We start from the raw sequence: 72089 nt of genomic DNA, 5'->3' as shown, positions 1-72089 counted from the left end.
TATTTATATAGCAGTTGTATGTACTTACTGTATATATTCTCTGTGGAAATGTTTTCCTGTTGTCACTTATCCCTCAAGAGACAATTCTTGTCAGGAACCATTTAGTATAGAGGAATGGATCTAAATGTGTAGCCTGAAACTTAAACAATTTGGAGATCCTTCCTTAAAGAAAATGATGCAAAATTATGAACAGAAAATAAGTACAAACTTGAATATTTGATTAGGGCATGGAAAGAGATTATAATAAATTATGCATTTTATTTTATTTTATTTTATTTTTAGTCAATATTTATTTATCCATTGTATAGAGAAAGAGAGAGAGAAAGTACATGAGTTGGGGGAGCACAAACGGAGAGGGAAAGAGAATCCCAAGCAGAGCCCAGGCGGGGCTCAATCCTATGACCATTAGATCTCAACCTAAGTAGCCAAGAGTTAGGAGCTTAACAGAGTGTGCCACCCAATGCTCCTAAATTATACATTTTAAAATACAAATGCCAGAAAAACAGAAAATTATGATAATATTTTAAATAACTAATATTCTGGCATACCACTATAACATTTTTCTTACACTTTTGCTTGCTTTCTGTTATCCTTGCATATTACAACAATTTTTAAAACAGCTTTTCTATAGAGGAACACATAGAAAGAAATTCAGTCTTTTTTCTGGGCTGATCAAAAATGTGTATCATTCTACATAGGTTTTGATAATAATTGTGGCTTCATTTACCAAGCCACACTCCAAATAGCAAGTATACAAAAATGTTTTTAGTAATAAACAAGTACACAAGTCATATATTTATCTCCTTACCATCTAGTAAAAAAATCAAATGTTTATGTGATACATGGTATGTAGTCTAGCATCTTTCCCGATTTCCTTCTCTCTCTATAATTTTAGGCCAGTACTGGTCGGCCAAACCTAGAGAATATTTGAGACCATATACAGATGCACCATGGGAACATATTTAACATAATGTAAATGTGAATATATTTATAAACCAAATTATTATTACTTTTAATAAATTACTTTTATAAACCAAATAAACCAAATTATAAATTTTTATAAACCAAATTAAATAATTACTTTTATAAACCAAATTATTATTACTTTTGTTTTCCCATATTCCATATTTTTATTCTACTGATACTAGAATAAATAATTAAGAAATACAGATATCTCTTTTTTTCTTGGACATAGAAACACGATTTCTGAATATACTTTGAAATGTTTGTCAATTAATTTTTTAAGTGAAAATTTTTATACACTGTGTCAGCTAGATTTATTTTTTTCATGATCCATCATCACTCAAATTTTTTGAGTAAATATTTCAGAGGTGCTTATGTTATTTAAAAAGAGTATTGATATTTTTATATTTTTTTTGTTTCTACTATGCTTTCTTCTAACCACTGCTAAACTGCGCCATACTTATCTAAATAGTTTATTTTTGCAACATATAATTATACAGTCTCTACTATAAGCCATGCACTCTGTTAAATACAAAGAATAGAATCATGTAAATGAATTGCTCATGCTTTTGATACTGTTATATTAAGAATTATAGTTATATTAAGACAATTTGTCCTTGAGATTTTTTTTGCTATGATTCTTTATATTTGATCCCTTCTTTTCTTTTCTTTCTTTCTTTCTTTCAGAAGTGGTCCACAGAGCTTATGGAATTAGGATTGTTCTAATGTAAATATAAAATTTAGAAGGTGAATATTTAGATTACTTGCATTATTTTTGACTTCCAAGATAGACTTTTGCAATCTAGTCAGAAGTTACAATTTGGATAGCAGTAGTCTTTAAACAAAAGCACAAGCGGGGAAGAACTTGGAGCATGAAATTACTATCTTTTTCTCTGGTGGACCAGACAGAGTGAAAGATTGGGATGGATATTTACTGTAAAGGAAGTTTTAAGCCTTTGAAAAAAAGTCAGGCAAGGAAAGGCAGTTGGGAATAGTATCATTAGTTATAGGGAAACTTCTATGAGCTGAACCATTTACCTACAGTAATTGCCATCCAAGAGAGGTGCAAATGTAAGCAATAAGGAGGGACTATATTAATATATTAACTTTTTTCCTCTGGTAACACCCTGGTGTAAGCCTTAAGATGAGAATAGCATCATGCCAACAGTAATCACAGAGGAAATTTGACACCCATCCACATATGTAGGCTTTGCTGAGCTCTATGAAAAATGTCCAATTGGGACATTACTCTTTATGATGGCTCAGGACACTTCCAGGCTCCTAAACAGAGACTGGAATCCTTGAGAAAAGAAGAAAGAAGTGAAATACAAAGCCCCAGTGCCTATTCTTGGAAGTGATTTACAAATGGTGAAGCTCATGCCAGTACATGATCTAGCATAGAAATGCATACATGGTTATAATTGAATCATGTCATTCAGTTATATTTGAGCTCAGGACCAGGAGCACAACAAATTACATTCATTATATGTCCTACTATATTATTGCTATGTGATTATAAACTATTCAATCAACAAAAATTATTGAACACCTTTGGACATGAAGTAGGGTGATAAAACATATGCATGTACAATTACAATTCTGCTTAATACAAAGTCCAGATTTTGATCATCTTAATTATTAAAATTTCACCAAGAAGCACAAAAATGGGCAAGATTTATCTGAGCCACTTAAATGTAAAGACAGATTCTTACATTCTCAAATTTAACAAGTGTATTAGATATCATGCTGAAAAACAGATACCAAACTTTTTTAAAGTTTTTATTTTAATTCCAGTTAGTTTCATTTTAAAGTCAACTCAAGCAATTGGTCTTTCTTTCTTTCTTTCTTTCTTTCTTCCTTTCTTTCCATTAGTTTCCTCTAGGGAAGCTTACTCAATTATTGATGAGCTTTAATTATCAAAATTTTCTTTTTCAATGAATGAGATATACTTACTTGTAACTTTAATATACCAATACTTATTTTGTTCTCTAAAACTTCTCACCAGAAGTTGAATTTGTCTTCCAGGTTCATGGACCTTTCTTTGCTTGCTTTTGCTGAGATATTCTTGACAGATGAAGCCCATATATGCATCAGCCTTATAAGTCTACATAGATTTTTAAATGTGCTGTGGCATAAATAATACAGGCCACAAAATTCCTAGCATCCTTTTCTTTTCCAGCGTGTCTTTATTTTCTACTGCTGTGGGGAGGTACAACTCTGTGTGAAAGATAATCTTTCAAAAATGTAAAGATGGTTTGTTTGTTTGGTTTTTTTACCAGAATAATCTTTTTATTTTTTATTTTTTAAATTTAATTTCTTTTCAGTGTAACAGAATTCATTGTTTATGCACCACACCCAGTGCGCCATGCAATACATGCCCTCCATAATACCCACAACCAGGCTCCCCCAACTTCCTACCCCCTGCCCCTTCAAAACTCTCAGATTGTTTTTCAGAGTCCATAGTAAAGATGGATTTTATATTACCAGCCCTTTGGTCTTTTTTTCTTGAAATAAAATAATAAGGTAAGGCATATAATTAAGTCCTGAGCTGAAAACTGACTGAATGATCTTTCCAGACTAGATCATGTACTGGCAGGAGCTTCACCATTTACAAGTCACCATCTGAGATCATTCTCTTTTCCAGATGGTACAACTCAGATTCCTTCATTGTCCTCTCCTATGTCCAGCTGCTGACTCTCATCATCCTGGTGATTATTCTTCTTATTATGGCAAAGGACAATTACTGAGATCCTTTCTATAGCAAGCACTGTTAAAGATCAAAGATGAGCAAGTCTCACTCCCTGGCCCACAGGAATTTGAAGTTGAGTGAGGTGGGGCACTGAGATGCAGGATGCAGCATTCTCCATGATTACATCATATTCTAGAAGAGAACTGCTGGAAATGAGGGAGGGAGCTTGCTATGTGTACCTTTTGAAGGAAAAACATGTGGGTAGTAGAACACAGGTGTGAATGTTCTAAAGCAGGAATCCTAAAGCAAGGAAATTTATGGGTCTGGAATAGAGTAACCAAGTTTGATGGGGAGACGGAAGGGGATAGGTTAGACCTGTTAAAGGAGAGACCCTAAAGTGACTTACGTCCTGCTACTGCATCTTTTAGCTATGATTTTCCAACTGTTCCTCATGGGATCTCACTGTGTCTGTAACAGTGACTGAGGAACTGAAGCAGTAGGGGAAGGATTCCAAATCATAGGCTAGAGATGGGGTATCTTCTTAGAGTGTTATTTGATTTGAAGTTTAGTAATTAGAACATAACATTTATTTTAAAAGCAAATATAATTATGGTGTTTATCAGTACTTTTCAGATTTGATGAGCATACAAATTACCTGAAGATCTTATTAAAATACAGATTAGGATTCAATACTCTTGAGATTTGTATTTCTAACAAGCTCCCAGATGATGCTGCAGATCCAAAATCATACTTTGAGTAGCAAAGGTTTATAATGCAATATTTGTATTATTTTTAGTATATAAGTTAAAATACATGTGGTGGAATGCTTTAGAATAAACTAAAAAACCCAAGCCATGTGTATATTTATATTCTTCTGGTTGTACAGGATACATAATATTGAAAAAAGACGTCCAAACGGGTTTTATTTTTTTTTCCCCTGGGCAGATCCTACACCCATGATTTGGACTGCACCCACTATATGGTAATAGTGCATTCAGTTATGGCACACAGATAACCAATCCAACTCCATAATGCATGAGAAATGGAGAAACATTAGCAAGTTAACTTGTCTTTTATGAGCTATTTTTAATAAACAAAACTTGCAATCTAAATTTAAAAATACTAAGAGTTCCAAAATCAGTTCTTTACAAAATATATTTCAGAAGTTATAGAAATATCTATAATTAAATGAAAAAAAAAGCTATTGATAAGTCTTCTATATAAGCACTTACCTACTCTACTAAAAGTTAAATATTAAAAGTTAACTCCATGAAAAGTTAAATTAAGGGGAGCCTGGGTGGCTCAGTGGGTTAAAGCCTCTGCCTTTGGCTTAGGTCATGATCCCGGGGTCCTGGGATTGAGCCCCGCATCGGGCTCTTTGCTCAGCGGGGAGACTGCTTCCTCCTCTCTCTCTGCCTACTGGTGATCTCTGTTTGTCAAATAAATACATAAATAAATCTTTAAAAAAAAAGTTAAATTAAAAGGTTGGTAGAGAAACTTTCGCTATTGTCAAAATGTGAAACTGGCTCTATATCTTCTTATGGCATGAGTCTCTGCTTAAAACAGCCCATCTATCCCATATACCTAAAACAGGGTCAATCATCTTTAATTAATTTATATGCCTCATCAGTGAGAAGCATCCATTTGATTTATTAATAGGTCTCTAGAGAGCAAATTAGCTTCCTTGGCAGTTCCTGACATGCTTTGAATCACAGTACAAACAGAAATTCCCCTTGCTAGCTCTCTAGCTGGCTTTGATACGCAAAATCCATGAAAGCCAAAAAAAGATTAACACAATAGCATGGGTATGGTGACAACTGAAGAGCTGTAGAGCTTTTGGTTAAAATCTAACTCAACATCAACATGTATTTCTATTCAGGAAATGGAAGCCCAAAGAATTTAAGTGACCTATGCAAGTTCCCATAGCTGGCTCATGGATGGGAAAACTAATCACACCACCTCAGATTTCTGGACTGACTACTCTATAGGAGCCATATCCAACCCTCTCACCACAATTCCAGATTCTCTTAACAAAGTCGATGTGTGACAGGTTCCCTAATATATCATAACTAATGGTTTCAAGGTATAAAAAATGTTTGCCTTGTCAATTTTATGAATCTATGGAATATAGATAGCTATTATTATTATGATAATAATGACATATTTTCACACATGTTCTCATTTATCCAAAGAATGGTCATGATCTCTCTCACTCAGTGTATTTCAAGAACTACACACGCCATCAGCATTTATACAGTTTCTTCCTCTTTACATTAACAGTCTAAGAAGAGATGGTGATAATTTAATGTAATATTTTTCTAGCTATATGAGGACCACATGAAGTGCCGCATCAGGGGAATAGTTCCATCTTGACTTCTGAGCCTCTAGGACAAAGTTAATCAGGAGTCTATGGCAAAGAAGCAGTCAAAGGTAAGACATTCAAAAAGATATTCTGGGTGGTGAACAAAAGGAAGAAACTGGGTGAGGTTTCCAAGGTAAACCCAACCTTTGAAAGAACACTGGACTGCCATTCAGCCCACATTAGGTAGGACTGAAGAGGCAGTTCTCCATCGCATAGGGATACTCATTTGTATCTGACAGTGTCTTTCCCTCTAACCTCATGCAAACTCACTAGTGAATTTCCTCATGCCTAGTGTGCTTATTCACCACTGGATTTAGCCACGCAACAATGAAGTTTAATGTTCTTCCCGCAAGTTACAAAGTTATTTTCAGGAATTTTAAATTTTATTTTCAAAATAATGAATGAGGCACAGAGATTCCTAGTTTATTGCCCAAAGTCATACCATAAATTAGTGGTTGTATATTTCCTAGATTTAGCTCTCATGCACAGCTTATGTAACTGGAATATATCCGAAAATGCACAAGTAGGCTTTAGAGTTTTCTGACTTTGACTTACTAGATCAGTCTGCTCACTAGCACACATAGGATTTCAGATCTTCTTGTTTTTATTTTTAATTAAAAAAAAATCCAATCCCAATTACATAACCCATCACAGCTGTACTTAGAATAAAATGTGCTTTGTACTGCCAATCACTTAATATTTATTTTAAGTACTTATTCTCTCAATATTCTCAGACTATACATATTATGAAGAAACATGTCTGTTTTGTTTACTTTATAACTGGCATCTAGTCCTAATATGAGTTGGTACATATTAGAAACTCAACAAATATTTAATAAATTCAAAATTGGTATTGCCTCACACCTGTTAGAATGGTTATTAGGAAAAAGACAAAGGATATCATGTGATGATAAGGATGTGATGAAAAGGGAGCCCTGTATTCTACTAGTGGGAATGGAAATCGTTACAGCCATTGTGAAAAAGACTATAAGAATCACTCAAAGAGTTAAAAATAGAACTACCATCCTATTATCTTACTTCTGGATATACATCCAAAAAAAAAAAAAAAAAAGAAAGAAATATCTCAAAGAATTATTTGCACCCCCATGTTCATTGCAGCATTATTCATAATAACCAATATATAATCAACCTAAGTGCTCATCAGTGGATGAAAGATATATTCCATAAAGAAGATATGGAATATTATATAATCATGAGAAAGAAGAACATCCTACCATTTGCAACATGGACTTAGCCTTGAAGGCATTATGCTAAGTGAGATAAGTCAGAGGAAGAAAAACACTGCATAATATCATTTATATGTGGAATCTAAAAAAAGCCAAACTGGTAAAAACAGAGAGTAAAATGGTGTTTACCACGGGATAAGAGTGGGTGGATAGTATAGATGTTGTTAAGAGTACACATTTGCAACTAGTATTAAATAAGTCCTAAAGATTTAATGTGCAGTAGTGAATACAAACAATATTGTAATATAATCATCAAACATGCAAAGAGACTAGACTTTAATTATTCCAGCCACTAAAAAGAGCCAACAATCATGTGATAGGATACAGGCACTAATTATTGCTAGAGGTGATCAATTATAGTATATTAATGTATCAAAACAACATGTTGTACACCTTAAATTTACATAATGCCATACGTTAAAATATTTTAATAAAATGCCCCTCCCTGGGTAGGGTGTGAACATGGGGGAAGAAGTACATCTGGATGGCATTGGGGATTTTTCAGTAAAGCTTCAGATCTTTACTTCAGTAGAAATGAAAACTATTTTTAAAATCCAAATCCAAATGCTGATGACATGTCTTCCATATTTTAGTTTTCTTGGCTGCTAAATTGGTTCATAACCCAGATGACTCATTCAATAAAGCCTTATTTATGTCTACCTGTAAAACCTTATTTATGTAGTTTTTACATAAATTCCCTGAGATAATTTTTCACTGATTGCTAGTTGGTTGAAATACCTTGTTTCTTTACTAGTATTGGTGAAAATACTAGAAATAAAATCAATTATCTTTGCACACAGTGTTTAAGAGATTTGATTTTAAAACATTGTATCACATATTGATTATCCTGTGAAGATTTAATGTGAATATTAGGAACTACTTAATTATCTTAGTCCATAAATCCATCATCTTTGCCTGTAAGTGTAAAACATTGTTCATTCCTCAAGCTGGCAGTTGAGTCTTCTAAAGACTATAGTTTCTCTCCAGTCTCCACAGCCTCTCAGTTACCTAGTTACCCAGTTACCAGACTGGTGCCTGGGCTGACTATATTGTCCTTTAATAATAATAAATATTTACCATCTAGTGCTTCCCCCAACATACAATCTGCATGGGTTTTAGAGTCAGAAGGAGATCCTTGTCTATTCAATGCAGCTGAACTACCATTTCTAACATCTGACTTAAATTCTCCAGATTGCTCGATCTGTATAATACTTTGTTTCTTGTCTTCTGAGAAAATAAGGTCAAAACATACTTGCTGTTTGCTCATCCTTAATGATGCAAAATTCTTACTTAAAAAAAAAATATGTTTCTTTCCTTTTTTTTAAAGTTTCAAGTTTTTATTTAAATTCCAGTTAGTTAACATATAGTGTAATATTAGTTTCAGGGGCAGTATTTAGTGACTCATCACTTACATGTAGCACCCAGTACTCATCACAAGTGCCCCCTTTAATCCCCATCACCCATTTAACCCATCTCCCCACCCACCACCTCTCCAGCAACCCTAAATTTGCTCTCTATAGTTAAGTTTGTTTTATGGTTTGCCTCTTTTTTTTCCCTCCACTATGTTTACCTGTTTCATTTCTAAATTTCACATATAAGTGAAATCATATGGTGTTTGTCTTTCTCTGACTTACCTATTTTGCTTAGCATAATATACTCTAACTCCATCTGCATTGTTGCAAATAGCAAGATTTTACTCTTTTCAATGGCTGAGTAATAGTTCATCATACAGATGTACATACAGATAGATAGATATAGATACAGATATAGATATAGACATAGATATACACACCACAACTTTTTTATCCATTCATCACTCGATGGGTACTTGGGCTCTTTCTATAATTTGGCTATTTTTGATAAGGCTGCCATAAACATCAGGGTGCATGTATCCTTTACAATCAGTATTTTTGTATTCTTTGGGTAAATACCTAGTAGTGTAATTGCTGGATCATAAGGTAGTTCTGTTTTTAACTTTTTGAGGAACCTAACAGAAAAGCAGAGCTGGAAGCATCACAATTCTGGGCTTCAAGTTATATGACAAAGCTATAGTGATTAAGACAGGATGGTACTGGTACAGTACTATATGGTACAGACACCTAGATCAAGGGAAAAGAACAGAAAACCCAGGAATGGATCCACAACAAAATGGTAACTAATCTTCGACAAAGCAGGAAAGAATATCCAATGGAAAAAAAGGCAGTCTTTTCAACAAATGGTGTTGGGAAAATTGGACAGCAACATAAAGAAGAATGCAATTGAACCACTTTCTTATATTATACACAAAAATAAATTCAAAATGGATGAAAGAGCTAAGTGGGAGACATAAAACATCAAAATCCTAGAGGAGAACATAGGCAGCAACCTCTGTGATACTGGCCCCAGAAACTTCTTGCTAGATATATCTCCTAAGGCAAAGACTTCATCAAGATTAAAAAAAAAAAAAGGAAGGAAAAAAATCAACAAAACAAAACAAACAAAAAAAAACAAACTTTGGAGTGGGAGAAAATATTTGCAAATGACATATCTGATAAAGGGTTAGTATCCGAAAGACCTTATCGAACCCAATACCCAAACAATAAAGAACCCAGTTAAGAAATGGGAAAAATTCTTACTTTTTAAAAATTTTTTTTCTTTTTTTTCTAATCATAAAGGGATTTTGATTCTCTTATTTTATAGGTGATTTTTATTTTTTTATTTTTCTTCTGTGGTTTTCCTTTCTCCACTAGAGAATTACTACCTGTTTCCTATTACCTTCCTTTCTCTCCAGTTGACTTTCCAATGTCATACAATTCCCATTTTCTTCCTCCAGATATGACTCTAAACTTACTTCTACTAATTAATCATTACCCATGGTTAGACTATTATTGGAAGTGCTACCTTAAGCTGTTATAAGAAATTCTGACTTTACAAAATGTGAACTCATGTGCATACTTAAAAAATAAGAGAAAGTAATGTAGAGAACATTTCCAAGAAAAAATAGTTTTATATTTCTGAAATTATTTCTGTCAGACTATAGGTACAGTTTGTACTGTAAACACTTTCCTATAATACAATATACACTGAATTGCCACTTTTATTGCTCACTAATGGAAAGAAAGAAATAATAGTTGAGGGAATGAAAATTACTGGCCGATTGTGTTGATTATATACATTTGCTATAGGGTATTCTACATAGTGCCTGATGTGGAATCCACCCAACCATTTCATTTTATGAACAGAAAATAAATTATAAAACCACCTTTTCCAGGATCCTCTAAACTTTTAAAATAGAAATAAATAGATTTTGTAAATGTTTTTCTTAACCCTGCTAAACTAAAATGTTCATAGCAGGGTGTCTGGTAACTATCTTCTGAAATTGCAACAGGACATTCTACATGCCTACTGGCCATTTAATTTAATGGGATTTTTATTAGTGTACACACACTGGTTATTTAAACCACAGGGGTCTTTGCAGGTATAGGCACGAAGAGAAGAGAAAAGAAAAACCAAAAGCTGCAATTTCGTCTTTTTTTAAATTAAATACTTACATTTTGTATTCATTTATTTAAATTACATTCCTACTAACTTGTTTTTCCAAAGCATTAGGCAGAATATCACTTTTAAACAGGTGTAAACCAATATAAAGTATAAGGGATTTGTTTTTATTTTTTTATTTTTATTTTTATTTTTTTTAGGGATTTGTTTTTAAATCATTCATTTCTTTCAACTCCCAAAAAATGGTACTGTTGTGAACAATTTGCAACCGCATTTTCAAGACTGCTAACAACAACTCCAGGTAAACAGAAATAAAACTTCTCTTACTAAAACAAATTTGTCTTTATATCTGTTACCTTACTTTTATTTGCTTATGATTCATAAAATTCCAAATAAGTGCATTACAGCTTAATATCATAGAAGTAATTATATATTTAATATTCAGAAGTTTCTCCGATAGGAATTCTGGAATTTCTAATCTATGCAATCAAAATTCTATTTAACGTCATTGGAAATACATGTGTTCAATAAGATAATCTAAAGAGCCTATATTACCATTAAGGCAGCATGTTAGTGATCAATACTACCTTTGTTTTTGTTTTCTTTTTCAAACACTTTCTTTCTTAGAGTTCTGCATAAATCTTTTACTTGGGCTAAGCGTTAAAATAATTCAAAAGACTAAATCAGAATATCATTGAGAGACAATTTGTGGTATTATAAATTTTAATTTAAAAAGGGTAAGTATTAAGAATCATGCATTTATCCTCCTTAGTACCAGAATATATTCAAACATTTTTAAAATCAATTTTAAAAATATAAAAAAGGAAGGGAAGATCATTTCCCAAAAAGTTAGGATGGTGATGAGGAAAATGAAGAGAAGGATATTAGATTTTGGGAAAGACAAGATCCTTTTGGCTCCAAAACTAGGTTTTTTGTGCTTTTCTGTGTCCCCTCCAAGTTTTTATAGTTGCTGAAATGTTGGATTTCCTGATTTGTTCTAATCTTCATTGTTTTTGCATTACTTTTGATTCAGTATTTGGGGAAGCCAGGCTGACATAATATATTATTCAATTAGAGACACTTTTGACAGTTGAAAGCAGTGTAATTTACATTGGGACAACAGATATTAACTAAGATTATCATTGGAACACCAACAGGTAAGATCAGCCTCAGCTTCAAACATCAAACCTGTGATTCAGCTCTACCAACACAGTATGACATACCAATATTTAAAATCATGACTAACACCAAGGAAATTGAAACCATCATCAGAAATTATTATCAACAGTTATAATAAGTTAAGCAACCTAGACGAAATGTATGCATTTCTGGAAACATTTAAAATTCCAAAACTGAATCAGGAAGAAACTGACAACCTGAATTGACCAATATCTAGTAATGAGATTGAAGCAGTGATAAAAATCCCAAAAAACAAGAGCCCAGAACCTGACGGATTCGCTGGAGAATTCTACCAAACATTCACAGAAGAGATAATACCTATTCTCCTGAAGCTGTTTCAAAAAATAGAAACAGAAGGAAAACTTCCAGACTCTTTTTATGAAGCCAGGATTACCCTGATCCCCAAACCATGTAAAGACCCTACCAAAAAGGAGAATTTCAGATGAATATCCCTGATGAATATGGATGCTAAAATTCTAAACAAGATCCTAGCTAATAGGATCCAACAGTACATTAAAAAGATTATCCACCATGACCAGGTGAAATTTATCCATGGATGGAAGGGTGGTTCAACATTTGTAAATCAATCAATGTGATAGAACAAATCAATAAGAGAAGAGAGAAGAACCACATGGTCCTCTCAATTGATGCAAAAAAAGCATTTGACAAGATACAGCATCCGTTCATCATTAAAACGCTTCAAAGTGTAAGGATAGAGGGAACATCCCTCAACTTCATAAAATCCATCTATGAAAAACCCACAGCGAATATCATCCTCAATGGGGAAAAGCTGACAGCCTTCATTTTGAGATCAGGAACAACAACAAGGATGCCCCCTCTCACCACTCTTGTCCAACATGTACTAGAAGTCATAGCAACAGCAATCGGACAACAAAAATAAAGAAAAAGTATTCAAATTGACAATGAAGAAGTCAAACTCTCTCTCTTCACAGATGACATGATACTTTATATGGAAAACCTAAAAGACTCCACCCCCAAACTACCAGAACTCATAATAGCAATTCAGTAATAAGACAGAATACAAAATCAATGTACAGAAATCAGTTGCTTTCTTATACACTAACAATGAAAATATAGAAAGGGAAATTAAAGAATTGATTCCATTTACTATAGCATCAAAAACCATAAGATACCTGGGAATAAACTTAACCAAAGAGGTAAATGATCTGTATTTGAGGACCTACAGAACACTCATGGAAGAAATTGAATAAGTCACAAAAAGACGGAAGAGCGTTCCATGCTCATGGATCAGAAGAATAAACATTGTTAAAATGTCCATACTGCTTGGAGCAATCTATACTTTCAATGCCATCTCAATCAAAATTCCACCTGCATTTTTCAAAGAGCTGGAACAAACAATCCTAAAATTTGTATGGAAACAGAAGATACACTGAATTGCTACGGAAATGTTGAAAAAGAAAAACAAAACTGGGGACATCATGTTGCCTGATTTCAAGCTTTACTACAAATCTGTGATCACCAAGACAGCATGGTACTGGCATGAAAACAGACACAACGACCAGTGGAACACAATATAGAGCCCAGATAAAGACCCCTAACTCTATGGTCAAATAATCTTCAACAAAGCAGGAAAAAATACCCAATGGAAAAAAGACAGTCTCTTTAATAAATGGTGTTGGGAAAACAGGATAGCTACAAGTAGAAGAATGAAACTCGACCATTCTCTTACACTGTACACAAAGATAAACTTGAAATGGATAAAAGACCACAGTGAGAGCCAGGAATCTCTCAAAATTCTAGAGGAGAACATAGGCAGTAACCTCTTTGACATTGGCCACTGCAACTTCTTTCAAGACATGTCTCCAGGGGCACCTGGGTGGCTGAGTGGGTTAAAGCCTCTGCCTTTGGCTCAGGTCATGATCCCAGGATCCTGGAATGGAGCCCTACATCGGGCTCTCTGCTCAGCAGGGAGCCTGCTTCCTTTCCTCTCTCTCTGCCTGCCTCTCTGCCTACCTGTGATTTCTGTCTGTCAAAATAAATAAAATGTTAAAAAAGAAAAGACATGTCTCCAAAGGCAAAGGAAACAAAAGCGAAAATGAACTTTTGGGACTTCATCAATATCAAAATCTTCTGCACAACAAAGGAAACAGTCAACAAAACAAAGCAGCAACCCACGGAATGGGAGAAGATATTCACAAATGATACTTACAGACAAAGGGCTGATATCCAAGATCTATAAAGAACTCCTCAAACTCAACACACACAAAACAGATAAACATGTCAAAAGATGGACAGAAGACATGAACAGATGCTTCTGCAAAGAAGACATGCAAATGGCTAACAGACATATGAAAAAATGTTCATCATCATTAGCCATCAGGGATATCCAAATCAAAACCACATTGAGATACAACTTTACACCAGTCAGAATGGCCAAAATTAACAAGACAGTAAACAACATATGTTGGAGAGGATGTAGAGGAAGGGGAAACCTCTTACACTGTTGGTGGGAATGCAAGTTAGTGCAGCCACCTAGGAAAAGAGTGTGGAGATTCCTTAAGAAATTAAAAATAAAGCTACCTTATGACCCTGTAATTGCACTACTGGGTATTTACCTCAAAGATACAGATGTAGTGAAAAGAAGGGCCATCTGTACCCCAATGTTCATAGCAGCAATGGCCAGTTGCCAAACTGTGGAAAGAACCAAGATGTCCTTCAATGGACAAGTGGATAAAGAAGATATGGTCCATATATACAAGGAGTATTATGCCTCCATCAGAAAGGATGAATACCCGACTTTTGTATCATCATGGATGGGACTGGAGAAGATTATGCTGAGTAAAATAAGTCAAGTGGAGAGAGGCCGGTTTCACTTACTTGTGGAGCATAAGGAATAACATGGAGGACATTGGGAGAAGGAGAGAAGTGAGCTGTGGGAAATTGGAAGGGGAGACAAATCATGAGAGACCATGGACTCAGAGAGACAAACTGAGGGTTTTGGAGGGGAGGAGGTGGGGGTTGGGTGAGCCTGCTGACAGGTATTAAGGAAGGCACATACTGCACAGAGCCCTGAGTGTGGTGCATAAACAATAAATTCTGGAACACTGAAAAGAAATAAAATAAAATAAAATGGAAAAAGAGGTCAGATTAGGTAAAACAGAAATTTACCCAACAATTTTATGTGACAGTATGCTGTTAACAAGATTTAAAAAATCTGTAAGAGATGTGATATGAAGTAGCTTAGAATGATAAACCTTACAGAGGTTTTATGTAAAAGGAAAGAAAATGTAAAAAGAAATGAGAAAATGTAAAAGAAATGAGACTGATTTGAGGATAGGAAAACCTGTCACTTATTTTTTAAGTTAAAAAGACTTCTGACCTGTGTTCTTTAAAAATTTTTTTAAATTAATTAACTTATTTATTTGTTTGTTTGTTATTTATTTATTTGACAGACGGAGACCACAAGTAGGCAGAGAGGCAGGCAGAGAGAGGAAGGGAAGCAGGCTCCCTACCGAGTAGAGAGCGGGATGCGGGACTTGATCCCAGGACCCATGGGATCATGCCTGAGCCGAAGGCAGAGGCTCTAACCCACTGAGCCACCCAGGTGCCCCTGTCTTTTTTTTTTTTTCTTTTTTCTTTTTTTTTTTTTAAATAAAATTGATCTTTTCCCTTTTAGAGCTATCACAATAACTTTAAGACTGTCATTATATGGGCCTGTGCTTTAATACCCTTTACATTCATTATGCGAAAGAAAGAAAAACAGCAGCTCTAGATGAAGTTTGTCTAAGATGCAGGAATGAGGTGGTAAGCAACTATCTAAGAAGAACTTTTCTTCTGCATTAGTGAGCAAGATTGTTTGAGATCTGTGAGGTGTTTCAATTTGGAGGCCATTCTCCTTGGTAAGAGTTAACGGAGGTAGAGTACAACCAAGGTTTTAACTCCAACAACTGTTTCAGAGCCCTGTTTGGCAGGAAGATTAAACAGTTTAGCTTGTTTTCCTTGTGGTCTAGCAAACTTATACAAAGTGAAGAAGGAAACTTCTAACAAAATACTCTAATCACCCAATTAGATCTTTCAGTGATTATTAAGATAATAGAGAATATACCTATGACTTAATTCCAAAAAGGCCTGATAGGGAGAATTTTACAGAAAACAAAATCTGGTTATGTTCTACTTAAGGATAAAATGAATACCAAAAAAAAACCAAACAAACCCAAAAAATACTCTTTTTTCTCTTTGTTTATAGTAAACTGTGTATTGTATTTAGCATAACATATTTATCTTAATGTAGAATGTCCTGAGTACAGGGATTAATCAGAGTGGATTATTTTTATTTGGTTGTTTTTGTTTCTTTTTAATTGAGTAGAATAAATTAGATAGTAAAGATGCAGGATTTTCATCGAAATTAAGATTTTACCAGTGACTTGGACATATGCATTTTCTTTTCTTTTTATTTTTTTACATTCATTCATTCATTCCTTTTTTAAATTTACATTCAATTATTTAACATATAGTATATTATTAGTTGTAGAGGTAGCATTCAGTGATTCATCAATCTTAATTAGTACTCCATGCTCATTACATCATGTGCTCTCCTCAATGTCCATCACCCAGTTACCCCATCCTCTCACCCTTTTCCCCTCCAGCAACCCTCAATTTGTTTCATATGATTAATTGTTTCTCATGGTTTGTCTCCCTTTCTGATTTTGTCTTGTTCTATTTTTCCCTACCTTCCCCTATGATCCTCTGTTTTGTTTTTTAAATTCCACATATGAGTGAGATCATATGATAAGTGTCTTTCTCTGATGGACTTATTTCACTTAGCATAATACCCTCCAGTTCCATCCATGCTGTTGCAAATGACAAGATTTCTTTTTTTTTTTAATTTTTATTTATTTATTTTTATTTTTTTGATGGCGGAGTAGTATTGCATTGTGTATATATACCCCTTCTTCTTTATCCATTCATCTGTTGATGGACATCTGGGCTTTCCATAGTTTGGTTATTGTGGACATTGCTGCTATAAACATTGGAATGCAGATGACCTCTTGGATCACTACATTGTATCTTTGGAGTAAATACCTAGTAGTGCAATTTCTGGGTCATAGGGTAGCTCTATTTTCAACTTTTTGAGAACCTCCATACTACTCTCCCGAGTGGCTTCACCAGCTTGCATTCCCACCAACAGTGTAAGAGGGCTCTTCTTTCTCTGCATCCTGGCCAGCATCTGTCATTTCCTAACTTGTTAATTCTAGCCATTCTGACTGGTGTGAAGTGGTATCTTATTGTGGTTTTGATTTATATTTCTCTGATGCTGAGTGATGTGGAGTGGTTTTTCATGTGTCTGTTGGCCATTTGGATGTTCTTTGCAGAAATGTCTGTTCATGTCTTATGCCCATTTCTTGATTGGACTATTTGTTTTTTTGGGTGTTGAGTTAAATAAGTTCTTTATAGATTTTGGATACTAGCTCTTTATCTGTTAAGATATTTGCAAATATTTTCTCCTATTCTGTCAGTTGTCTTTTGGTTTTGTTGACTGTCTCCTTTGTTGTGCAAGAACTTTTTATCTTGATGAAATCCCAATGGTTCATTTTTGCCTTTGTTACCCTTGCCTTTGGAGACATGTCTAGCAAGAAGTTTCTGTGGCAGAGGTCACAGAGGTTACTGCCTGTGTTCTCCTCTTGGAGTTCAGTGAATTCCTATCTCCCATTTAGGTCCTTCATCTCGGACATATGCATTTTAGCTAAGTGTTTTGAAACAGCATTTGAAAAGTGCATGAAACTGTTACCTAATATTGTGATTAACTAACTAATGGCTATTAAAACCCTTATAAAGGATTACCTTTTCTGTCTAAAATGGAGTAACAGAAGACTAGATTTACCTTTTCATGTGAAACAAAATCAAATAATAAAAAAATAAACAAGGAAAAAATGGACAATATGAGAGAGTGGTTTTCAAGATACAAGATACTAGACAATGAAGATAATGATTACTGACAGAGGGGGAGGGAATGATGTGAACCCTGCATGTGGCCCAGCTTAAACAAAGAGTAGAGTATATAGGGGAAAATGTGGAGAAAGGGAACATACACAAAACCTTGTGGAATCCCTGAGTTGAAAAGATAGAATTGAAAGTCCAGAGAGACCGAGATTGCCAGGGTTTACAATACAGAACATTGGAGGAAATTAGCTTCATTGCAAACTGCTGAGATGAGAAGATCACCCCTTTTGAGTATTTAGGTGAATACTGATCATTCATTTACCTGAAGAAATTACCTAATGTGGGCTAAAGAACCATGCAAATGGGTTACAGGCAGCAATGCTAAGATCTCAAAAAGACCTATGGTTAGTGTATACCCCCACCAGTCTTACCAGAAAACCTCATAAGTAACAGACATTGGATATTCAGAGAGTATTCATAAGAGTATTGGTATTCAGAAGAATATTTCAAGTATTAAAGTATTGCCCGAGTAACAGGGGAAAAAAGAACCATATATTAAGCACTGCTATGTTCCTACTTTAAGAAAAAGACAATAACATAGCTATAACAAAATAAAGCTTGAGAATATTTGTAAGAATTTATATCTAGTAAACATAAGATTAAATACACAATGTCTAGCACCCATCTTTGTATATATTTTTTGTATATGTTTAAAGAGCAAAGTAGAGATATGGAGATATTTTTAAAAAATCATACTTTTAGAGATGGAATGTAAAATAATTGAAATAATTGAGATTAACAGAAGATTAGACAAAAAGAAGAAAGATTAGTTAACATGAAAGTATAGCTACAAAAAATATCCAAAATAAAACAGAAAGTCAATATGAAAATAGCATCAGGGGACAGTGGATCAATGCAAACTGCTTAATATGCATGCAATTTTAGAGAATACAAAAGAGAAGAAAAAATATTTCAAGAAATAATGACTGAACTTTCTACCAAATTTGATGAAAACTGTAAAATTCTAAATCCATAGGTCCAAGAAACTCAGCAAGTACAGGAATGTGAAGAAAGCCATATAAAAATAACTCACAATAACATAACTCAAATCAAGAGCTAAAGATAAAATCTATAAAGTATCCAGGGAAAGAAGATGTGTTATGTATAACAAACACAAAAATAATAGTGCATTCCCCATCATAAACAATGAAAATTGGAAATAAAAAGACAATGACAAAATAATTTGTAAAGTACTGGAACTAAAAGTGGGGGGAACCTGGAAATCTGGGCTTCTACACTCAGCAAAAATATTTTTAAAATACAAGGATTAGATTAGCATGCTTTTTTCAGGTACATAAAACCTGGAGTACTTAATTGGAAGTGGGTATGCACCACTCTAAAAAATGTTAAGAAAGCCCTTCTGATAAGAGGAAAATCATACGGAATGTAAATATAGACCAGCACAAATAAGTATGAACACTGGAAATAGTAAATATAGAGGTAAATATTTAATATATTTCTATTATTTAAATCAGGTTAAAAATATTTGGTTATTTAAACAAAAGGTAATAATAATGCAATATGGATTATAATATGTGAATGAAATATTAACAACAGAACAATATATGAGAGACTAGAAATTTAAGTATACTATTTAAGGTTCCCATACTAAATGTGATTTATTATGACTTGAGAAAGAGTGCGATTAATATATATATAGAATCCTAAAGTAGCCCCTAAAATAACAAAGAATTTTAACTCAGTTAACAAATACTCATAAATAAAATCATAAAAATAATGAACAAAAAAGAAGATAGAAAAAGAGGAAAAGAGGAACAAAGAAAAGATAAAATGAATAAGAAACAAATAACAAGATGACAGACTTAAACCAAACGCTGGCAGTATTCCCATTAAATGTAAATGTATTAAACAAACACAACAATTAAAAGTCAAAAGATTGACAGATTGGATAAAAAAAGACCCAAATACGTACTACGTCTAATAAATATACTTTAAATTTAAAAAAAAGATAAAGAGTAAGAAAAATGGAAAAAGATATATTATGTTAACACAATGAAGAGAATATTGTAAATGATTATATTAATATCAGAAAAAGATATGTTAACACAAATCAAGAGAAAGTTGGAATGGTTGTATTAGTATCAGACAAACTAAGTTTGAGAACAAAGAATATCAGTAGTCATAAAGAAGGTTATTGCTAATGTTAAGAATGTTAATTCATCAAGATGACATAATGATCTTTACCATTAATGTATGTAATATCAGTTTCAAAATAAATGTATCAAAAATTGAGAGAATGGAAAGGACAAATAGACAAATTCAGGACTCAAAAAATTGTAATCTCCTCTCAAATGCTGATTGTGCAATCAAAAAAAAAAAAGCAAGTAAGATTTAAGACTTCAATGAAACTATCTACCAACTTGACCCATCCCTTAATAAACAAACTACACCTTCTCTGCAAGTGCAATGGAACATTTAACACATGACATTCTATAGAACTAAATGTAAAAAAATTAAAGGAATTTAAATCTATGAAAGTCCACTTTATAGTCTGTTTTATAGTTATAAAGTCTGTTTTCTGATTGCAAATGAGTTAAATTAGAAATAAGTAACTGAATATTACTTGGAAAATCACCATATTTTGAAAATTAAATAACATATTTTCAAAAAACTGTAAGTCAGCAAAGAAACCAAAATTGAAATTAGAAAGTTTTGAATGACACAAAAATGAAATACATCATATTTGATGCTAACTACATAACACACATGAGCAACTTTATGTTATTGTATTCTGTTAGAAACGAAGAAAGTTCTCAAAGTAATAATCTCAGTTTCCATCTTCAGAAATGAAAATTAAAAAGTAAATTGCACAAAGTTGTATAAGAAAGAAAAAAATCACATTGGTAATCAAGGAAATACAAATCAGAAAAACAACAGAGAAATTAGAAAAGAAGATTATAAAATAAGTAAAATATATATATATTACAAATATATTTATGAAATATAACATGTCTCTATAGAAAAATCTATGGGGATGTATTTTTTAAAGTCACTTAAATGAATAGATAAGTTTAGCAGGTTGTCAGCACCATACAAAAATTAATTGGAATTCTATGTACTAGCAAAAAATAATCATAAATTAAAATATAAATAACAATCTCTTACAGTATCACATAAAATGTTTGAAATACTTAGGGATAAAACTAACAAAAGATGTTCAAAACCCATATGAAAATACAACAAATACTGCTTAAACTTTTAAGAACCTATATAATTGGGGAGCTAGATCAAGTACCTGGGTAGGGAGACTCAACACTTGTAATTCCAATTCTCACAATTTGATCTGTAGTTTCACAGCAACACAAATCAATATCCCTACTGTGCTTTTGTTCAAATTACAAAACTGTCTTTAAATTTCATATGGAAAATCAAAGGTCTTAGAAAAGCCAAAATAACTTCAAAGAAAAGTAAAATTGAAGGAATAATACTACTTACCTTCAAGACTTTTTATTTATTATTTATTTATTTATTAAAGAGAGAGTGAGGGTATGTGTGCACATGCAGGAGCGGGAGTCAGGGTTGGGAGTAGAAGGAGTACAGGGAGAGGGAGAGAGAAAATCTCAAGCAGGTTCCATGCCCAGCTCAAAGCCTGATGTGGGGCTCAAACTTAGAACCCTGACACATGACATGAGCCAAAACCAAGAGTCAGATACTTAACTAACTGAGCTCCCCAGATGCCCCAAGACTCGTTTTTAAAGCCATAGTTTACAGAGAGTGTGAGATTAATGTCAAGATGGATAAATAGACCAAAAGAACACAAAAATGAGTCTAGAAGTAGATCTTGGAATGTGTGTTCAAATGATTTAATTTTGCAAACTTCTGCAAATGTTTAGAATTTGGTAGAAAAAAGAAGGTTTTCTCAACAAATGGTGCTAGAATAACTGGGTACTCATAAGTTAAAAAAAAAAAAAAGTTATTTGACCCGTATCTTGAACCACATGCATAAATGATCCTAAATGGATCACAGACATAAACAGATTTATAAAACTGTAAAGCTACTTTTAACATTTCTAGTTACTATTCTGGGTTAAATGGGGAATTCTTACAGAGAGCACTAAAGAATGATCCATAACTGAAACAAAAATGATAAACTGATCTTCAAACTGCAAAACTATTTTTCTAAAGACCTTAGTGGTTAAGAAAATGAACAAATAAATAGCAAACTGGAAACAACATTTGCAAAGCACAGATCTGACAAGGACTTGTCTTCAGAATATATGAAAAAGCCTTCAAAACTTAAAAAAAAATATAAAGCAACAATCCAATAATAACATATTGGCAAAGTATGTGCAGAAATATTTCAGCAGGGGTGCCTGGGTGGCTCAGTGGGTTAAAGCCTCTGCCTTCAGCTCAGGTCATGATCCCAGAGTCCTGGGATCGAGCCCCACATCCGGCTCTCTGCTCGGCAGGGAGCCTGCTTCCTCCTCTCTCTCTGCCTGCCTCTCTGCCTACCTGTGATCTCTGTCTGTCAAATAAATAAATAAACAAAATCTTTAAAAAAAAAAAAGAAATATTTCAGCAAATAAGATAGATGACAAGTGTATGAAATATGCTCAACATTATTAGTTGCAAGGGAAATAGAATTAAAAGAAAAATGAGATGACACAAGAAGCCTACTGAAATGTTAAACAAACAAACGTGGCCATATCAAGTTGGCAAGGATGCCGGGAAAGTGGCAGCCTTATATGCTGTTGATGGGAGTGAAAAATGATGCAACCACTTTGCACCAGTTTGACAGCTTCTTAAAAAGTTAAACATACATCTAATCAAAGGATCCAGCCTATTCTCTCCTAGCATTTTAACCCAAAAGAAATAAAAGCAAATGCCCATATGAAATCTTAACAAACACAAATGAGTCTTAGCAGCTTTAGTTACACTAGCCAAACCCTACAAATAACCTAACTGTATGTTAACAGATGAATGAACGAAGATATTGTGGTGTATCCTTACAACAGAACGCTGGTTGGCAATAAAATGTGCAAATCTGTCAATACCTGCATCAACATGGTTGTGTCTCATAATTTTCTGAGGGAAAGAAACTAGACAAGAGTACATACTTTTAAATTTCATTTATATAAAATTCTCAAAAATTCAAAGTCATTCGTAGTGACAGAAAGAAGATCAGTGATTATCTGGGGATGGGTGGGGGAGCAGGGAGGTGTGGAATTGAAGGACTACAAAAAAGAGGACAAGAAAACCTCTGGAGGGATGTTTATGATTACTATCTTGATGGTGACAGTGGTTTCATCTGTGTATACACACGTTCAGACTTACAAATTATCAAACTGTATATTTTAAATAAGTACAGCTTATTATACATTACTTCTATATATAATATATTAATTATATATCACATATAATTTCTATATATTATTTATATATTATTTCTAAATTAAGCTGTTTTAAAAACAAAACACACACATATAAAACATTTGTTTATGTTAGCGACCTATACTTTTTTTATATATGTATGTGTATATTATGTGTATTATAGAATATAAAACATATAAAACAACATATTAAAAAACTCTCCAGTCCTATCTGGAGAGTCTCACACTTAATGGGCTCTGCTGGCAGAAAACGGAATACACATATTTAAACTTGGTAGTATCTGTAACATTTTATCTTTTAACCAACCTCCTTCTAACACACCTCTTTCAATTGTGCTGACATTTGTCATTAAATAACCTCTATAAATGTTATTGTTTTTCATTTCAGATCCTGTAAATGGACAGATGATTTGATAAAAGTTGTGATTATGTCAGCCTTAGTAATTTTTAAGTTTTGTTATGAAAATATTTTTCAATCTCTATCATTCTCTTAGGAAGAAAACAGTCTTTCTAGGCCCTACTATGTCTGGAGAAAATTAGACCCCTTTTAGGTTTAAATACAGTCCTGTATTTACCTACTATAAAAACAATGACTGAATAAGTCTAAATCTAAATCTCTATATATATATCAATTCCACTAAAAGACAAGGATTTTGAAACTTAAAAAACTGATTACAAAACAAAGAGAAGATACATGGAGAAATAATCAAGGGATGTAGAGCAAGGAGAAAGAGAGTAAGGTTTTGAGTTTCTTTCTGAAAATTGGAAGTAGAAATAACTTAAGATTTATTTTGTGACTTCATGCTTAGTTATTATTTTCTTCACAAAGTGGGTATTATAAGAATGGCCAAGTTCAGCTGACTTGATTAGTTTTGTTGGAAGAAAGAGAAAGGTCATTTTTATAAAGAACAATTATAGTAAATATCCTTATTTCAAGGGAAAATTTCATCATAATGCTAAGTTGAAAGGATAGTATTACCTCCTGCTATATAGGTTAACTGCTGTTGAGTTTTTATTTTAAAAGTCATTATGTTCTGAAAGGTATATTTTTTACCATATGAATACAGATAATGAAGTATTATCTTGTAATGATGGTCTTCAACTTGTGGAATACTGACATTATACTAGAACTTTAAACCACGTGTTTATTGAAAAATAATAACAACCTCCCTATAGCATGTAGTCTTTTGAAATAGTTTCTTAGCTTTTCTCTCTTCTTGGATTTTCTTTCATTTTAAGATAGCTTTTTTATTTCTGTCAACATAATCCTATTGAAAACAAAATTTGCTCATGTTTACGTCCTTAAAAATATTCGGTCTGACAGGATAAAATCCACTTTCCTTAGCACAGGCAAAAAGCCCTTTGAAGTATAAGCCTTTTATACCTTTAAACCTCATTGTTTACTCTAAAAACGTTTAAGAAAATTAATATAAGTATGACAGATATGAATCAGAATAACTCAAGGAGAATGGGAAGCTCAAGGAGAATGGGAAGTGGCTTAAGAGCCTTTTTCAGTAGTCTAGGTGGGAAAAGGTGACCTAAGCTATGACAATGAGAATAGGAATTACAAGTTTACATGTAATTTAGAAATTATAATTGCCCAGAGTTGGGAGAGTGGGAGATAAGTAGGAGAGTTTACTATGACCACAAAAGTTTATCTGGGGGTGGGGGGGGGAGTTTACCTAAGGACCGGAAATGCACAAATGGAGGAGAAACTTTGAGATGGGAGAAGACAATTTCAGTCTCAAACATGTTAATTTTGTTGAGCTGGGTGAGGCTTGCCAGTGTCAAAATGCCTTACATTGCTCTTTCAAATGTTTGATGATAAACAAGGAAAAACAGTGGTTGAAAGTGAGGAAAAATAAGTAAGTTAGATTCACACTGGTTAAATTGGGGTTGGAGGGATTTTTAAAAAAATGCTCCAAGACGGTTGTTATTGAAAATATTATTATAGTCACTACATTACTCATATTCATTAATACTCTGTGATGACAAGGGACGCCTGGGTGGCTCAGTTGGTTAAGCAGCTGCCTTCGGCTCAGGTCATGATCCCAGCGTCCTGGGATCGAGTCCCACATCGGGCTCCTTGCTCAGCAGGGAGCCTGCTTCTTCCTCTGCCTCTGCCTGCCATTCTGTCTGCCTGTGCTTTCTCTCTCCCCCTCTCTCTCTCTGATAAATAAATAAAATTTTAAAAAAAATACTCTGTGATGACAAGATGGAATGTGTACTCCTGAATTTTCATATGGAAAAGTAACAGGTATTTCATTAACAAAAGGAAGTAATAACCAATTATTTTGATATGGATATAGAATTATGGCAGTTGGGAGTTATTATTGTTGATTTAATTTTAGTTTAAAATCTCATGAATCACTATTTAATAAAAATTAGTTTTTCTAAAGAACTGTACTTTTAACAATCACCAGAATTTAGGAAGGCAGAATGTAATTAATTAAGTTGGCATTTTCCCAAAATACTTTACTTAAACACTTGTATTTATATGAAAACAGCTTTGGAATTTTTATATTACTGTGAAGGATAAGTCCTCAGTTTTACATTCTGTTTTTTTTTTTAATTTTATTTATTTATTTGACAGAGAGAAATCACAAGTAGGCAGAGAGGCAGGCAGAGAGAGAGGAAGGGAAGCAGGCCCCCTGCTGAGCAGAGAACCCGATGTGGGACTCGATCCCAGGACCCTGGGATCATGACCTGAGCCGAAGGCAGCGGCTTAACCCACTGAGGCACCGAGGCGTCCCTTACATTCTGTTTTGATCAAGAAATATGAGGAGAACACAGGCAACAACCTCTTCGACCTCTGCCGCAGCAACATCTTCCTAGGAACAACGCAAAAGGCAAGGGAAGCAAGGGGAAAAAATGAACTATTGGGATTTCATCAAGATCAAAAGCTTTTGCACAGCAAAGGAAACAGTTAACAAAATCAAAAGACAACTGACAGAATGGGAGAAGATATTTGCAAACGACATATCAGATAAAGGACTAGTGTCCAGAATCTATAAAGAACTTAGCAAACTCATCACCCAAAGAACAAATAATCCAATCAAGAAATGGGCAGAGGACATGAACAGACATTTCTGCAAAGACGACATCCAGATGGCCAACAGACACATGAAAAAGTGCTCCATATCACTCGGCATCAGGGAAATACAAATAAAAACCACAATGAGATATCACCTCACACCAGTCAGAATGGCTAAAATCAACAAGTCAGGAAATGACAGATGCTGGCGAGGATGCGGAGAAAGGGGAGCCCTCCTCCACTGTTGGTGGGAATGCAAGCTGGTGCAGCCACTCTGGAAAACAGCATGGAGGTTCCTCAAAATGTTGAAAATAGAACTGCCCTATGACCCAGCAATTGCACTATTGGGTATTTACCCTAAAGATACAAACGTAGTGATCCAAAGGGGCACGTGCACCCGAATGTTTATAGCAGCAATGTCCACAATAGCCAAACTATGGAAAGAACCTAGATGTCCATCAACAGATGAATGGATCAAGAAGATGTGGTATATATACACAATGGAATACTATGCAGCCATCAAAGAAATGAAATCTTGCCATTTGCGACAACATGGATGGAACTAGAGCGTATCATGCTTAGCGAAATAAGTCAAGCAGAGAAAGACAACTATCATATGATCTCCCTGATATGAAGTGGTGATGCAACATGTGGGCTTAAGTGGGTAGTAGAAGAATAAATGAAACAAGATGGGATTGGGAGGGAGACAAACCATAAGTGACTCTTAATCTCACAAAACAAACTGAGGGTTGCTGGGGGGAGGGGGTTTGGGAGAAGGGGGTGGGATTATGGACATTGGGGAGGGTATGTGCTTTGGTGAGTGCTGTGAAGTGTGTAAACCTGGTGATTCACAGACCTGTACCCCTGGGGATAAAAATATATGTTTATAAAAAATAAAAAATTAATTTAAAAAAAGTAAAATAAATAAAATAAATAAAATTAAAAAAAAAGAAATATGAGAATCCTAAATTTGACATTATGTCCATTAGGCTAATATTTTATCTCGTAAAACTTTTCCAAGTAAGAAATTTGCTGTTTAGAACTTTCTTTCTTTTCTTTTTTTATTTCTTTTCAGTGTAACAGAATTCACTGTTTATGCACCACAACCAGTGCTCCATGCAATACGTGCCCTCCATAATACCCACCACCTGGCTCCCCCAACCTCCCACCCCCTGCCCCTTCAAACATTAGAATCTGTTGAGTATCCATTTCTTTTATTAAAAACTACCTAAGTTTACTGAGTAAACTATAATGCACTTATTTTCACCTTGTTAGAAGAAACAATCTACCAGAAGTTAATTTGGAGGGAAGAAAGTTCTATAATAGTTAGAATTTCACACAGGGGTTCTAATTGCATTTAGCTGGAGCAAGACTAATGCACTCCTTTAGCAGAGACAAGTAAGTTTCCTGACTCTAAGGAACATTCTTTCACTATTCTGCTCTTGCCTTGGGTTATAAAAGGATGAGAATGAACATATATTATAAAACTAGCTTCTGCCTTTCTCCTGGTATTATCAGTTTCCAATAGGGTGGAGGGATAATTACTGAAACAGTAATAGAAGGGACTGTCTATGTCCTGTGAGCTCATGATCCTGCAAACAAGTAACAAATACTGTCTTTACAGTTAATTCTCCCCTGTTAAAAGAAACTTTCTAACAAAAAAGAACTCTTGGACTGCTTGAGCTCTACTAGCATAAATAACATCACTGATGCCAACCCTTTTTAGCCAAACTAGGACAGGTACCATTAATAATCCATGTTTTGTATTTGCACACTGGGTCATTCTATTACATCTGAGTGATAGTGCCCTAGACATATACATCTCACATGCATTTATTCATTTGTTCATGCATTAGCCTAGAATCTATTGCCTACCAAACTGTGTTAGGAACAGTGCTAGAAAAGCAAAATATAGTAAGACAGAGTTCCAACCCTCATTTATTCACAGTAAAATTGATAGAGACAGATGTATGAAAAAAGATGTGTTCAATAAAATGTAATAGACATGATGATAATACTCTATACATGGAACACAAAAGAGAAAAGCATCAACTCAATCTTGAAAGTCAATAAATACTTTACAGAAGTGTTTATGAATAAAATTTTAAAAGCTATGCTTTGGGGCAGGCCATAGCACAGGATGAAGGTAAAGAAAAGGTTAACATGCCAAATTAGATTTGACTGGAGGGGAGATGCAAATAGAAGCAAGTTGAGAGGTGAAATTAAAGAGGTAGAGAAGAGCCAGGACTGGGAGCCTGGTCACATATGTAGAAGAAATGTATGTTACTTTGTAATCATTTGAGATTTAATGACTCTGCACAAATGCATCAAATACAAGATTCAAATAATATAATGTATTGTTGTCTCTGCCAGTTTATTGAAAAATTTCTTTCTGTATTTAAAGCATTACCCATAAAACAACAGAGGCATTGTAGCATGGTGGCAAAGAATATGGACTCTAGATCCAGATTGCATGGGTTTAGATCCAACTATGGCACCAACCAGCCATAGTATCTATGTCTCTATTCTCTCATTAGTGAAATGGAGATTAAAATTAACAGCTAACTCAAAGGGTCATTGCAAAGATTATATGTTTTAGTAGAGTTAAAGAACTTGGAGGTGTAAATAGAACTGAGTCAAATACTGTGTGTGTGCTAACTTATTTAGCTAATGAAAAGGCGTTGGATGGTATTTATGTAAGGTTGATCCTCTATGAAAGAAGGTTGTACAAATTACAAAAGTGCTGACTCAGTTCCTAAAATATATTCACTTATTACATGATAAAGTGCATGTTCCTCAACATAGGGAAAAAGCTCTTCAAAATCTAAACCACTTGTATTCATACAACCTCTTCTCTTGCTCTGATGCAACTAGTGAAAAAATAATGCATGTATGAAATATACATCTCAGTTAAAGCTGGATATTTTCCATCCAGAGATTAGTATCATAAATTCTCTAGAGTTCAACTCACCAACTTTTAGAGTTGATCATTAAAAATAGGCACAGATAATGCATTCCTTCCTAGGATTGCAGATGAGGACAACTGGATTGGGAGCTATACCAAAGCATACAGAAAAACAACCAGTCAATATGTATAGCCCAGGTGAGGTGAGAAAGGGAAGCTTACACTGTGCAGTGAATTAGTATATCATGACGCCAAAATAAACAGATGTTCAAAGGAATGTATGCCTTAAAGCTATATTATAGAACTGTCATATTGATGAATATATTGTATAAAATGTATAATATATAATTGTGGTAAGTCATTAGTATCCCACCAAGAGATCCCAAAATGAACTTGTCTCTTGGATAATTGACAATATAACTGATTTTCTGTATGGTGTTCCAAATCCATTCCATTCATTTAAAGTTATAACCATAAATTATTCTGTATCGTAGTTTACATTATACTTTGGTTAAAACAAGTAAATACCACTTTAGAGTATAGGCTGAATAGGTGCTATTAGAAAATTATACTGAAGAAGCTATACTGAGATGTGTTTTTTAATCTACTATACAATATTTTTCAAATTATATTATGCAAAGATATTTCATTCAATAGATATTTATTGAGTTTCTCATTCTTACTAGACATTGTCCTAGATTTTATATACTCAGTGATGAACAAGATTAATGTGGTTGTTGGCAGGGAGAGCTGTAGGTTCAGAGACCTGAAGAGTTGAAAAAGCCTGGCACATTTGAGGGACTGAAGGCAGCAATGTGAGAGTGTGGTGTAAGAGTAAATGAGATGAGTCACGTGATGAAGAACTTGTAAGCCCTACTTATGATTTGAGTCTTATCTTAAAAGCAATGAGGGATATTGGGCTCACATATTTATTCTACTCTCCCAAAATCCCACTGAAATGATTAAAGAAATGTGAAAAAAAAAAAAAAGACCAAAAGTCATGTATAGTCCTGAAAGCCTGGAAATAGCAAAGTGCCCCCATGTTGAAGGAGCTTCTGTGCTTGTAGAGTAGAAGAAATTGTAGTATCGGAAGGAGAAAGATCAACTAGCCCAGGTTTCACCTCTGAGCTACATGAATGACAGAACCTTATGAGATTCAAGTGTAGGAATTTTCCAGAGGAACTCCAAGCTCGAAAAATAAGATGTAAACATGTGCAAGCCATGGAATATTTGGTGATATGTGATTGGGGGCAAACTCATGCCTTAGAACTGAACCAGGGTGCTTTACACAAAGCAGGTACCACCTCCAGATACCACTCTTCCATATATCAACAGTGATTCCTGGTGAAACTGAGTAATCAGTAAAATGGAGGAGGGTGGAGAAAGGAGAGGGGAACCAGAGCAAAGTAAATAATGCATTGTTGAAATAGGTCCCTAATGATTAATACTGCCAGATAGAGAACTGTGAAGTGTGTGAATTGACTTTGTGTCCATTACTATACTTTGTGTCATATGCTATGATAATAGCAAATACGGAAAGAAAAACAGGAGAGGAAGGCTCAGGAAAGGAAACAATTCCTAGTTTTTTTCTTTGTTCTCCACAGTTACAAATATGCCTTCTTGAAATTACAGCTCAGAACTGAAATCCATCAAATTTCCAAGCACTTGCCCCACAAAGAAAAGAATTCCTGAAAATCTTCCTGCAATCCTGGTGCACCTATATAAAGTGCTCTCTTATCTTTCCACCATGTGTCTCACCGTAATGATGATTTGCCTTGGCTACTACTGGCTATTAAACCACAACACTTTGACCAATGAGTGTATTTCTGACCTTGAAGGATCCTTCATGTCACCATCCATACTTAGGAATCAGATTAAAGAAATCTTTACTCACTTCTGACACAGTATCCATTAATATCTTTTCTCTTTTAATTTAATACCTAAAAGCCCTAAGTATTACAATTTATCAACTCCTTAATGAATGATAAGTTGGCAAAATGTGTCCCCATTTCAGTAATTATGACTTCTTTTCCTAGAGGACCCAGAAACACCGAAGTTAAGTCAGGAAAGCCTGAAAGTTCAAACAATTACCCCCTAGGTATTCCTGTTTTCACCAGCATGGGAATCATTTTACACTTAATGAATGATTAATAGAAATACAGATGTGTTCTGCTTTGAGAAACTCAGAATATATGAAATTCAAATGTTCAGAATAGATGGTGAGTTTCATTATATTTATAGCATGCTTCCTTTAGTGAGCACCTTTAATGCATTTAAATTATAATTCAATTTACCAGCAAAATGAGTTTTTCCTAACTTTGAGAATACTTCTATTGTGAAAAAAGAAGTAGAGGATATACAGTTTGCCTTTGTCTTTCAAATAGAATATGTTAAGAATGAAAATAAGAAGCAAATACCACAGAACTCTGTTCTTTATTTCTGTTCTCTCCCCCCACCCATATCTATTGGGACATGATTGACATATATCACCATATAAGTTTAAGTTGTACAAAGTATAGATTTGGTACACATATAATTGCCATATGATTACTACCATAGCATTAGCTAAGACCTCGATCAAATCACATAATTCCATTCCTTTTTTCTGGTGAAAACATTTGAAATCTACTCTCTTAGCAACTTTCAACAGTATATAGAACATTATTACATATTCCCAATGTTGTATGTGCCCAGAACTTATTCATCTTCTAACTGGAAATGTGTACCCATTGACCAACGTCTCCCCACTTGCCCTACCTCCTAACCCCTGGTAACCACCATTCTACTCTCTGTTTCTACAAGGTCAGGTTTTTTAAATTCCATATAAAAGTGACATCATACGCTATTTGTCTTTGTCTGACTTATGAAAATATGACATCAATATTGTCAGAAATGGCAAGAATTTCTTCTTTCTCATGGTTTAATACTATAATAATAAACTAATAATATGACACACAGCCACATACATCTTTATTCACTCCTATGTTGACAGACACTTCGGTTGTTTTCCTATTTTGGCTATTGTGAATAATATAATAAATACAGAAGCACAGATATCTTTTGAGATCTTACTGTCATTTCAATTGGTTAAATGCAAGAAGTGAAATTTCTGGGTAATATGGTAGTTTAATTTTTAATTGTTTGATGAATCTGCATGCTGCATTTCATAGTGGCTATACCAATTTAAATTCCCACTAACAGTGCACAAGGGTTCCCTTTTTTCCACATCTTTGTCAATAATTCTATGTTGGCTTTTTGTTGATAATAGTCATTCTTTTTTCTTTTTTTAAATTTAAATTCAGTTTAGTTAACATATGGTGTATTATTAGCTTCAGGGGTAGAATTTAGTGTAGTGATTCAACAGTTGCATATAATACCCAGCGCTCATTATATCACTTCCCCTCATTAATGCCCATTACCGAATTACTCCCTTCCCCCACCCACTTCCCCTCCAGCAACCCTCAGTTTGTTTCCTATAGTTAAGAGTTTCTTCTGTTTAGTCTCCCTCTCTGGTTTTATCTTATTATAAATATATATATATATATGTATACATGTATATATATAGAGAGACAGACAGAGAGACAGAGAGGGTCTGATTTTTATTATTTTATTATTTATATATTATTATATATATTATTTATTTATATATAAATATATATTTATATATTATATATACTATATATTATATATGTATATAATACGTGTGTGTGTATGTGTATGTATGTATGTATATATACACATATATATTCTGATTGATATGCCCAAAACTTCCAGTATTATGTTGAATACAACCAAAATTTCCAGTATTATGTTGAATAGAAGTAGTAAGGTTGGATACTCTTGTCTTGTTCCTGATCTTAGAGGACAAGTTTTCAACCTTTCACTACTGAGTATGTTAGCTGTGGACTTATATATGGACTTTATTATGTTGACATATGTTCCTTCTTTATCCAGTTTGTTGAGGCTTTTTATCATGAATCAATGTTACACTTTGCCAAAAGCTTATTCTGCATCTGTTAACTTCTTATGATTTTTATCTTTCATTCTATTAATGTGATATACCACATTGGTTTATTTGCATATATCGAACTATCCTTGTATCCCAGTAACAAATCTGGTTTGATGATGTCTCTGGTCCTTTTAATAAGTTGTTGAATTCAGTTTGTTTTTTTTTTTTTTTTTTTTTTTTTTTAAAGATTTTATTTATTTATTTGACAGACAGAGATCACAAGTAGGCAGAGAGGGAGGCAGAGAGTGAGAGAGAGGAGGAAGCAGGCTCCCCGCGGAGCAGAGAGCCCGACGCGGGGCTCGATCCCAGGACCCCGGGATCATGACCTGAGCCGAAGGCAGAGGCCTTAACCCACTGAGCCACCCAGGCGCCCCTGAATTCAGTTTGTTAATATTTTGTTGAGAATATTTGCATTTATATTCATCAAGGATTTTGAGTTATTTTTCCTTTCTTAATTTCGTACCACTGTGGTTGGAAAATATACCTGGTATAATTACAATCTTCTTAAATTTACTAATACTTGCTTTGTGGCCCATGATATGATCTCTTCTAGAGGATATTCCACACATGTTTGAGAAAATGTATATTCTACTGCTGTTGGATGAAATATTCTATACATCTATTAGGTCTATTTGGTCTACAGTATGGTACAAGATTAATGATTCATTGTTAATTTTCTGTCTAGATTATCTCTCCATTGTTGAAAGTAGGGTAAAGTACCATTATATTGTTGTCTAAGTCTTCTTTTAGATCTCTTAGATTTGCATAATATATTTGTGTGCTCTAATATTTGGTGCATATATATTTACAATTGTTTATCTTCCTCATGAATTTTCATATATATAAGGTATATATACATATATATACCTTCTTTGGCTCTCATTTGGGACATAAAGTTTATTTTCTCTGATATATGTGTGTCCATAAAGCTGAGAATTTCATCAAATCTATAAATTTCATCAAATTTTGCAGCTCACCAACAAATATTGTTTGTCATAGTTTATTTATTTTACTAACTTTAGTCACCCCTGTTCCTAAACTACTTATGCCTGTTTGGTAATAAAAGTACAAAGCAAGGATGATAACTTTGTTTTAAAGAACCAGATAGAGAAACAAACCATAGGAGACTCTTAATCTCAGGAAACAAACTGAGGGTTGCTGAGGGTTGGTGGGGAAGAATAGGGTGCCTGGGTTATGGACATTGGGGAGGGTATGTGCTATGGTGAGTGCTGTGAATTGTGTAAGACTGATGATTCACAGTACCCCTGAAGCAAATGATACACTGTATGTTAATAAACAATTTAAAAAATAAAACATAATTTTAAAAATGAAGCATTTGCATTCATACAAAATATTGTGATTAAAAATTATCATTCTTGGGGCACCTGGGTGGCTCAGTGGGATAAAGCCTCTGCCTTCAGTTCAGGTCATGATCCCAGGTTCCTGGGATTGAGCCCTGCACTGGGGTCTCTGCTCAGCAGGAGCCTGTTTCCACCTCCCTCTCTGCCTGCCTTTCTGCCTACTTGTGATCTGTCTGTCAAATAAATAAACAAAATCTGTAAAAAAAAAATCATCATTCTTAAAAAAAGACATTTGTAAAAAGTTAAATAGAATATGAATATGAAGCCAATGTTACAGCCAGATCTGAGTTGGTTCAGTTAGATTAGTATGGACCAACATTACTACCTCAAGGACTCCTCTAATGAAAATATTCCCCCTTATGTCTCAAAGTTGTAAATGTATTACTTGCCAAATAGCCTATTTGTCATTATTTTGTTCATGGAGCCCTATCAACATCACTGAGTTTACAGCAAATAGGTAGGTCTTGTCATTTCTGGACAAATAAGTTTAACAAATTGGCCTTTCATACCGCTTCTTCCCTTACATATTTCACTACAGTGCAAATAGACATTAAATATATTTTATATTATTAAAGCATGATTTTGGAAATTCTCAGTTTTTAGACAGATAGATGTAGTTCCTGAGCTTCCAAAAGAAAGATCAGAGTAATGTATTATTGCATCATTACCTGTGTAATGTCTGGTGATCTTTTTAGGAAATTTGCCAAAGACCCAAAGGCTCTATCTGTGAACTGGAACTCATTACACCTGATTTATCCATGTAAAATGTTCAGTGGGCCCAAAATAGACCATGTGTGAAGTTTATCAAAAAGAGTGAAAGCCATTTTTTTAAATTAATAGAGTAGAAGGTCATAGGGATTACAAGGTATAATTGCTTTGGATACTTTACCTAGGTCCATTCTCCAACATAACTAGAAAAAAGTTAATATTAATAATATTTTACTAGACTTTCCTGCAGAAAGAACTAATACTTAAAGTTTTATCTTATTTTAATTGAGACATTGCCTTTGTTAAAAAATAACCTATGTATAAATCATTTTGAGAATTTCAAACGTTTGCCTTTTATTAAGAGCTTGAAAATGGCATACAATGAGCAATCTGCTAGTTTAAAATATTGTCTTTTAAACTTTGTTTAGGTCTTTTATTTTTAAATGGTTAGCTTTTCCTGGTTTAAAATCAAGGGACTTTTTTCTTTAACCATAGTTGTTTCCATCCTTCATGAAAAGTTTAGTTTCACTCTATTTTAGTCCATTGTTGGAGGATGTAATTAGAAGGGAATGATTTCACAAAGATTTTTGATGTTTTAAATAATTAAAATAAGAATACTATTTGTTTTTTGGTAAATAGACATGTAAAATTCTGTTTATGTATTAATTTATTATCTTGGATTTGGAAACCAATAATAGGCTTAAATAGAAAATATTTCAAGCTTAATTATTTTGTTGAAAAGTTAGAAATGATTTATATATATATTTTTAAAGATTTTATTTATTTATTTGACAGAGAGAGAGAGAGCGAGCGAGCACAAGCAGACAGAATGGCAGGCAGAGGCAGAGAGAGAAGCAGGCTCCCCGCTGAGCAAGGAGCCCGATGTGGGACTAGATCCCAGAACGCTGGGATCATGACCTGAGCTGAAGGCAGCTGCTCAACCAACTGAGCCACCCAGGCGTCCCAGAAATGATTTAAATCTCTTTACCATGTACATCAGAAAAAGATGCTAGAAAAATACTAGTAGTGGCCATCAGTCTGGATCAGGGAAAAATTATACAGAAAATGGGATATTTATTTGGCATCTGTGTATGAAAAAACACTTTAAATTCGTGGTGAAATATTACTTTAAGCTCCATGCTAACCCTAAAACTTTGTCATCTGAACTCATCCTTACTTTTTAGCTTATTTTTTTCCCTAACATTATAGTGAAGAGGAATACCTAGAACATAGCTTTGCAATAGAAATATAATGTAAGCAATAAAAGTGATTTTAAATTTTCTAGTAGCCATATTAAAAAGGTAAAAAGTTACATTAAAAAAAAAAGTGACCTTAAGTATAACATATTTAACCTAATATAATAAAAATATAATACATAGAAATATTGTGATTTTTATATGTAATCACTACAAAAAGTATGTGTGTACATATATTTATATATGTACACACATATGTATGTGTGTACATATATTCTTTTGTGCCAAGGAAGTCTTTCAAGTCCAGCGCGTGTTTTAAACATAAAGCACACTCCAATTTGGATGTCAAACTTTCAGTTGTTAAAGTGAAATGCAGTCTTATAAAATTATCAAATTGCATTTAAAAGAAATACATTCTACACTATGTATTAGTTTGGCAAATTGCCATAAAAAAGTATCAGGCTGGGTGTACAAAGCACCACAGAAATTTGTTTTCTCACAAATCCAGAGCCTAGATGTCCAAGATCAAGGTGTCAACAGGCCTGGTTTTAGTCCAAGCTTTCTACTTAGCTTTTAGATGGCTGTCTTCTCCCTGGGTATTCACAAGATTTTCCCTCTGTGTGTATCTGTGTTCTAATCTCCGCTTCTTACAAGAACATCAGTCTGATTGGATTAGGTCCATCCAGTATGATCTCATTTTAACTCCATTTCCTCTTTAAAAACCTCCAAAGTCTTGTCTTATCTCCTTATTAGTTATATTCTGAGATAATGGGGATTAGGATTTCTTTATATGACTTGTGGGGGCGGAGGGCACAGTTCTACCCATAACACACGGTTTCAGTTTATATATTGTAATTAACATTAAATAAAGTTTTTAAAAGTTAGCTCATTACACTAGACATATTTCAAGGGAATATATTCTTTGCTAAACAAAAGCACTCTACATATTACCATATTGTGAACACACACACATGCACTCACATTCGTGTTTTCTTCCCATCAGAGGCGATTTTTGCACGTATCATCTCTTCACAAAAAATTCCTTCACATTAGCTCAAACTGGTGTCCAAGTAAGAGTCATTGTTTCTGAAGAGTCAATGACTACTGTTGTGAGTTGAATGTTTTATTTTATAATTCTGCTAGTAGGGAACCTATTCACTGTTTCCATTTTCAATGTTTTATGTGACTGTTTTCTAACTTTTTTAAAATATACAAATTGAAATTAAAAAAATCATACTTTCTTCCTGTAGCTGAGATGTATTTCCATGTTCTATTTATACTTGATAGTAGTTATAAAACATTTTAATTTCTGTATATTTTTATTATATTTTCTCCTGCTATTTCTATTCAATGATAAAAAATACTTTAAAATTTAACAGATGTAAAATTATTCTTCTTTATAACCACAGTAGAGATAGAAGCTATATTAAAAACACTTTGTCCCTTTGTGCATTGTGACCAGTAGTGTTAACTACAGAAGGATAGCAGAATATGCTACCCCAAAATATGACTGAAAAGATGAGGACATGCCACCCCAAAATGTGCTGCTTTGGTATATTATTTTGAGCTGTAAGTACTTACAGAACAGCAATTGCAGGGAGAAGCTTTCTCTGAATACCCTTTATCTGCCTAAAGACGAATCCTCCAAAAGGATTTAATTGTTCATAATCCCTTCCCCAGAAAGTTCATCAACCAGGAAAGACTGACTCTAGTCTCGAGAAAGGAAACTAGTAGTTGACACCCGCCTAGACAAACTTTGCTACAAACTATCATACTCCTTCATCTATTCTGCTAAGGGTCCATTCATCCTTTCTAAAAGTCATTTACTGTCTTCTATGAGGCTGAGATTCCTCCTTCCCCTTCCCAGTTAAGATGGTATTTAATCCTGAATTCTAAGTCATATCATGATTTTCCTGTGGGCAGCTCCCATACATACATGAGGTATACAAGTTGGAAAACTGCTGTTTTTCTCTTGTACACCTATCTTTTATGATAGGGGTCTCAGCAAAGAATTCAGAAGAATAGGAGGAAATCATTTTTCAACTTCGAAGCTACCTTATTTGGAGAGTTTTCCCCTGGATTTAAATTATGTATATTTAATAATCATGAGAAACTGTATCATTTACCTCTGGCCTAATCTAGAAATTTTTCCAATGCAATGAGTATAAGAGGTAAGCATTTTCAACTCAATTACCTCTGCTTTGTATTTCTCCTATTCCTTTTCATTTGGGTACATGGTAATCAAAATACTGAATGTGCCTTAATGTTCACGATCCAACATTATGAATTAACATTAGTACTCTATTCAGCACCGACCCTATATCTTTCATGTAAATGTAAAAGTAGGGCTGCCCACATGGGTGATCAAAACAAGTGACCTACTTCACCCTCGAGTGAGCTACTTTGTGGTAGAGCCATCATGCTGCTCTGAAACATCTCTGAATATTTATTATGATCTAATTATCTACACCATTAGCAAATCCATCTTATAAGCTTTAAGGCATTTCAAAAAACACAGATAGCAATGGATAAAGGGGCACATAACACCTTATTTATTTTGTGATCATAACTGGATCTGAGAGAATATGAAGAACAGAAATTCATATAGGCATATCTGGAAATATGTGAATGCTTATTCCCCTCCTGGATAAAAGTTCATCAATTGTTCCTGCATAATTTTTGGAATAAAATCATTTTTAGCAAGTCACAAAATGTCCTCCTCATTCTCATGCTAGGTCATTATCTGTGTTTCAAATAATAATTTACAGAGAGTTGCCTAAACTTCTATGTATTCACAAATAGAACCCTTCTCTAACCATGTTTCTAAGCTCTACTCCTTCTTCATCTTTCTAATGTCAAATAATTCATGATTCAGCTCTTGTCATCTTCCTTGACATTCCCATTTGGGGATTCAGAGTCACAGTAGGACTTTGGGTCATCCTCTACCATAGTGATTATATAATTGCTTCCTCCTTTGCCTCTGCTGCATCTGCTCCACCTGACCATACAATCTTTGAGAGAAAGAACTGTATTTTTCTGTGTGCCTAGTAAAATGTCTGTAAAATTGGATATGGTATGAACACAAAGCATGAGATAGGCAGTATTTATTGCAGGGCAGCAAAAATAACGTGTGAAGGGATCCGAGTCTATCAAGGACAGGGGTTTCTTACTTCTTAATTCTTCAATTTTAGCTTTTCCCTGACTTTACACTGGCCATATAAAATTCCCAGTAATTCTCTATTTCAATCTGTAACTCAACAAAGGACATTCTTAGCATGACTAACAAAAAGGCTGGAAAACAGATTTCCTCTTAAATTTTAGAGCTCTGATAGAATTTTCAAATTTTTTATTTAAAAAAATATTTCTTGGGCTGTAATAAAGATATTGTCGTCTGGAGGAATACTTGTCCTGATTCCAGGATCTTTCTGAGAACTAAGACAGTTTTTCAGGAAGCTTATATATTTTTTTAAATGCAGCCTCCAAGTAGAATAAAAATGGATGGAGCTAGAGAATAGTAAGCTAAAGCAAAATAAGTCAGTCAGAGAAAGACAAATACCATATGACTTCACTCATATGTGGATTTAAAAAACAAAACAAATGAGTGAAAGGGGGCGAAAAAGAGTGAGAGGCAAACCAAGACACAGACTCTTAACTATAGAGAACAAACTGAGGATGACTGGAGAGGAGATGGGTAGGGGGATGGGTCAAATAGGAGATGGGGATTAAGGAATGCTCTTGTGATAAGCCCTGAGTGATGTAAGGAAGTGCTGAATCACTATATTGTACACCTAAAACTAATACTATCTTGTATGTTAACTAACTGGAATTGAAATAAAAATTAAAAAAAAAAGATACATAAAAGTCCAAGCAGAACTCTGGGTTGGATTATAATATAATAGTCCAAATATTTTGTTTAGTAAGATTGATTGCAATGCTATGAACTAAATATCACATGAAATGCTTTGTAGTGGAGACCACACTTGAATGGTAAGAAAAAATATTTCATAATTTAAAAAAATTAGTTTTCAGAGTTTGAAATGAACAGATAGCCAAAAGTAGAAACAAACCACCTAACCCAAACAATATTTTGTTTTGTTTTTTCCCTATGAGAATTCATGGCACAAGGTCCATATTATTTTCCCAAGTTATTTGAAAATTCCAACATCCTCAACGTTTTGAACAGCCTTTGACATCACCCCTCATTATATTCTCCTTTTAGAAGATGCAAAAAATCTAACTTCAGAGAAGTTAAATCAATGACTGGGAGAAGTCTCTGTTGTGCAGCACAAATTTAGTCAAGTAAGAAATGATTGTGTTAATTAAACTTGAATGTACAGTCATCAAAAGTTATATATAAGTCTTATGGTTATCCACATGAAACCCTCTTAGAACTGTTGATTACTAATGATGAGGACAGCAAATCTTTCTAAAATATCCCATGCTAATCACTAGATATTATATTGCTAATAATTAGTAGGTGCTCGATAAATAATTGTTGAAAAAGATATTAACCTACAACTTTAAAATAACTTAGTGTATAAACACCACACTGTGCATCGCAATTAGTTTCCTAAATTGAAATCCAATTTGGAAAGGATTTTGGGAAAACTCAAATTTAATGCAAGGCTAGTTAACCACCAATAATATAGGTTTAGAGCAAAAAAAAAAAAAAACAATCTACATAGACAGAATATTTGATAGCTGTGAACATTGAAGATTAACAAGCATGGGAAGATATGTAGGCCCCACAAATGATCTTGGCTTCAAAAGAGCCCTGGTATCTTTTCATTTTAACTGTACATTGTTATAGAAATGCGTATTTCCTCCAAAGGTGGAGGTTAGGACCACATATCTTTGGAATAGCAGATGATTATGTCCTAACACCCATTATTTCATTTATCATAATAGGAAAAGCACAGATTTTATAGTTACACAGACATTGGTTCAAATTCTGGCTCCACCTTCATTTGTTTTAGAATTTGGGCAAAACTTATCTTCTGAACTAACTGCTACAAATTAAAATAAATAAATACAGGATAGGAGGTTAATGGGCTCAATTCTATGCTCTTCATGTGGCCCCTACATAAGAAGATCACTCTTTGACACAGTCACGTTAAAATCTCAGATCTAGGGTTTTCTACATACCAAATTATATTGAGTAAAATAAAACAGAAATATTTTGTTAATGAAATAATGTTACCTTTCTCACCAACTTTAACAAAATATTAAAATAATGTAGGTTAAAATAATAAATAACTTTTTGAAATACATTACCATTTATAATTTATCTGGAAAATGACATGGTTTAGCATTTTATTAATACAATCTCTTTTTTTTCTATTTCTCTAAAACTGTTGATTACTAGTGATGAGGACAGTACATCTTTCTAAAATATCTTGTGCCCTTTTAAAAGTTTTGTGGGCTTTTGTGTTTTTTTTTTAGATTTTATTTATTTATTTGACAAAGAGAGAGCACACGTAGGCAGAGCTGCAGGCAGAGGGAGAGGGAGAACCAGGCTCTCCGTTGAGCAGTTAGCCTGATGTGGGGCTTGATCCCAGGACCCTGGGATCCCAGGACCAGAGCTGAGGGCAACTGCTTAGCCAACGGAGCCACCCAGGTGCCCCCAAAGTTATTTAAGAATATTAGGAAAGAAAATAAAGATTTTATCTTATCTTTACAAAAACCAACTCCTTTCCTATAAAGAAAACACTAGTAACAGGCTAAAATATACTGTGTTTCAAAGCTTCAATTTTAAATGTACTCTTAGCTGGGATAGAATTATTTCAGAGATGAAAAATAGAGCTTCTGATCCAGAGGTAGAGTAAATTTCTCATTATTAAAGAAATAAAAAGGTATTTTATAAAGTATATATGACTGTCATGCATTAAATATAAGGTCTTTCTGAAAAACTTGCTCTGTTCTTAAAATTCACTGTAACGCTACAATGGTTTTATCATAAGTTCTTTTTCTTTTCATTTATATTTTTGTTATAATTCATGATCTTTGAAATAAACTGTAAGTAGCTTTCTCTGAACACTGATTTTGTCCCCATATGTAATAGATGTATTTGCTTCTGGGTATAATTCACATTTAAAAAATGAAAGTCATTGATATGTCAGTAGAACATTTACTTCTTTATAACTCAGAACCGACCTGTTCATGTCTTTAAGCTGATGAATATTTCTTTCCAGAATATGGGGAAGAGAAAAGCCTTCCAATTAACTAGAGTTCCTGACCATTTCTAAGAGCAGATAACAAATGGAGTAGGTGGTTGACAATATACAGCTATCTGAGGAGTGTCAGTGTTAGCCAAATATATGTGCTCTTTATGTTTTATTTCTATAAGGAAATAACTGCTAATTATTATTCTCTTTTAATATTTAGTTCCTTTGAAAACAATGACTTACATTTTGTAGTGCAAATATATTATCTCCCCCTCACAATACTTTTGTTGTTGAATATTCTATACATACTACATCTCACATCACAGTTTCAGAGTCATAAAACATTGTGTACATTTCTGGGTGGGTTACAGTTGAGCTGGGTAAGGTTTAGAACACAATGAAGAGAAGTCCTTTTGTCAAGGAAAGAAATTAAAAGAATTATATGGAATAAGAACCTTTGGTCAATGATAACAAGAAATCATACATACTTTTATCCTGGTTTGTTCAATGTGTGAATGAGAAAAGAATAATATAAAAAGTTCAGGCAATTCTCAGATAATTCTTTTTTTTAAAGATTTTATTTATTTATTTGACAGACAGACATCACAAGAAGGCAGAGAGGGAGACCGAGAAATGGGGGTGGTGGGGGCGGGGGAAGCAGGCTCCCCGCCGAGCAGAGAGGCTGATGTGGGGCTCGATCCCAGGGCCCTGGGATCATGACCTGAGCCAAAGGCAGAAGCTTTAACCCACTGAGCCACCCAGTGCCTGAGAATTCATTTTTGATACTGATTTCAGGCTGCAATGCCTTATTTGGATGCTCAAGGCAAGTCATTTAAGTGATCCAATAAAGATAGCACTAGCCAGAAATAATTTTAGTCACATAGTTCTATGACCTGATGAAATACATGGGTTGTTTTTATTAATTAAAGTACAATGAAGTTAGAGATATTTTAATATATTCATTAAAACTCATGGGTTTGGGCACCTGGGTGGCTCAGTGGGTTAAAGCCTCTGCCTTCAGCTCAGGTCAGGATCCCAGGGTCCTGGGATCAAGACCCACATTGGTCTTTCTGCTCAGCAGGGAGCCTGCTTCCTCCTCTCTCTCTGCCTGCCTCTCTGACTACTTCTGAACTCTGTCTGTCAAGTAAATAAATAAAATCTTTAAAAAAAATACTCATGGGGTTAATTAAAATACTCTACAGACATTTCTAGGCTGATAAAAAATCATGGAAAAGTAATTATGAGGTAGGTCTAAATGGACCCATTGAGAAAGAAGACTACTGAGGGAAATATTAGAAAAACAGTTTAAAGCAGTATTGGAACATCCAGGTAGCTGATTTTCAAGTGAAAAACCAGCTGACAATGTATCAATGTATTTGATTCAGCTGACAATGTAATAAAAATATTATCCATAAAAAAAAAAAAGGAGAACAGTTTATCATTGTCTCTATTTAACATGCTTTGAATTTGTGCAGGTAGTATTGCTCTCTTTTAATATCTAACATAACATATTTGGTAACATCATACATCTATAAATGTACTTTATTTTGTCCTCTTGTGTTATTAGAAAACCAAATATGAATTCAAAATGTCCTTGGACATTTTTTAAGATTACCCGATGGAGAATTTAATTTATTTGTATATTTTAGTAAATAATATACTACCATAGTGAAATTGTGAAATGTTTAGGATGCCATTTCTGGATTTGGACAGTGCTGCATGAAGCTTCAACTTCCCCAAATACTAGATAAATCATATTGAGCAAGTGACTTAACTTGTTCAAGCTCTAGAATTGTACAGGTCTATTGTGGAGACTAGATAATGAATGTTAATCATCTAGCATGGTATGTGGTACAGAATAAACGTTGAATAATTTTAAGCTTTCATAATTATAATTATCAATGTCATAAATATTACAATATTCAGTTATTGCCCTCAATGTAGTTGCTTTGCTGAAATAATTTCAAAGTCTTATCTTTGTTTATAATAATGTTTATAATATACTATTAAAATGGGGCAGATACATTGGAAGTGGTTCTCTAGGACACAAGGGAAGGTAAGTAAAGAATGATTATAAAAATAAAAAGAAAAGTCACAACATTTTTGCAACAAACTTCCCTCCAGAAATATTTATTAGTAGGAAATTTTGATTTGATTATTTTTGATTGCTTACTATTCCTTATACTAAACAAAAGATATCTAAACTGGTCTTATTTAAAATTACATTGAAGGAAATTTCCAAAGGCAAATAAAAAAAGTCTACTGATATGTTATAAAATTTTTCATCTTAATATAAATTTTCTACTCCTTGGTGAAAATTTTTATCATTTTATGCAAAGATGAAATGTATTACTTTTCCCCCCCCCATTTTTATTATTGTTCAATTCCCTTTTTAGGTATTAAAATTTCACACTAAATTTATAGGACCTACAATAATTTATTGAACCACTCTACATATTTTGGTATCTAAATTTGACTTATAGAATGTTTAGATGACTTACATCTTAACTCTTATTAATATATAAAATAAAAGTGCTGACAAGATAAGTGTTTAAAACAAAAACTTATGTTTCAGGTGCCTGCATGGCACAGTGGGTTAAGCACCCAACTCTTGGTTTTGGCTCAGATCATGATCTTGGGGTGGTGGGATCAAGACCCCCACATAGGGCTTCATGCTTAGCATAGAGTCTGCTAAAGTCTCTCCCTTTTTCTCCCTCTGCTCTTCTGACCTTGTGCTCTCTCTGTCTCTTTGAAATAAATAAATAAATCTTAAAAAAAAAACCTTATGATCCATAAAATAGTCAAGTAGAACATAAAAAAATCACAAAAATGAAGAACTTAAGAGATGGTCTTAAAAGCCCCTCAGACACAGAAAAGATATTTAAATAAAAAGAAATAATTTTAAAAAATATGTAATTATAAAATATGCAGAATGAAGGAAAATGAATATAAAAGAAGACAAGGGATACGAGAGATCCAGAAGAAAAGCCTAGAATCCACTTAATTTTAGTCCTAGGAAAAGGGGATTAACAGGTAGTGAAGGGACAGTAGAAGAAGATATGAAAGCTAAAGACATTTAAAAATTAATAACAGGGAAGGGAAAAAATCTATCAGAATTACTATAAAGAAAATCACATATATAAGTCTAAAACACCTAGAAATAAAACACAAAAAGCTTTAAAAACACAACATTTTTAAAAATTATCTTCTAGTATACAACCTTACAACAGATATGTTACCTTCTAATATACAATAAGAGGACAGTTTTATTGTTAACAGTGATGAAGAAATATTAAATACAATGATGAAAAACTTTCAAGACATTGAAAGAAAATTATGTATGTAAAAGTTTAGATCTATAGAAAAATATTCTTCAAAAGTCAAAGTGAAGACAAAAGACAAAGCATAAGAGAGAGTTTATCAACATCAGACCAAAATTTTTAAAAATATGCTAAATGGAATTCTCAAAGCAGACAAAATTATTCTAGAAGGAGGCATGAGATCTCAAGAGAGATCACTAGTTAGTACTTTAATAAGTATATGACAATAATAGCATAATAATCATATTTATGCCTTAAATACTGTCAGATGTACATATATTTCAGAAGATATAAATGTATAAATATTATATGAAAAAGGACATTCCACAAAATGTAACCTCAACTTTAAATGTTTAGAATTTACCCACATAATTTTCAAGGTATTTTCACAGCTACGGGCGAGTTTTATTGTGATGGTTTTCCTATATCATTACCCTTCCTCCCCTTAATCTATACTTCATTGCAAAGAAACAGTTTTATTTTTATCTATATATGTTTCTTCATCTTCTTTTAATTTTAATTCTCATTTTTTTAAAAGATTTTATTTATTTATTTGACAGACAGAGATCGCAAGTAGGCAAAGAAAGGCAGGCAGAGAGAGAGGAGGAAGCAGGCTCCCTGCGGAGCAGAGCCTGATGCGGAACTCGATCCCAGGACCCTGGGATCATAACCTGAGCCGAAGGCAGAGGCTTTAACCCACTGAACCACCCAGGCGCCCTAAATTCTCATTTTTTTAAAGATTTTTTAAATTTGTCTGACACAGAGAAAAAGAGAGAGCACAAGCAGGGGAGCAGCAGGCAGATGGAGAGAGAGAGAAAAAGACTCCCCGCTGAGCAGGGAAACCAATGTGGGTCTCATTTCCATAACCCTGAAATCACAACCTGAACTGAAGGTAGCTGCTTAACTGACTCACCCAGCCAGGGGCCCTCTTCATCTTCTTTTTAAAGAAAAACTTTGCATATGTGATTAAATTAGGAATTTTGGAATAAGAAGTTTACCCCAGATTATCTGTAATCACAAAGACCCTAAGAAGGGAAAGAAGGTAGAGCCAGTCATGAAAAGGCAATGTAGAGGGGATAAAAAGGCAATGTGATGACAGAAGGAGAGAAGAGTTTGGCAGAAGAATCTATACTGATAAGTTTTGAAGCTAAAGGATGGAGCCAGGAGCCAAAGGATGTAGGCAATCTCTAGAGTCTAAAACAGACAAGGAAACAGATTCTCTCTACAGCACGTAAGGGGAAAAATAAGTATTCTCATAGACTCATTTTATATTTCTGATTTCCAGAATTATAAGATAATAAATTTGTTTTACTTTAAATCACTAAATATCTGGTAATATGTTACAGAGGCAATAGGAAATTAATACCCTGTGGAATACATATATTTTTTGCACCTGCTCATGGATTATTTTTTGGAACTATACCACTCTAAAGTAAGTCTCAACTAATTAAAATACTTTTAAATATTTTAAGTTATTCAGAATATGTTCTCTGATCAGAATGAAATAAGCTAAATTAAGCTCAAAACAATAAAATGAATAATAACTAAAATACACTAAACTTTTAGGAAATATGCTCTATATAAGTAATATGTCAAAGAGCATATCAATATGGAGATTAGAAATGTTAGGAAATATTTTAAATTAATAATAAGAGAAAATATGATATATCAAACCTGCTGAAAAAACAGACCATGTAAAGAACCAAATTAATAGACACATGTGAAATTAGGAAAAATCACCTCAGAAAATTAAATGAAAGAGTGGAAATTACCAAATTATGAAGATAATAAAAATAAGTAAAACCAAAAATAAATCTTTAGTGAAAGAAAATAACGAAGACTAAGTTTAGTTCTTTGAAACAACTAATAAAGTTATTAAATGCCTAACAAGTTAAGAGACCATGTGCAATATATAATATCAAGAATGAACAAAGGTCATCATTTCCAATCCTAGAGATTATATAATATAATAATTATAAATTAAAGCAATAAGCAGAAAACTATGATTATGGTAATGGTTATGAAAAAGTAGTTGATGAAATTCAATACACATTCATGATAAAAGTCTGTAAGATACCCTGGAGATAATGTCTCTATCTTGATGTAATAAGAGGTCTATAAAAATTCTACATGAATATCATACTTAATTTTGAACTACTGAAAATATTTTCCCTGTTATCAGGAATGATATTAAAAAGCCTTTAATTGCCAATTCTGTTCACTATGGCTACTGGATATCACATTTTTAAAATAAATTAATTAAAAGTGTAAGTATTTAAAGAGAGAAAACTGACATTATATGCACACATTATTGTTGTAAAAAATTCCAACAATGTATAAACAGCCTTCACAATTAATAAAGGAACTAGGGGACGCCTGGGTGGCTCAGTTGGTTGGACGACTGCCTTCGGCTCAGGTCATGATCCTGGAGTCCCGGGATCGAGTCCCGCATCGGGCTCCCAGCTCCATGGGGAGTCTGCTTCTCTCTCTGACCTTCTCCTCGTTCATGCTCTCTCTCACTGTCTCTCTCTCAAGTAAATAAATAAAATCTTTAAAAAAAAAAAATAAAGGAACTAGTAATGTCGCTGGGTACACAATATATATAAATCAGATAATATGTTAACTAACTGAAATTTTTAAGTTCTTTTTAAAATTTGATTTTGTTTTTATTTAAATTCAATTAATTAAGATATAATGTATTATTAGTTTCAGAGGTAGAGGTCAATGATTCACCAGTCTTTTTTTTTTTTAATGATTCACCAGTCTTATATAATACCCAGTGCTCATTATATCACGTGCCTGCCTTAATGTCCATCACCCAGTTACTCCATTCCCCTAACCCCCTCCCATCCAGCAACCCTCAGTTTGTTTCCTATGATTAAGAGTCTCTTATGGTTTGTCTCACTCTCTGACTTTGTCTTTTATATTTTCCACTTCTTCCCCTATGATCCTGTTTCTTAAATTACACATATGAGTGAAATCATAACTTTCTTCTTCTGATAGACTTATTTAACTTAACTTAATACCATCCAGTTCCATTCACCTCACTGAAAACGGCAAGGTTTCATTTTTTTTGATGGCTAAGTAATATTCTATTGTGTATACATACCCCTTCTTTATCCATCATCTGTCAATGGACATCTAGGCTCTTTCCATATTGTGGACATTACTGCTATAAACATTGGAGTACAGAGGCCCTCTCAGATCACTACATTTATATCTTTGAGGTAAATATCTAGTAGTGCAATCACTGGGCCATAGGGTAACTCTATATTCAACTTTTTTGAGGAACCTCCATACTGCTTTCCAGAGTAGCTGCATCAGTTTGCATTCTCACCAACAGTGTAAGAGGGCTCCCCTTTCTCTGAATCCTTGCCAAAATCTGTCATTTCCTGATCTGTTATTTTAGCCATTCTGACTGATATTAGGTGGTATCTTATTGGGGTTTTGATTTGTATTTCTCTGATACCAAGTGATGTGGAGCATTTTTTCATGTGTTTCTTGGCTTTTTGGATGTTTTGAAGAAGTATCTGTTCATGTCTCCTGCCCATTTCTTGATTGGATTATTTGTTCTTTGGGTGTTGAGTTTGGTAAGCTCTTTGCAGATTTTGGATACTAGCCCTTTATCTGATAAGAGATTTGCAAATATTTTTCTCCCATTCTGTCAATTTTCATTTGGTTTTGTTGACTATTTCTTTGCTGTCCCAAAACTTTTTTCTTCCTGAATTCCCAATAGTTCATATTTGCCATTGTTTCCCTTGCCTTTGGAGAGGTGTCTAGGAAGAAGTTGCTCCAGCTCTTTAAAAAATACCGGTGGAATTTTGATCGGAATGGCATTAAAAGTATAGATTGCTCTAGACTGTATAGACATTTTAACAATGTTTATTCTTCTGATCCAAGAGCATGGAATGGTCTTCCACCTTTTTGTGTCTTCTTCGATTTCTTTCATGAGTGTTCTGTAGTTCCTCGAGTACAGATCCTTTACCTCTTTGGTTAGGTTTATTCCCAGGTATCTTATGGTTCTTGATGCTATAGTAAATGGAATTGATTCTCTAATTTCCCTTTCTGTATTTTCATTGTTTGTGTATAAGAAAGCCACTGATTTCTGTACATTGACTTTGTATCCTGCCATGTTACTGAATTGCTGTATGAGTTTTAGTAGTTTGGGGGTGGAGTCTTCTGGATTTTCCATATAAAGAAATCAGGTCATCTGTGAAGAGAGAGAGTTTGACTTCTTCATTGCCAATTTGGATACCTTTTATTTCTTTGTTGTCTGATTGCTGTTGCTACAACTTCTAATACTATGTTGAACAAGAGTGGTGAGAGTGGGCACCCTTGTTGTGCTCCTGATCTCAATGGGAAGGCGGCAAGCTTTTTCCCATTGAGGATGATATTTGCTGTGGGTCTTTCATAGATAGATTTGATGAAGTTCAGGAATGTTCCCTCTATCCCTATGCTTTGAAGCATTTTAATCAGGAATGGATACTGTATTATGTCAAATGCTTTTTCTGCCCCAATTGAGAGGACCACGTGGTTCTTTTTCTCTTATTGATTTGTTCTATCACATTGATTGATTTGTGGATGTTGAATCATCCTTGTAACCCAGGGATGAATCCCACTTGGTCATGGTGGATAATCTTTTTAATGTGCTGTTAGATCCTGTTTGCTAGGATCTTGTTGAGAATCTTAGCATCCATATTCATCAGTGATAGGGGTCTGAAATTCTCCTTTCTGGTAGAGTTTTTGCCTGGTTTGGGGATCAGGGTAATGCTGGTTTCATAAAGAGTCTGGAAGTTTTCCTTCTGCATCAATTTTTTGAAACAGCTTCAGGAGAATAGGTGTTATTTCTTCTTTGAAAGTTTGGTAGAATTCCCCAGGGAATCCGTCAGGTCTTGGGCTCTATTACTAAGAGACGTGTGTTAAGATCTCCTACTATTAATGTATTCATATCAATATGATTCTTTATCTTGATTAATAGTTTTCTTATGTAATTGGGTGCTCCCATATTGGGGGCATAGATATTTACAATTGTTAGGTCATCTTGGTGGACAGTCCCTTTAAGAATTATGTAGTGTCCTTCTGTATCTCTGACTACAGTCTTTAGTTTAAAATCTAATTTATCTGATATGAGAATTGCTACCCCGGCCTTCTTTTGAGGCCCATTGGCATGAAAGATGCTTCTCCTTCCCTTCACTTTCAGTCTGGGTGTATCTTTAGGTTCAAAATGGGTCTCTTGTAGACAAAATATGGTTGGGTCCTGTTGTTTTGTCCAATCTGCAACCCTGTGTCATTTTATGGGCACATTTAGGCCATTCACATTGAGAGTGATTATTGATAGATATGTTTTTATTGACATCGTGTTACCTTTGAAGTCTTTCTTTCTGTAGATTGCCTCTATATTTCTGTTCAATGATATTATTGGGATTTTTTCTCTTTTATAGAACCCCCCTTAATATTTCCTGTAGTGTCAGTTTGGTGGTCGCATACTCTTTTAAGCCTTGCCGGTCTTGGAAACTCTTTATCTCTCCATCCATTTTGAATGTCAGTTTTGCTGGATAAAGTATTCTTGGCTGCATGTTCTTCTCATTTAATGCCCTGAATATATATTTCCAGCCCTTTCTGGCTTGCCAGGTCTATGTGGAGAGGTCTATCGTTATTCTGATGGGCTTTCCTCTGTACGTAAGGAACTTCTTTCTCCTAGCTGCTTTCAAGAGGGTCTGCCTACAATTATAATTCTTCATTCTTACTATTAGGTGTCTCGAGGGCTTTTGAGAATCTATAATCTTGGGGGGAAACCGTTCTGCCTCTAGTACATGAACGCTGGTTCCATTTGTGAGATTGGGAAGATTTTCATGGACAACTTGTTCCACTATATCTTCTAGACTTCTTTCTTTTTCCTCTCCTTCAGGGATTCCAATAATTCTGACGTTGGAACATTTCATGGCATCATTTATTTCCCTGATTCTGTTTTCACGGCTTCTAAGCTGTTTGTTCCAGGTTTCTCCTGATCCTTTCTCTCTTTGTTCTCCAGATCACTAATTCTATCTTCTGTTCTCAGTTACCCTATCTTTTAGAGAATTTAGTTTAAATTGGAACTCATTGAGAGCATTGTGAACATCATCCCTGGTGGCTTTCAGTTCTATCCCAATCAATTCCGTTTGGTCATCCATGCCTTTCTCCAACCTAGCTATTGCCTGGATAATTATTAGCCTGAATTTCCTTTCTGACATATTGTCTATGTCGATAGCCATTAGCTCTGTTGTAGAAGGCCCATCCTCTGTATTTTTATTCTGTTGGGCATTTCTCCTCTTAGTCATTTTGGTGAGAGATGACTGAATGGATGTAGATGGATGTATCGACTGTGGTGCAGTCAAGGTGCACCCTGGAACGCTTCTGAGCAATCAGGATTCCCCACCCAAATGAGAGAAAAAAGAAAAGAAAAATAAGAAAAAGAGGGAGAGAGACAGGAAAAAAAAAAGGGGGGGGGATATAAAAGAGAAGGCTTAGCCCAAATGGGCCCCAAGGTAAGATTTATGAAGTATACAAACAAAAACAGACAAACAAAAAGACTGATAAAAGTATATGACAAGAGAAAAAAAGAAAAAATATATATATATGCAAAAAAAGGAAGAATCTCGTCAAAAAGAACCCTAGGTATAAAGTTTATATACTATCAGGACAAACACAAATACACAGAAACACTGGAAGAAGAAAAAGATGGGAGAGTGGTTATAAATTCTCAGTGTGGATGAGGAAGTTTATTTTGATTCTTCCTGGATGTATCTCGATATCTTTGTTAAAGGACTCAACTTTCCTAAGATCAAGGGGGATTTAAAAACTGGTTTACCTATGAGGTAGCATTGATTAAGGAAAGGGGAGTACCTTGAAGTTTAACTCTAGGTAGTTAAACTTAATAAAAAGTTAATTTTTATTTAGAAAATAAAAATTAAAAAAAAATAAACTAGACTAAACTAAAATTTTTTTTTAATTAAAAAAAATAGAAAAGCAAAAGAAAAACACGGGTGTATGTATCAAAAAATTCAGGTTAGAAGGTTATTATGGAATTTGATGTACTGGACATCTCATTGTAATGGTAAATAGGTTAAAAAATTACATATATATATGTGTATATATATACCAGAATAGTGGGAATGAGTTAAAAATAAAAATTGTATCTATGAAGTAGTGGTGGTTGTTCTCTTGTAGTCTTTTTTTTTTCCCCTTTCCTGGTTGGTTTTCTGGGGGAGGGGCCTGCCACGTGGGTTTTTAGTCAATGATGTTCCCTGAGTTAAGTCCTCCCACCCTCCTCAAGGGGGTGGGCTCTGAGGAAACCCGTCTTTCAGGCTTTTGTTCTCTGGAAGATTTTATGTTTGTTCATTTGTTCTCTTGCCTTGATAGCTTTTGATGGTTTTTGGAGGTTTAGAGGAAAGCAAACTGCTCCCAGACCTCCCTGTCAAAGAGAAGCCTCAGTCTGTTCCCCTCTGGGTCTCCAGAGCACATTAAGTTTTCCCTCGGCTGCTGGCAGAGCAGGTTCTGAGTTGCGGTCCCTGGAGACACAGGATCTCCTGCTTGTACCCAAAACCACAGCAGCAGCGGCTGTCTGGGCGGCTCCAGACCGCCAGAGAGGTTCCAAGCAGTGATGGCACACTGAGATTTTCCTGCTGGCCCAGGCTGGGAGTGCCTGGTCGTTTGGGGTCAGAGAGCACTGGGTTTGTGTGCAACTCTCTCAGGGGAGGGTATGGGGCATGCACATCTCAGGCTCTGATAGCAAGGCGCAGGTCTTAGAGCGCCATACTAGTGCCTGTGCGCACCTCTCTCAGGTGAGGGTGTGGGCCGTGCACATTAGGCTCTGATAGCACGGCATTCTGCCATCTGGCGAGGCTCCCAGCCCCTCATGGGAGCCAGACCCCATGCGTTCTTAGGCGTGCTGGTGGCTCAGGGACTAAGACCTGGTTTCTCCACCGCACTCTCTCTGGCTCAGCGCCAGGGGAGGCTGTCCTGGGTTTGGGGACTTAAGCCCCTGTCCCTAACTGCCCCGATTCCCACAACTACCCCCAGCGATCCTTTGCTCTTTTTGAGTGCTTTCAACTAGACTCCAAGTTAATGCTGGTCCCCAGATGCAGGGTCTCTCGTATTGGGATATAACTTTCCAATCGGTCGCCTCTGGTGGCTCCCTCCCCCTTTTGTTTATCTTCCGATATCAGTCCGATGTTCCCACTCTGCTTTACCTGCCCACTGGCATCTTCTGCCCCTGTAGAGATGCAGATGTGTATAATTCTGATCTCATGTGATTTCATGGGTGATCGGAGTTCTTTGGTAGGTAATCAGCTCACTTTAGGGTACAGGTTGAAACGGCGCCTCCTCCTACTTCCCCACCATCTTGTCTCCTCATAGGCTTTTTATATATAACTTTTATGGTATTGAGGTATGTTCCCCCTATCCGTACACTGGGAAGAGTTTTAATCAGGAAAGGATGTTGTACTTTGTCAAATGCTTTTTCTGCATCTATTTAGAGGATCATAGGGTTCTTGTCCTTTCTTTTCTTAATGTAGTGTATCATACTGATTGATTTACAGAGGTTGAACCACATTTGCAGCCCAGGAATAAATCTCACTTGGTCATGATGAATAATCCTTTTACTGTACTGTTGGATCCTATTGGCTAGTATCTTGGTAACAATTTTTGCATCCATGTTCATCAGGGATATTGGTCTGTAATTCTTTTTGGTGGGGTCTTTGTCTGGTTTTGGAATCAAGGTAATGCTCATGTCACAGAAAAAGTTTGGAAGCTTTCTTACAATTTCTATTTTTTTTTTTTTTTTGGAACAGTTTCAGGAGAATAGGTATTAATTCTTCCTTAAATGTTCAGTAGAATTCCCCTGGGAAGCTGTCCGGCCTTGTGCTCTTGTTTGTTGGGAGATTTTTGATGGCTGCTTCAATCTCCTTGCTGATTGTGGGTCTGTTCAGATTTTCCTTTTCTTTATGGTTCAGTTTTGGTAGTTTATACATCTCTAGGAATGCATTCATCTCTTTCAGATTGCCTACTTTGTTGGCATACAGTTGCTCATAATATGTTCTTATAATTGTATCTCTTTGGTGTTGGTTGTGATCTCACCTCTTTCATTCATGATTTTATTTGGGTCCTTTCTCTTTTCTTTTTGATAAGTTTGGCTAGGGGTTTATCAATATTACTAATTCTTTCAAAGAACCATCTTCTAGTTTTGTTTATCTGTTCTATTAGTTTTTTGGTTTCTATTTCACTGATTTCTGCTCTAATTTTTATTATTTATCTTCCCCTATAGGGCTTAGTCTTTATTTGCTGTTATTTCTACTACTCCTTTAGGTGTAAGGTTAGGTTGTATATTGAGACCTTTCTTGTTTCTTGAGAAAGGCTTTAGTGCTATATACGTCCCTCTTAGGACTGCCTACATCCCAAAGGTTTTCAACGGTTGTGTTTTCATTTTCATTTATTCCCATGAATAATTTTAATTAATTCTTCTCTAATTTTAATTCTTCTCTAATTCTTCTCTAATTTTAATTCTTCTGTAATTTCTTGGATGACCCATTCATTCTTTAATAGGATGCTCTTTAGCCTCCATGTATTTAAGTTCTTTCCAACTTTCCTCTTGTGATTGAGTTCCAGTTTCAAAGCACTGTGATCTTAAAATCTGCAGGGAATAATTCCAGTTCTTTGGTACCAGTTGAAACCTGTTTCGTGACCCAGTATGTGATCTATTCTGGAGAATGTTCCATGTGCACTCAAGAAGAATGTGCATTCTGTTGCTTTACTATGGAATGCTCTGCATATATCTGTGAAGTCCATCTGGTCCAGTGTGTCATTCAAAGTCCTTTTTCCTTGTTGATCTTCTGCTTAGATGATCAGTCCATTACAGTCCTTGCAATCCCCCTACTATTATTTTATTATTATCCATATGTTTCTTTAATTTAGTTATTAATTGGTTTATATAATTGGCTGATCCCATGTTACAGACATAAATATTTATATTTGCTAAGGTCTTTTCATTAGATAGACCCTTTAACTATAAGATAGCATCGTTCCTCATCTACATTTTCACTGATATTCTCTTTACTTTAAAAGGTAATTATAGAAGTTTTTCTAACTCCTTCGATGGAGGTTGTTGATTTCTCTGCTTCTTTTGGTAAATATGTTCTTTTTGATTTATATATTTTGATATAATATTTTTAATGTATCCATTTTAGAATCATTACAATTTCTTGAAGAAACTGAACTTTTAACATTATGTACTTATCCCTTATATTTCTTTTTTTTTAAATTTATATTTAAATCCCAGCAAGTTAACCTCAGTGTGTATTTATTTCAGGTATACGATATAGTGATTCAACACTTCCATACAACACTGGTGCTTATTAAAAGTGCACTCCTTAATCTCCATTACCTATTCCCCCTTTACCCCACCCACCTCCCCTCTGATAACTATCAATTTTTTTCTCTATAGTTACAGGTCTGTTTCTTGGTTTGCCTCTCTTTGTTTTTTCCCTTTGCTCATTTGCTTTGTTTCTTAAATTCCACATATGAGTGAAATCATATGGTATTTGTCTTTTCCTGACTTATTTCACTTAGCATGATACTCTCCAGCTCCGTCCATGTCATTGCACGACTTCATTTTTATTTCATTTTTATGGATGAATAATAACCATATACATATATGTATATGGTTATATCTTCTACAAATTTTTTCCTGTGTGGAGACAATAATATGTGACTATATTTAATGTGATCTTGAAATCTCAAAACCATTAGTTTTAAATGATTACACTGCATTAAATAGTCATACTTCTTTTAGAAAAGAAATCCAACTAAAACAATTCAATTTTAAATCTAACTTTATTGAGGTGTGTTTTACAAAAAATAAACACTTATTTTGAGTGAAGAGCTTTTCCCTGGGCTTCAGCAAATGTATACACCTGTGCAGTCTGACCAAAGGCAGATATAAAACATAGTCATCAATCTCAAAGAGTTCACTGCTGCCCTTTGCAGTAAATATTCCCAAGATCACTGGCCCCAAATAACCATGGTTCTGCTTTCTGCAATATTGAATAGTTTTTCCTATGCTAGGATTTGAAATTAATGGAATCATAGAATCTATATTCTTTTGTGCCTGGCAACTTTTGCTCAGCATGATGATTTTGAGAATCAACATGTTGCTTATGTATCCATTTTGTTGCCTATATATAGCAATACTCCACTCTTTATTGCCCTATCCCACTGTGTTTATTCACCTCTTGATGGCTATTTGAGTTTTTTCAAGTGTGGGGATATTACAAATAAAACTACTATGAAAATCCATGTTCAAGTATTTCAAGTTTTCCTTCCTCTAGGTAAAAACCAAAAGTTGAAATGCTAGGCCATGTAATAAGTATATGCTTAACCTTTTAAAAAACTGTCTAACTGTTTTTCTAGAGTGGTTTGTACCATTTTATATTTCCACCAGCATTGAACTAAAGCCTCAGGTGTTCTGATTATTATGCATCCTGTCTAACAATGCAAAAATTTCACAGTGCTGAGTATTCAACTAAGCATTAAGTAACCACAAGTTACCACTATTTGTATTGTAAGCTAGTCAGATGAATATTGTAGCAACAGTCTGACAATTGTAGTTGGAGAGTCAAAGTATTGCAAACAGTGATGTTTTCTAAATGCATTGGTCATAAATAGATTTAAACAATGCTGATAGAATTGCTTTATTTAATAGTAAATATACAGAAAGCCATTATGCTAGTTAACAAAATTATTTAACATAATTCAGAGCTTGCGTACAGTCAAAACCATAATACCAACTCTTGTCAAAGCTTTTCTTTCTTTCTTTTTTTAAAATTTTCATTTATTATTTATTATTTTTTTTAGTTAGACAATCTTTGTTGAATCCTTAAAGCTATTGGGAATTGAGGACTGCTTTTAGGGTTCTTTTCTTTGTTACTCTTAGTTATAAACACAAACATCGGATTACAGTTTTAAGAAGCATCATTTAATCCGTGAACCTAAGACAAAAGTATCCATGCCCTTTTGCTCTGTTCTCCAATGCTGCCTAGAAATTGAGAAGAAAGGTTAAGTTTTCTCCCTTCTTTTTTCCCCCTTCTTTGCTTATTATTTGCTTATTATATTGTCTGCCTCCTTGCATTCAATGCACATCTTCATTAAGGAACATGCAAATAACTTATCAGACTCTATAATCTTTCAATCACACATGATATTTTGAAAAAATCTTTTATTGCTGAAGTTTAGAATGAGGGCTATGTATAAAAATCTTTTATTGCTGAAGTTTAGAGTGAGGGCTTTTATCTATAAAAGAAATGAAATCATTTCTAAGTTGTAAAATCCTTATTATCTTTCTGAGTAATTTTGGAATTTAAGTGGAAAATTAAATTTGGTTTCTTCTAAAAGATTTTTTTTAAACTAATTTATGTTTTGTTGTTCTTGACATAATTAAAACTACATTAGGGGACCCTTAGTTTTCTGGGTTTTATTGTTGTCATTGTTGTTTTGGTTGGTTATGGTTGTGTGTTAGTAGACCTAAATGGACAACTATACAAGGGATAAATTAATACACTAAGAACTTGCTTATAAAATGGCTGAAAGTCCTCAATGAATTCACCAACTCAGCATTTTTCACTGTTTACACATCTTAGAGCTCCTCAGTGTTTATACTGAAATTAATAAAATAAGAGGTGGGGGTTTGTACACAGAATTGATTCTGGATGCATTGTTACATACTTTCTTTCAACTCACTGATTCTCATTTTGCCTTGTCCTTTTTTCAATTTAGGTTTTGAAAATATAACCTAATGCTCATTGTCATGGAACTTTTAAAAATACACTGTGCTTTACCTAATATCTTTGATCTATTTTTGATCTTTTTTTTTTTTAAGATTTTATTTATTTATTTGACAGACAGAAATCACAAGTAGACAGAGAAGCAGGCAGAGAGAGAGGGGGGAAGCAGGCTCCCTGCTGAGCAGAGAGCCTGATGCGGGACTCGATCCCAGGACCCTGAGATCATGACCTGAGCCAAAGGCAGAGGCTTTAAACCACTGAGCCACCCAGGCGCCCTATTTTTGATCTTGATCTGTGAAAAAGTGCCATCATTTCTTCTTTAAACATGTTAAGATAAAATTTAGTTGATTTCATTGCTTTTTTGAAAATGAAAATTATAAGATGTCATAACTGTTGATTTTAAGTGATATGCTAAGCATTTATTAATCTCATTTGGATTATTTTTGTATCTTAATTATTGAAGACTTAAACATTTAATTTTCTGGGTGTTACTAAATCAAATTGTATTATTTCAGTATTTACAGAAATTCAGTATGTGCAGAAATTGAGAATTTCACAATTGCTTGTTATTTATTTATGTATTGATAAGCAAGTAGAATTAAAGAAAATATTTGCTATCATTTTAAACTTTTCAAATATTTATATTAACAATTAATTAACTTTAAACATGGCATAGTCTAGATTTCTTTTATAAAAATAAATACTAAAGTAGATCTACTAGTGATAGTGTTAATAAGCAGTTGACTGGATGGAACAGATCTCAGAATTGTAGCTACAAATAGATATGATTCAAAGTGATCCCCTTTGGTCATGAGTTTCTCAGGATGAAAATATATATATATATATATATATATTTATATTTATTTATTTATTTTAAAGAATTTGAAACAGTGAGCAGTAAATAGTAAAATCCCAGGAGATAATGTCTTCATGACTATCTACTTTCCCTGTGAGAAAATCTTATATGTAAGATTTAAATAGTCAGGACTCAACAGGCTTACAAAAGGAGCCTTCTTTTACTGATTCTAGCCTCTCCATTAATCTAGACAGATTGATAGTCTCTTCTCAAAGCTAAATTAATCTGAGTCTATTTATGAACTTGCTACAGCAAATGAGTAACAATATAGAAAAATCATAGAATCTTAGTGTTTAAAGGAACCTTCTAGATCATCTAATTCCAAAACTATTTTTAGGATAAGAAAGTGAAGCCAGGAAACTAGGTTATCAACAACACCCAGGAAATTACCCCACTTCTAGTCTCCTAGTTTAATTTCTCTTTACACAACAGTGTACTATAGTATCTACTTATTTTAAATACATGTTAATTGATAATTTTGTAAATATACTCTTCTTGTTTCTACAGCACGTGTACTAACTTCAACCTTCCTTTTTTATAATTAACATTACCTTACTTTTCATCTAGATCCCCATCAGAAGAATAAACTTTTCATAAAGAATCAATAACCTGAGTTTTGGGTAATGCTAATCATTGATTCAGTGAACAGTAGATGAAAAGTAAAGAAAAAAAATAGAAAATGCTAAAGAATACAGTTAATTCAATGAACTGAAACATATATAATTCTTTCCTTAGTTTCTAAATTTATGTAACTTTCCTTTCTTGTTTAGAGATGATACACATTAGATTTCATCTCTGAAAGAACTGGCATTTTCTTGTATTTTTTTTTTAATTTCAATGTAATAGTGCAAAAGTCAAGTAGTTGGTTCCCAGAATTAATATCATTTTACTTATAGCTTGATCTTCTTAATATTTATATTTCTACCATTGTAGATGTAATTCAAGTGCATAAAATCATTGCTTGGTAGTCATTTGGATTTGATTGAAATATGAAATATGCAGATTGGGAAAAGTTTGAATTAGGAAATACATTCATCACGTTTTCACTTCAGCATGACAATAAATCTCTCCATTAGGTGAAACCAGCCATGTAACTATCTGCTTCCTTTAAGTGGAAAGATATCATAAAATCTAATCTATTTTGTGAAACAGTCTTGCATGAGACTAAAATAAGCAACAAACCAAAACTGACAAAAACACATAAGCATCACCCATTTAAGTTCAGTCACAAATAAAACATTGTAGACAATTAAAATTTCTACATACATAGATTATTTCTGCAGTTATCTCCATTTCTTAAGGTTCTAATTTTTCTGTTTCACTTTACTGTGGTCATGCACAATTGGTAGTCATATATTCTTAGCTACTTACTTTGACAAGAAAAAAGCTAATGAATAAAAAGGTTGACTAGCTTACTGAAGGTCACTTTTGCAGCAGTTCAACTAAGAAGAGAGCTGGACTCTCTTGCCCTACCTCAGGCGATTGCTTGAGATCCAATTTGTGGCACATATTCCTCCTATAAGATCACAATCTCATTTGAGCTTAAAGCTCTAGAAGTAAAGTTTCAGCTCACTAGTTCCCCGTTGAGAGAAATCAGAGGGAGAAGAGGAGGAGCCATCTTTGGTACCAGATTGAAGACACAGTAGTTACCATATTGGCCAAATCATGAATCAGATATAGATCAAGGTGCAGGAAGCTGCATTGTATCCCAACAACATTCCCATAATATGATAAATATTTATATTAATATAAATGACAATCAGAATTCACCTCACAAGTATTAGATCCCAAATTGAAACTCTGGTTTATTTAATTTAAAGATTCATTTTTGAGGAATTTGACTTGATTCCCTTGGGGACTTTGGGAGACTGCCTAAAAGAGACCTCAGGGTAGGCACATGTGAAGAGCCTCAACATGTCAAGTTTGCCTACCTACTTGATGGTGTCCTATTCCAAGGAGCTACAGTTCTTTGTCTGAAGGCTTTGTCTTACTAGAGACGTTTGCTCAGACTGATGAAGGTGAGAAGTGCCAGGGTGTTAATGTACCTGGGCTGTGTCCAACACTAGTTGGTAGATAAATACCACAGCCTTCCTGTTCCACAAAGGGTGGGTAATCAGTTGCAATGTTATTTGGAAGTCCTAAAAGCAGCTGCTACTTCAGTCAGCATGATAAAGTTGCAATGCCTGGCCAGAGGTCAGATGTAAGTCAGTGATTTGATAACAGTCTTTTTTTTGGTGACACTTTAAGGTTAGGGTGCAGGAAGCTTCATTGAAAAGGAAAAAGGTGATTCTATAAGGAAGATTCACTGGTGAAATTTGCAATGTTGGAGGCAAGATTGCAAACCATGTTACTTAAAAGAAAATAATAAGGATAAAATTCATTAAGACTATAATAATTTTTTTTAATTTTTTATTTTTTATAAACATATATTTTTATCCCCAGGGGTACAGGTCTGTGAATCACCAGGTTTACACACTTCACAGCACTCACCAAAGCACATACCCTCCCCAATGTCCATAATCCCACCCCCTTCTCCCAAACCCCCTCCCCCCAGCAACCCTCAGAATCAATGAAACAAGATGGGATTGGGAGGGAGACAAACCATAAGTGACTCTTAATCTCACAAAATAATTTTTTTTTTTTGAGAAGAATTACCTGACTGGAGAAATGAACTGATCTTGGAAAAACATGAGAGATAATGTTGAACAGATAAGAAAGAGTTGGGGAATAAAAGGATAGATTAAAAATTTTGTATTTGATCTGATAAAACTTACATAATGGATTCAGGAAACTCTACTGAGAAACACCTATTTTTGAGAGAAAGGAACCTATAATCAAATCACACCTAAAGTATGTGCCATAGTAATTTTTTAAGATGTATTATTTGAGAGAGAGAGAGAGAGAGAGAGAGAGAGAATGTGGTGGGGGAGGGGCAGAGGGAGAGGGGGAGAGAGTATCTCTAGCAGTCTCTGTGCTGATCATGAAGCTGGATGTGGGCCTTGATCTCATGACCCTGAGTTCATGACCTGAGCCAAAACCAAGAGTTGGATGTTTAATCAACTAAGCCACCCAGGCACTGTGGTATTTTCAATGAATAAAAACTTTATATGAGAAATACAACAAGATTCTAAAAGCTGTCTACTTAGTGCCTTATTCTTTGTAAATAATACCACTCTAAGAAATAAGAACATTTATCTTAGTGTTACATGATGAAGATACAAGGTAGTCATGGAAACTGTACTTATTCTTAAACAATTATGCCCCACAATTTTGATGAATAGATACTTCTTGTTGAATACATGAATGACTCGCAAGGTCATGATATACAAGAAGATCACCCTCAAAAGAACCAAAAAAGTAAACTAGCTGTTCTTCTGTAGGTAGGGTGATAAATTACCTAATTTATCAGATTCTAGAAATTATTAGAAATTTAAAGATCCTTTTGAGGAATGGACAAAACCATGGAATTGTGAAGCTTTATTTAAAACAAATACAATAGATATATGGATGCTTATAGAACAGTTTAAAAAATGACTGGCATAAGAAAAAAATTTCAGTTATTCTATAATTTTTTGCAACAATTTTGTCAGCATTTCCCTCTTACTGACTGAATGACTCCTGAAAATATACACGAACCATTAATTAAGAAACTCTTCATTTTCATCGGGGATGTTAAAGTGATATATTAAACAATTCTTCTATTAAAACCAAAATGTATCTGCCTTTTACTGCTATTAGACATCTAATATTTTCCATCTTAAGTCAAATTTTTAAATATAGGGAAAAGAATAACAGTGGTATTGTAAAGATGTTTTTTTAATAAACAAACTATTCAGAACACGCAATCTACCTCATGTTGTTTTTTTATTTTGGGCACAAATCCTTTGCTTGAGACCATTCCAGTGGGGTGGTGCTAGTAATTAATCTAATACTATAGTTTTATTCCATTTTTTATGAAGCTCACTACATGGAAGAATGTGTAACTGCTATAAAAATATAATGAATTATATATATATACCCTGCTGAATATAATGGACTAAATATTGAAAACATCACAGGCACAAAGCATTATGCTTAATAGTATCTAAGACAACTGCATGAGACCAACAACTCCTATGACTTTAACAGTATCAGAACAGAGAGAATAAAGAAAATTTGGAAACAAACAATCACAATGAGGTATGTTTTTACACTTTAAACACTACAGATTCTTTTTATTCTTGGAGGTCCTTAAATCTGATATGTGAATAATTATAAAATTTAAAATCACTGATGCAACTATGTTATATAATTATGTCATTATGCAATTTATCTTATGTAACATTCTAATAAAACCAGCTGATAGACCAGTGACAGTGATCAGACATGACTACTTATGGCTTATGTTATTATTAAATGAGTCAGAAATCCAAAGTTTTCCCATTATTTTAAAAATACTGGACCCAACTGATTCCTTCTGGTTGAAAGCACTACCATATTCTTTACCAGGATGGCTGTCAGACTATTTCCTAAAATATCTCATCATAAAACATCTATAACCTTTATTCTGCACTATTAGGGAGTAATATTACTTCACCTTGAGATGCTCATAATTAAACAATTGCATATACCATGACTTCCAGAGGCACAAAGAATAAAACTGTAGGATAGACAATAATTCAGAGATATGGGTCTGGCTTGATTGGTATTCTCACCATTACAATCTGCTGCAATCTCAATTTAGATCTCAATTTATCTCTTCTGTATTCCTATCACATATAAAGAAAAATCTGTATACATTTTTCCACTTACTTATAAACTTCATGGTATAGCAATTGTTTTGATACAGTTAATCAATGTAATATAAAATGAATGGGTAACTATGTGTGTCAAATAGTATAAATGTTTTTTCCAGGAATGGCACAGTATAATTGACAAAAGACTTACATGTTAGTCTTGGCCCTACAACATACCAGAAGTGTTATATTGGGCAACTCACTTTAAATTTTAACCAGTAAAATGAGCTTCATATGTATACTATAATCCTCACATATTTAAAGAGATAGTTATATTAATAGAAGGTATTTAAAATATCCTGATCATTCTCTGTCTCATGTTACTCAGACCATCAAATTGTACAATAATTCAGGCTTTTATTTTGGCTATGGTCAACAGAAGTTACTTAGGGATTTGTGATTGCTAATGTACCAATAATCTCCTTTTAACTTTTGATCAGAGGCATACTCTCATAAGGAAGATTAATAATCTTTTGGAGCTGCATATTCCTATATGCATGTTCCTGGTATTATAGCAAGACAAGTTCTCCCAGTTACATTAGACCACTCTAATAAATTAATAATAAATTAATGATAATAATAAATTAATTCACTCATTCATTTATTCTTTTAACATTAAAGCAGTATTTCATAGATGGTTAAGCATTTTGCTAAGTTCAATGGGAATTAAGAGAAAATAGTTATGGGTGCCTGTGTAAAATAAATTGAGAATCCATCTGGTTCAGAGTCAATAAGCGTAGAAAACAGAATTCACAGACCTGGGGATAAAAATATATGTAATAAAAAATATATGTTTATAAAAAAAAAAAAAAAAAAAAAAAAAAAGATGACTTACAGAAAGGCTTTCTTTTGTTTACAATTTCAGAAAAGAAAACAGAATTCATTTCAAATAGTTAAGCTGAAGATACTTTTAAAAGGGGACTGTTTATAAAAGTGTGGTCAAGGTTAAGGAAATAAATGAGGGATGGTAAAGAACAGGTTGAGGGGTAGAACTAGCAATAGTGTAGTACTGGAACCATATATAGGAGGGTTAAATAGCAGGAGTGAGTGGTTGGAGGACCTAACTAATATAGCTGGGGTTAATGGGGGATGTTAGGAGCAGGGAAAAAAACAAAACAAAACAAAACAACTCAATATTCTTTTTTCTCTCAACTTTTACTGTCCTTTTGATACCTCCCCCTGAGCCAAATCCAACCACTAACCATCAGGAGAATATGGCTGATACAATCTAAAGAACTTAGCCTCTAGGGACTCTGAGCAAAGCAGAGAAGAGTGAGAGAAATGATGGAGGTTACCAGTAAAATAAGAATGCCCAGCAGAGTTTGCTCTTTTTGTCTTTCAGTCTCCATTCTTATTCTTTGTTCAGTTCTCAAATTCTAATACAGAGGGCATAGAGGCTATATACACAAAGGTCAGCCACTTTTCAGGAAGGGTGATATCAATTCAGTAATACTCCCAGCAGAAACTGAATTACAACCTAGCATTCTTTATACAAGATGGCGAGAAGACAAAATTGTATAACACAAAATATGCATAGCAGCTCTACTCACATCTTAATAGCTAAGCAAGAGGATTTTTCATTTCCATTTAATGTGTCTTGAAACCCCCAACAATATTTCATTTGACTGAAGTTCTGTATCTGACAGGTTGACCCAAACTTTCATTCTGTAAGGATGTGAGTCCTTAATAATTCTGCCTTTATCATGTTGCAGGTTTTTCTCATTGGTGCTTATTATTGAACTAGTGAATTCTAAGAAGTACCCTGAACATGATTCCCTTTGATCCATTATTTCACATCAACCCAGTTTCTTCAATAATCAGGATCCATCATCCCAGACAGTAGATTAAACCTTTTCTATGCCTGTTGGTTCACTGTTGGTTCACAGTTATAGGAAAATCTAATAGACCAGTAGGACATCGCATCTTTTGATTTAGTAGAATTATGACTTTGTTCTTTGAATAAAGTCTTTCTCACTCAGGAAGTAGGACCATTGAACCCCAAATGGGAAGAAGATATTTTCTAAGTTAGTCATTATATGTATTAGTGAGAGAACATTTGCCACTTTGATTCCTTTGGTTCTTAGACACAAATTCTAGCTCTTTGGAAAATTATACCACATATTTGTAACTAGTTCAAAGTATATATTATCTTTTGTAGACCAGTACATCAACTTCACAATGTTTTAACTCCCAGGAGTCACAAGAGCTTTCAGTATATGATTCTTTAAAGCCTATTGATTCTGACATCTGGAATATTTAATATGACCAATCAATTCTATGGGAGTGAGTCTACTGTCATGTTATTAAAATTAATTTCTTGATCAGAAGTACTATTTTGTTGACTATCATGGTGTTAACTCAGGCATTCTAAAAGTCTGCAGGTGGTATTTTTGACACAGTGTTATAGACAAGAAAGGAAAATCTGTATTTGTACTACATCTCTATTCCCATGAAAGAAACAAAAACAAAACACAACTGCCCCCTCCATGGTAGAAAGTGTTTAGAGTATCGATTTGTCATCAGATTGATTAATCTTCCTGGAGAATGGTATCATGTATGGGTTCAATGTTGGCCTCTACTAAAGAAGGTTAAGCATTTAGCAATAGTTATGTAAAGACAAGCCTTGATGAGAGAAATTCCAAACTTTTGAGCCCCTGCATAACTTTTGTCCCTATAGTCATGGCACTTGGATTACTTGAATGCATTCATCAAACATTGGGGTGGCAATAGTAAAAGCCTAACATTCACACAATGGGTCGTCTAAACCCATCTGATTTTTTAAGCATGCTTGGGGTACACTTATATTCACCATTAATTCTTCACATTTGTCTTACCCAGATCTCTTTGTCAATAATCTTTCAATCTTAGTTTTTCCAAACTTCTTATCCAACTCATTAGCTATTTTCGGTAAGTTAAGGTTGATAGGCTGTTCGTATTTCTATCCACCAGATTTCTTTAATTACTATCTTTTAGAGACACTCCTTAGTAAAGCTGTACCACCACAGTTTTTCCCTATCCATGTTAGAATACTATGAAGAACCACAGACAAAGGAGGCTTGCATTTTTTTTTTCTTATCATAATTCATTGGTTTGAGTTGAGGGAAAGGTAGCAAAACAAAAGTAGTGTGTACTAATAGTAACCTAAAGCACCCAGACATGATTTATTTTTGCTTTCTGAATCGGTTTTTGGCTAGTTTTATAGATACCATTCCCATTTAGTGACAGAATTCTCCTGGCAGAGTTTAGATTTGATGATTTCATTTAAATATCATCCTGTTCATGGCAGTGAGATCAGATCACATACTTAGTATTTCATAGACCTTTATTTTCTATCAGTAAGCTTGGAACTGCTTCTCAGTTGAAGAGTAATTGTTGGCAGAAAAGGATACATGATACTCTAAAACCCTAGAGGTTCCAAGTGTTTCTCTAATTAAGACTTGCTAGAGGTGTTATAAAGCATGCTGACTGCTACAGACACTAAGCAACATTTGGGATACTGTGTTACTATGGTCAGCTGGCAGGGTTGCTTATACTGCAGTATAGAGAAATCACAGTATAAAGGTCTTTGGGAGAGTCTTTTTCTTCCCCTGAGCCCCTCTCAAAAGGCTTTCATGTTACTCAATAAATTGATCAGCAATTCACATCCAAATATGACAAGTGTTGCCTCCAAAATCCAGAGTCTACCAAGCAACAAAGGGCAGAAATTTGTATTTCATTTCAGAGGGAATATCGCAACATGCTCTGGATGATTGAACTTCTAGACATTTCTCCATTGTAAATGCTCTTGGTGGGGCTTATTATCATCATGCGTCATGTCTGCTTTCTATAAAAGTGTATAGGACTTTTACTCATCAGGTATAATTAGCATAATTCCATCCATATAAGGAACTAGCATAATATTCTAGAAATGTCAAGATATTTTTGTTGGCTCTGGGCTATGAGGGAAAGATGGGAGGAGGCATAATAATCTTAAAACAAGACAATGAGGACCTACTGCTCTCCTGGTCAGTAGAAAGAACACTGCTATATCTTATCTGTATTAATTAGAATGGAGGAAAATGGACACACAATTTATTATAAGCTAAATGAGAGCTCTTAGAGAGTAAAAGGGAACATAATTAATAGTAACAGCATAACACCAGACATAAAATGCGACTGTCTGAGACAGACTGGGTTACATGGTTATACATGATCCTGACCCACAGGATTTTGCATAGAACTTCAATATTGAACATACTCTAGAGCTTAGAATAATTTTGTTAAAATATTATCTTTTTGACATCATTAATATATAGTTTGATATTAAAAGGCATTTTTAGGGGCACCTGGGTGGCACAATCTGTTAAGCGTCGGACTCTTGATTTTGGCTCAGGTCACAATCTCAGGGTTTTGAGATCAAACCCCACATTAGGTACTGTGCTGGCTGTGAAGTCTGCCTGATATTTTCTTTCCTTTTTTTTTTTTTTTTTTAAGATTTTATTTATTTATTTGACAGACAGATCACAAGTAGGCAGAGAAGCAGGCAGAGAGAGCAAGGAAGGGAAGCAGGCTCCCTGCTGAGCAGAGAGTCTGACACGGGCCTCGATCCCAGGATCCCGAGATCATGACCTGAGCTGAAGGCAGAGGCTTAACCCACTGAGCCACCCAGGCACCGCTGCCTGAGATTTTCTATCCCTCTGCCTTTGCCCCTCTGCTCCCCTACCCACTCATGCACATGCTCACTCGTTCTCTCAAGAAAATAAGAAAGAATGTACCTTTAATTTTCAAGGTGTTTCAACATAAAAAATAGCTGAAGTTACCTTAAAAATAATTTTCTTTCTTTTTAACAATAATTAGCTATTTCCTTGATTTTATGGTTGCACCAGAAATAGGATAAATTCAAAACTGTAGTAAAAGTTCATCCACCTCTCCCTAATAATTCATGATATAATTCATGATACAATTCATGATAATGCAGATATTTGTATATGTGTAATATCTGATTATTTTTTCAAAACTCTTACTTTTACACTTCATCATTTCTTCCAGCTCTCCTGCTACATGAATGCACTGTAGCATATTGGTGGTATTACAAGTGACCTCTGTGTATTTCCCAAGTATTTTAGGAACCATTTCATTGAAATTCAGAGCAAAAATGAATGTAATTTACTTTTGCTTAATAATAAGAGATCATCTGGCTTCAGCTGGGTTCCTGTGACAGAGCTTAATAAAACATTTGATGAAATCTTGATTAGGGCACACAAAGCATGTATTTGTGTAACATCAAGTATGATTTGAGTTTTTATATAACTCTAACCCTAAAGTCCCTTGTGCTGAATGAAATAATCAGTTCAAATGTATGTACACTAATGATGTGTTTGTCATGAAAACAGAGCATACAATTCCTTCATCAGTTTGACAGGACCATTGATTTAATTCACCACTGATTTCTAAATACTTTTTCTGATGGAATGCTTTTGAGAGCTTTGATATTTTTTAAATGATCTTTTGTGTCTAATTTGTATAGTCTCTGGATGATAAGCAAGGTTTTACCCTTGGTGGCTTTTGTTTTTCTTTATTTTCAGTTTGAGAAGTTTGAAAGACAAATAGATAATTGGATGCACAGAGATGAAGCCAATGTGTTTTGTAAAAGGTAGTAACCTCACTGCTTATGTGCCCTTTAAAAAATTCAATTTCTTCTGCTACTAGAAGTCATTTATAGCTTGGCTTTTAGTCACAAAGAATATCCTTACCTTGGAGTTTTTGCATATCTTTGTTTCCTTTCAACTACATTTAAAAAAGTGGGCCTTTGATTATGTGTGTGTAAATATATTTTCTGCGATTTTCTGTGATTTTCTGCACAAGTGAGGTATGTGTGAGCAAGATGGTGTGAATGCATATGATGTGGGAGAGGGCAGTGTGTGCTCAGATTGACTGGAATATAGTGAGCAGTGGGACTAATAAGTGCTTAATGAACTAAAAAACTAACGAGAACTTTTGTGTATTTATAGGATTTTTTCTAAGATACTCAGTGAGATTTTCTTGATCTTATGCAGGAAGCATTTTCCACTGAATAATAAAATCTATGTTGTTCAAAGAAAGAATAGCTATTCTATCATACTTTATATTTGGACAAATTATAGTTTAATTATAGTTTAATAATTATGTGAAAATAAATTACACTCAAAAGGAATCAGCAATGAGAGCAGAAAATAAAGGTTCAGGAAATTATCAATTGACTGAATTCCTTCTAGGGCCAACTCTACAATGTATCAAAAGTATTCCATAAAACATTTTTTTCCCTAGTGCTTTGCACTCAACTCTCATGAAAATTTAAAACATTACAGAATAACAATCTTTAATTCATGCAATTCTGTGTCATAAAATAGAAAAGAAGTAATTAGGTTTAAGACATAAGAAGGATAGAAATAAAGTGGTCCAAAAATAAATGTCCATATTAACAAGAAGCTCTTTATAAAATAAAATAATAGAATGAAATATATTCTTATGTGTAAAATCGTCTGAATGGAGTAGATGTGTACTCTCACATTGAAGAACCAAGAGGGAAAAAATGAATCATAGGTCTACATGGGAATAATCATACAAGTGATAACTGGTCATATAAGCTGCTACTCCATATCTGATTCCAAATATTTCTCTTGAAATTAATCTCTCTTTTAACTTGAATCATCATTATTAATTTTATTATAAATAGTAACAGTCTTTTTACTCTTAAGATAACCTTTATCTTATTGCTTTCCCCATTGCGGTTTCCCATTATTTCAACATCACTGGCTAGTAGTTATTTTTTTTCCCCAATATTCCATATATCAAGATAAATGAAAATTTGCTTATGGACTGTCAGTTCTGTTCTATTGCCCCTCTTTTTTTCCCCCTGCTTCCACTCACTGTTTTTACCACAGTAAATTAATTTATCAAATCCTATAGCAAATGGCAAGATTACATTATTTTGATGGCTGAGTAATATTCCATTATATACACCACATTGCCCATATTTATTCTTCAGTTGATGGACATTTGGCTCTTTCCATAATTTGGCTATTGTTGATGACGCTGTGCCCCTTTGAGTCAGTATTTTTGTATCCTTTGGGCAAATACCCAGCAGGGCAATTGTTGGGTCACAGAGTAATTCTGGGTCATAGAGTAACTCTATCTTTAACTTTTTGAGGAACCTCAATACTGTTTTCCAAAGTAGTTGTACCAGCTTGCATCCCCACCAACAGTGTAAGAGGGTTTCCCTTTCTCCACATCCTTGCCAACATCTGTTGTTTCCTGGGTTGTTAATTTTAGCCATTCTGACAGGTGTGAGGTGGTATCTCATAGTCATTTTGATTTCTATTTACCTGATGACGAGTGATGTTGAGCATCTTTTTCATGTGTCTGTTACCCATTTGTAGGTCTTTTTTTGGTGGGGGAAATCGGTTCATGTCTTCTTCCTATTTCTTAACTGGATTGTTTATTTTGGGGGATGTTGATTTTGATAAGTTCTTTATAGACTGTGGGTATTAACCCTTTATCAAATGTGTCTTTGAAAATAACTTCTCCTATTCCAAAAATTGTCTTTTAAAAGGTTTTACTGATTGTTTATTTCACTGTGGAAGGTTTTTATCTTGCTGAAATCCCAGTATTTATTTTTGCTCTTGTTTCCCTTGCCTCAGGAGACATATATGGTAAGAAGTCACTACAGCCCATTTCAAAG

This window comes from Mustela lutreola, chromosome 4, assembly GCF_030435805.1.
Source record: "Mustela lutreola isolate mMusLut2 chromosome 4, mMusLut2.pri, whole genome shotgun sequence".
Taxonomy (NCBI): Eukaryota; Metazoa; Chordata; class Mammalia; order Carnivora; family Mustelidae; genus Mustela; species Mustela lutreola.
The sequence above is the reverse complement of the archived record's forward strand: the minus strand, read 5'-3'. Positions refer to the sequence as shown.